This window comes from Melanostigma gelatinosum (genome assembly GCF_949748355.1).
Source record: "Melanostigma gelatinosum genome assembly, chromosome: 23".
In the NCBI taxonomy this organism is placed as follows: Eukaryota; Metazoa; Chordata; class Actinopteri; order Perciformes; family Zoarcidae; genus Melanostigma; species Melanostigma gelatinosum.
Window position 1 is genome coordinate 13,743,834 of NC_136656.1, and position 72,089 is coordinate 13,815,922.

General features: G+C 42.3%; 4 protein-coding genes across 4 annotated transcripts; all 4 read left to right on the plus strand.

The window, feature by feature from the left end:
• The first annotated feature begins 14,815 nt into the window (after window positions 1-14,815).
• serpine1 (serpin peptidase inhibitor, clade E (nexin, plasminogen activator inhibitor type 1), member 1) lies at window positions 14,816-19,400 on the plus strand. The gene is made up of 9 exons (XM_079295765.1): window positions 14,816-14,899; window positions 16,536-16,773; window positions 16,907-17,131; window positions 17,250-17,444; window positions 17,555-17,753; window positions 17,866-17,966; window positions 18,096-18,182; window positions 18,682-18,765; window positions 18,877-19,400. Exons 2-9 carry the CDS (start codon window positions 16,536-16,538, stop codon window positions 18,918-18,920), a joined length of 1,173 nt encoding a protein of 390 aa, XP_079151891.1. The 5' UTR covers window positions 14,816-14,899; the 3' UTR covers window positions 18,921-19,400.
• A 793-nt stretch (window positions 19,401-20,193) lies between these two features.
• ap1s1 (adaptor related protein complex 1 subunit sigma 1) lies at window positions 20,194-32,784 on the plus strand. The gene is made up of 5 exons (XM_079295017.1): window positions 20,194-20,517; window positions 23,303-23,481; window positions 31,420-31,528; window positions 31,610-31,747; window positions 32,687-32,784. The coding sequence occupies exons 2-5, from the start codon at window positions 23,303-23,305 to the stop codon at window positions 32,732-32,734; spliced, it is 474 nt and encodes a 157-aa protein (XP_079151143.1). The 5' UTR covers window positions 20,194-20,517; the 3' UTR covers window positions 32,735-32,784.
• An 8,830-nt stretch (window positions 32,785-41,614) lies between these two features.
• Window positions 41,615-43,777, plus strand: vgf (VGF nerve growth factor inducible; the record flags this gene model as incomplete). The annotated part of the gene is made up of 1 exon (XM_079295916.1): window positions 41,615-43,777. The coding sequence occupies one exon, from the start codon at window positions 41,615-41,617 to the stop codon at window positions 43,775-43,777; it is 2,163 nt and encodes a 720-aa protein (XP_079152042.1).
• A 5,677-nt stretch (window positions 43,778-49,454) lies between these two features.
• On the plus strand, window positions 49,455-53,048 carry snapc2 (small nuclear RNA activating complex, polypeptide 2). Its single transcript, XM_079295447.1, has 6 exons — window positions 49,455-49,855; window positions 49,962-50,132; window positions 50,327-50,459; window positions 50,817-51,521; window positions 51,667-51,755; window positions 52,516-53,048. The coding sequence occupies exons 1-6, from the start codon at window positions 49,643-49,645 to the stop codon at window positions 52,807-52,809; spliced, it is 1,605 nt and encodes a 534-aa protein (XP_079151573.1). The 5' UTR covers window positions 49,455-49,642; the 3' UTR covers window positions 52,810-53,048.
• Window positions 53,049-72,089: the final 19,041 nt, after the last annotated feature.

Sequence of the window (72,089 nt, forward strand, 5' to 3'; positions counted from 1 at the left end):
GGGCCCCGGGACACTTTGTACTTGAAAAGTTGGGCCCCGAGGTCAAAAAGGTTAAGAACCCCTGCCCTAGAGGGCACTTCATCATGTTTTCTCCACTAGAAGGGCTGCAGTGTATGATACATTTTCAGCATCAGGATTTTACTCTTTAAGCAGTTTAACAATATTGATACTTAATCTACATGTGTGTGATGCAATATCCAGATAATGCAATACCTACTGATCGCTGTGAATAGAAGAGAATTTAATTTTGATCTGTTCATTTATGCTTTCAATCTTCTGGGCTACACTTAAATGCAACATTCAGAAAGACTTAATGCTTACTTAATTGTACTTCATACTAAAATACATTCACTGTTAGACGAAACATTATGTTGTCTACCGAGATATATGAGCTGAATAAGCTCAGTCGACTCCAATATAGATTCAACATTCTAAATATAAAGAAAACATGATCAGCAGACTGCATGATAGGCCTCCTGGAAACTCCTGAGGGAGTGCCGATAAGCTGATGAATCACTGATCTTTGTACCAACAACACACTTCCCCTACACATCACCTTAGCAGCAAACTTGGTGTGGCTCAGAGATGACCATGAGTATTTCAGCAAAGCGCTTGTGAAAATGCATACAATTAGAATTGTCTTATTGAAGACATCTTACGAAGGACGGGCATTGTGGACAGATATTTCCTAAAGTCACTTGAATACTCAAGAAGAGTTGGGCTTCCTTTTAAATTAAACATCCTTTTTTCACAGATTTTGTATGAGACTACTTAACCCACATGGAAATGGAGGGTGGGTGTTTGTTCTTGCATGTCATGGCAATACATTTCTTGCCAGCAATTAAGGTGTTTTAATGAATGGTACTTCATCCTTGTGTAGGTCCTAGTTTGGGAAAGTAAGGTATGTTGGCTGGCTCCTGCAATATTATTAGTTGTGTATCTAATAAAACACATATTGTGGTATGAGTTCACTCACTCAGTGTGTCTGTTGTGCATCAAAGGACATCTTTTAGATATACTCTTGTTCATCTTGTGAGGTCTCTGGTGTATCATAGTTTATTATTACCTAGAAAATTATTTTAATATTAGAATGGGCAGCGTTTTGGTGGGTTTAGTTTGAGATTCTGTTAATTTTAACTCATTCATTTAATGTTGGGTAGTTTCATCTAGCAATGCATCACATTCTATGAGGTCATTATGTTTTACTTAATGTCGCTGTCCTGTGAGAACCACTTATCTCTGAAGAGTAAACCGTTTACAATTACCATTACCGTTGTGCCTAGCAATAGCGAGGAAATTAAACAGAATATGCTGTCAATTCACAGCATGTGCTTTTGTAGTTTCTTGTTTCCCTTCATAAGCTTTGTGTGCTCAATAGCACAATAGCGTCAGTAAATACCGGATTAACATCAAAATGCATGACAGTCGTTACTCATTGGCTGCGATGGCCGAGTGGTTAAGGCGTTGGACTTGAAATCCAATGGGATCTTCCCGCGCAGGTTCGAACCCTGCTCGCAGCGTCTTTTAGCACAACGGTGCTTGGGCAAAGAAATTATATTTCTACTTGTAGCTGGAAGTCCTGGAAGGACAATTGGATATTCCCTCACATTCATACTATGGTTATAAAGTTGTGTTAAAAACAATGTCCCGTGGATGTAATAGTAATATACCATACAGTCTATGGTAATTATGAACATTTATAGCAATACTAAAAACAGCGACATGTAACCTTCCTTTGTGAACAAAAGGCACCGCTGGGATTTGAACCCAGGATCTCCTGTTTACTAGACAGGCGCTTTAACCAACTAAGCCACGGCGCCGCCTAACTGACGGCACCGATATAACTAGTTATATATAGGGTATGGATGCATACGTGATGCTGTTTTGACTTTTCGTAGTTGCATGTTTGTTCATACGCACTCATTTCAGAGGCTCAGTTTACTTGTCACAGCAGAAAGACTTGAAATAGATCGTATTCGGGCTGGAGTCGCTCACAGTTCTGTTGTTCCGTAGTAACTAAATGCTACCACAGAGCGACGCTAAGAAGCCATGAGATTAACAATGGAATTGCAGTCTTGCAATGTGCAACTTTCATGATCCTGACTAGAAGACGTCAATCTGTTTACATAAAATAGAAAAGATTATATCAATAATATATCACAATAACCCTGCCCACCACCTTATTGATCAGCATGGAAGCCCATTCTTGACCTTGGCAATGGTATGGGTGTCCATGAATACCAGAGAAAAAACGGCTGAACCCGTTAGCTGAGATTATTTTGTCACACATGCTTTTATGCTTCCATATATTTTTAATCGAACACAGATTCTTGTAACAGACAGCACCGCCTGTCGCTGCCACGACGTTAATTTTTATTTTGTATCCATCGCTTTTTCAAAAAGCCCACCCTTACACAATAATGTCTGGATAGTGAGATTAAACCTTCAGTGACTACATCAAGTTATTATGAGTGATGGAAATATTCTACATTCTGAACATTTCTTAGAAATAGAACACACATATTTTCTCCTGTGTGTAACTTTCATTATCCATGAGTTACTTCCTGTTACTAATCACCCCCAAAGCACCAGGCCACTCATCTTCCTCCTCTCTAACCACATTCAGTCTCTATTATTCTCTATTATTGGAACATTCCCTATTTGGAATGCACACGTCATATAAGCCTCACAGTTTCAAATATATATATATTGTACACTAAGTAAAGCTGTTGTTGATGTCAAACTAGGAATCCAGAAACTTTTATGTTTTCTTTTTCTTTCTTCTTCTTTCAGTATTTGTCTAATTTCCTGTTTTATTTTGGCACTTGGCTATTGTCTCTCGTGTCAGAGTCTTCACTTCCTGCCCTTGTGTGTTTCCCCACCTGTGTGTTTTTCAGAGGCAGAAACACATATTTAAGCCATGCACCTAAAAAGGCCCAAATCAATCAATATTAGTTTAAGTGAGTGCTATATTTAGAATATACCTCAAACAGTACCTCAAACATCCAAACTATCTCTTTACTGAATAAACAAATATGAGAATATGAGAGGTCTGTATTTGACCGGCATGATGGATACAGATCATTATTCTATTGTGAATGTGTTTTTGGATTATAGTCAGAAAAAGCATGGAATTCCATCATTGAACTGATTCGTGATTCAAAGCCCCCAGTGCTCGTGTGTATTTGCTCATTTCCCGTCACACCTGGAGTCAAATGGAGTTCCAGTTGTGTTCCGGCACATGTGTATCAGGTAACAACCTAAATATAAACTGCAGTGTGTTTGCACTCACAGCAGATGATGAGTCACATTTCTCAGACATCATTTGTCATGTTAAAATACAGACAGGGAGAAGACATTAAACATGACACAGCAGGTTGCTGACTCATCTTTACATCATCACGTGACCCATGTTTTCATCAACCATCCTTCTTCTTCTGGGTCTTCTACATTTTAAGGAGGTTTTGAGCAGCTCTCCACACCACAACGGCCCAAAACATTTCTAACTTTTACCTGAAATTCATTTCACTTGCCACTTAAGTGCAAGTTATGTAGGAAGCTCCCAGCCGTCAGCACACACCTTGTTTTGCTGTTAACGTGAATCAGTGAAAGACCTGGTGGAAAGTTTCCTTTTAAAGCTGCAGTTTGTAACATTTATAAAAATAACTTTTTGTTATATTTCTTTTTAAACTGTCACTTTATGCTGACAGTAGTACACAAGGTTAACACTTATCCTACAACCAGCAGCAGCCGAACCTGCACTCCATTTATTACAAGCAGCTCTCCGTTGCTCTCTCTGTTATTGTCGTAAAGATTCCACTTTACTGGAAGTGTGCAAACTGAATGGAGTGAGTGGGAAGAATGTGCTCAGGGTCGAGCCTGGACTTGCAACTCTGAAGGGGTTGAACCTTCACCGGTGCACAGAGGGAGATGGGAAACACAGCGGGGGAAAGTTGACTGAGGTTGAAGGGGCTCGTTTGTCATGGTCCTGTGAGGAGTGAATCACTGCCGGGAGGTGGGTGCAAGTCTATGTGCCCTTTTAGTTTTTTTATTTGAGAGACCAAGGGAAAATGTACTTAAAAGTTTGGCTGAGGGTCCAGTTGGAACATTCAATAATCTCTGGCACCTCCAAAAAAGTGTTTTTTCCACATTGTTCCTCTACGATGGCCAGAAGTCGGCTTCTTTCTACTCTGTGACAAATTCTGGTGAAAATGTTTTTTCACAATTTTCTTCACGTTCGGGTGTGTGTGTGTGCACATGTGAGTGTGTATGTCTGTTCATGGCATGCTGCTGGACCCATCAGCTTAATATTTTTTGTGCTGAGCACTAACTACAACGGTGCGCTAATAGAGCTAACAGCTAACAGGGCCCCTACAGCTAACGCAGCTAAACCCCCGCAGGCCTGACACTTTCTGTTCAGAGTTTCTGTTTTTGAAGCGGTTTATTGACGTATTTATTAAAGCGTATTTAAGCAGTGCAAAGGTCTCTTTGAATAAAATAACATAAAATGTAAAGTGCACTTCAAGTTGCCAAGTTCCCAGACGACATAACGTCTGTGTCCTCAGTGGTAGCCACACACCACTGTCTGACAGCTTGAGCCTGGACTATTGAGTCTGGCTGAGTGTATTGTTTTAATCAGGTCCATTTATGTAACACTGTTACGAGTCACCGGGAGACACAGCAGCCGCTGTGCGGTGGTGGAGCTCTTAGACGGAGGCAGCGAGGACAAATAAACAACACTAAATGAGGGAATATCTTTTGGGAGAATGCTGGGGCTTTCAACGGGGTCGGACTTCCAATAAGCACTCGTGTGCACACAAACACACACAGACAAAAGGTTTGACTCAGTTATAAACACATCTCCTGATCCCTTCCTGTGAGGTGGGAGGTGAAGGATATCAATAAATATTAATCCAACATGTTCATAGGGTGTTTGAAATTGACTCTCTGTGGAAAAAAATAAAAAAGGACGCGATTTAGAGGGCATTGTTGCCTAGTAATGAATTTGTTTCATAAAATAACATCTCTGATCAGTGACCACAAATCAGCCAACACCGTGAGATTAAAATATAAACATGAGCCAACGTGACCAACTTTTTACAAACACACTTCAGACGTTGTTGTTGTTGTTTCTGATTTGTCATCCGTTTGTATTTCTGCACCTCCAACCACAAACACATCCACATATTCTCCTCAGCACTTCACATTAAATCATCAACTGCACTCTTTTATGTGATTTGGTTCACTTAAATGATGGTTAAAATGACACTGAGACCATTTATGAAAGTGCGCTGTGTTTCCTTGTGGTTAGGGTTTGATGTGTCACTAGGTGGGGAACAGGGTTGGGTTAGGGGTGAATGAATAAGTGTATTCAGTGGAAAGTTCTCTTGTGTAATATTACTGTATTTGTGTTTTTTCGCGTGTGCACACAAATACACACCCCAAGAGCACCAGACTATTTGTTTTGTCTTCTTGTAAGACGTTGTTATCAAAGTTATGGGAGATGAGGGTGCAGAGCTGAAAGACAGACTGGGTGGTGCAAATGTGAAGAGAGACGGTGAGTCACTCTCCTCTGCAGGTAGGAAGAAAGAGGTGGACTGGAGCTAAGTCGAGACTTGGTGTGCAAAGAAATCAATATATGTTTTGAAGCGTTTGAAGCAAACAGTAAGGAGAGAAAAGGCAAAGACCAAACAGAGACCTCCCAAACAGAACCTTTGGTCTTTGGGTCAAGATCTTAAATCAACTGTTGTTTACCTGACAAACAACCTCTGGTGGTCATGGGAGTATTGACTGTAGGATGGTGTATTGTGATGCTTTCATAGCATTTCAAGGCCTCTTAGGCAAGAGGTTCGGTCGGACCTTAGGGCCTAGAAAGCCTGTGACTTTGACCACTCTACTTATAGCTACAAAAAGGAATGCAGTGATTCAAATACAACCCTTGTAACCGTGAGCCAGGCGCAGGGCTGCCTCCAAGGAAGTCAGGTGACGTAGTATGAAGAGCGATAAAATCCATGTCTGGAGGAGGTCGAGGTGAATGGGTGGGTCAAACAAACACAGGACTTTCACCCAGGAGACCGTAACAAATGTACAGTAGTTATTTTACATCACAAACATACTTAGATGAACCCACACCGTAATCTTTTCCGAAACCTAACCTAACGCAGCTTTGCTGCATTGATCGCTCTAGTTGTTGGACATTCATTGGAAAACTTTTCACAACATATCATACAACCCGTTAAATGATGATACGTTGCTTTGACACCAAAGGCCGCTGCTAGCATCCTTTCTCCAACCACCAGTCAATTTGTCCATCTTTCTAGTTGTAGTTGCCTCAACGTAACCCGCCCTAAACCATGAAGGTGGCAGGTTAGGTTCTTTTGCGATGCATAATTTGTGACAGATTTGGAAGACACTGAAAATTATGTGATATCTCAGTAACACGTGAAATGACCACGATTTATTGCCCAAGCTACCCAACCCAACCTATAAAGAGCTTGTGGTCAATTAGCTTATTTCTGTGAGATCAGGCTGATAAGAAATGCCAATTTGGGTCGTTTTGGAAGGCTACGACAAAACACCCTGCTCAAAAGTAGAATTGAAGTTCAATCTTGACATTGGCAATTGCAGCTTGACAAGAAAACGTGCCAAGAGTCCAGTGTGTGTTATCTGTGAAATTCCCTGCATGGCTTATCTAGATGTATGTGTGTTGCAGGGTTGGAGAGCAGGTAAGTGTTTTGTCTGGATTCATGGAGGGTCAGCAGGAACTGGCCAGGTTATGTAACATGTGCATGTCTAGATCAATGCAAGTGTGTTCATGAATGCAGCGTGCGGATCTTCTGACTGTACTTTTGGTCTGGTTCACCATAAACTCACCCACTTACTCACTCTAACCACATGCAGGTTAACACAGGCCAAACGGTAGAGTTTCCATTCCTTTTAACTCCTACTTTGTGGTTCACCATCAGAGATCATATTGTACTTCCTGTTGCTTACACACGGACGTCAACCATCAAGGATGAAATGCTCCTTCATTAGTTGAATTCTCCCACATCTTAAGCTCAATAAACTATTTTAAAAGCCTCTTGGATCAGCTGGAAAATGCATCGCCAGAAACAGAAACATCATATATAATAGTAAACACTGACAGGGAACATTTTACTGCCCCATAAGTACTTTTACTTGTACCATAAGTACATTTAGCTGATAACAGTTAAAATATTTTAGAGCATATCTATTGCCTCCACACTGCTCTCAACTCGGGGACGGCTGAGCCGGCGGCTCAAATCTAACTGTGCTAACAGCGCAAAGAATGTTAACAGTGCTGATAGGGCTTACCGTGTTTAGCTGAGGGGGAATCGGCGGGTGGGTCTGGACTATTTTTAATGTGTGGTATACTTTTACTTCTTAACCGGATAATTTCATATGCTTTTAAAAGTCTGTTACAGAAATGTTTATAGGACATTATACATAATACAATAGGTTCACGAGTATGATCTCTTAATATAGAGCTGTTCAGCTGTAAATATATCATAATTAGTTCTTCTTAGTCGGTGCAGAAGGCCAATTTTTGTATGCAGTTTAATACGTAGCTATTACTGAGCGTTACTATAATTTTTTATAATATGACAATAATAATATACTAATGTCCAGTGCAACCGAAAAGCCATATTATGATCTCTAAGATTGTCGAGAAAAGTTTGTTTTGCGGCTTTTCTTTATTCAGGGGTCATTTGCTATTCTGCTCTGTGGTTGATTATTGCTGTGCTATTGTCATTTATTATGAACATTCAAGAGATGCAAATATAGTATTAGTTTGTTTTAGCCCATTTTAATAGTTTAAGTTCATTTTGTGTTTTTGAAATTTGGATACGGAAAATAATTTTGTTTTGATTCCATTTCAATTTAATATTCTTTGTAGTTTCACTTTCCATTAAGAGTAATAAGCTTTCATAATTTGGAAACTCTTAGCACACAGTGGGCTGTTGGTGCTAACTCAGCAGCATGAATAATGCTATGTGCTCAGGTCATTGTTGGTCATGGAAAGCGGCTGTTGCTTTTATCAAGAATGAATGTGTCATCAGGACAAATTCTCTTGAGATGATGCATTTACCGGTCACAGCAGCAGCTTTCCCCCTCATGTCTGTGTTGTTATCAACGACACACAGCCCACTTCAACTTCCCTTTCTCCTTTTTATAGGAACGCTGTTTGTGATGAATGTGTTCCTTTGGAGACACCAGAAGAACCAATGAAGAGCAACAATAGGTTTGTAATACATGATCACTGATAGGTGTGGTAGTGATACCAATGGAGTACTTCATTCATGCCGATTATCAGTGTGTCCCACTGGCTAGCTAATCAGCGCCACCCTGTACAGCACTCACACAATTACCGCTGATAACCAACGTGACAGGACGCCGTCGTCGTCGAACCATAACGCCCACCCTACCGTTTCCCACCAAGGTAAACACTGATAGCTCTGTCAGCACTGTTACCGTTGTTTGCGCTGTTAGCTGCTCAGCACCGTTAGCTTCTAGCCACCATATCAGACTTCTTTCTGTTGAGAGCCGTGCAGAGGCAGGCTCTGTCATAGTGGGATTCTACTTGGTACTGGGTTATTTCGGTCGATACTGATACCCAGCCCCTAATCACATCTCCTACAATTCATTCTGTTGTCGGCAGTGGTTTTCCTGCCACACATTAACTGTCCCATCACCTTGACATTCCTGCTCACTTGCTTCCTATTTCCCTCATTAGTCCTGCAGTGTGTGAATCGCTCCTTACGCACTTGTGATTGGAAATTGTGATACGTCAAAAGCAAACGTAATCCACGTCAAAATATGTGTCCCTCAAAACGTAATGTGCGATGCAGTTTCGACATACGGGAACGTCATTTTTAGGAAGTGTCCCCACATGTGACGAGTTGGGGAAAGAGAACCGGTTTGTCAACCCACATGCCCCCATATTTGAAAAAAGTAAACACAGTAAAAGTTCAGTCTTGGATGCGCTATGGGAGATGAAGTCTGATGAAGCAGTGCCCGAACCAGTGGAGAAAATGCAATGCAATACCGTATAAGCTATGTGCTGGTGCCTCAGCAGATGCAACTGGTGCCCTTTTTTAATTTTTTTCAAACCCTGTCCCAGACAGCCTGAGTCTGCCGCTGCGCTTCACCTACCACCTCAATACCATTCTATTCAATGTGTTTTCCAACATACCACAGTTCTAAGAATGTCCAAGACAAATAAGATAACCTTTATTCTCAGTCTCGATGTCAGGAAGTGACTATCTCTGCCCCTTGACTACTTCCTGTTATTAAGCCCATGAGGCATGTGCAGTCGTCTGATGTGACATGACAAAACCTGACACACTGAAATGTCTCAGCAATTACTGGATGATTACTTTTTATTTTATTATTTTTTTGTACATACATTCATGTTCCTCAGAGGATGAATCCTAATGACTTTGGTGATCCTCTAGCTCCAGGAGCAGTGTTGTCCCTCGCTTATCCGCCGTCACTGCCGGGAGCCAACACCGTCGCCCCGCTGCCGGAGGCCCAGGAGAGTCAGAACCAGGACCATGCTGGTCAGACTGTCACACCCTGTTGCAGTAAACTGAGAAGTTTTTCAAAAGGAATCTGATGCTTAGAAACACTTCTGCTTCCGTCCACATGGACCACAAAAATCAACACAAAAGCTATTTCTAAAGAAGTTATAGAAGTTATAGAATTATCAATAAATAAACCATAGTGAGACGCTAAGATAGATAGATAGATAGATAGATAGATAGATAGATAGATAGATAGATAGATAGATAGATAGATAGATAGATGTATACTTTATTCATCCCCAGGGGGAAATTTGTTAATTTGGTCTCACTATATTATCGATAAATAATTGATATTTATAATAACTTTATAGATTAAAAAACACATTTTCAAAGGCTGTAAAATGTTATTTTTTATAATTACATGTATGAATATGTTTTTCAATCATAATTCAATAATCCATCATCATCCACTTTCCAGCTACTCTTGCTGGACAAGTATCTTCATTCAATTCTACTACTATATTTCACTATATTTCAAAGTTTAACTTTTGTGCCTTTCAACATTCTCTATATTTACTGTACGTGACGTTTCCACACTTAACTGTATGACAACATCCCTTATATGTATCTATCACCATTGTAGAGAATATATAGTAAGTAGAAGGAGAGGGAATCCATTAGGATAATAACACGCTGGAAATATACTCCGAAACAGAAAAATTACAACATGTGACAAGTGTGTCATCAGTCCAGTCTGAACTGGTGAGTTCTGATTTGAATCAGCTCCTAGATCTTTTGCAGTCATCTCTTATAGCTGACTAATATAATTTTTTTTGCAAACAACCATGAAACTACAGCTTACTGATGAATATCCATCCAAATGACCAAGAAACTCGTGACCAACAAACAGCGTCAGACTCCCGTCTCTGCAGTTTTAGTCTGATGTTGTTTCCGTGTTATTAAAGTGCGACATGGTTTGCAAGAATAGACTGCAGCAATGCAAAATCTTACTGCTGATATAAATCAAAACTCACCGGTTCAGACCGGCCTGATGACACACTGTCTCATGATAGGTCTCTTCTTCTGTTTCAGGGTTTATTTTTAGTGTGTTTTTTCAGGCGTATCCTCATGGATGGAGAACTCAAAAGCAAACACAAACACTCAAATCCACAATGTCATCCTGTTCAGTGCCAGTTAGTCAAAACCTTAAGGTCAAAAGGTCAGCTAGTGGAACAGGGCATTCCCTCTCCGCTTAGTCACATCATGTGATCACTGCCCTTTCCTTATTTCTTCAAATTGTTTCCTCTGCAACATACGTGGGTAGGTGTCATTTTACCGTAAAGAACTTTACAACACAAAAATAGTGAAAAAAAAACTCAGTTGCTTCATGAAAAGGTTTTCGCAAGAGGGAACCTTTACTTCAGCACATTTAATTAAAGCTTCTATGACAACAGCTAACTCTGTGGCTGTGGTTACGTGGTGTTTTCTCTTCCTGTGAAATCGGTCCACAAAAATGTTAACATTAGAGTTAAATATAGTGAATGGATGCCAGGAAAAACTGTTGGCATTGTACATTTTTGCAAACTACGGATATGTTGAATGTGGTTGTTTTTGCATCCGGTCAAAGCAAGTGAGGTATTACAACGAACAACGCGCAGAGCAAGTGATATAGTACATGGAGCGACCGTAATGGAAAGTTCCTCGGTATTGAGCGGTATTTGACTGGAAGAATTATATCACTTTTACCCAGGAAATCGCTGTTTGAGTCCCATGCGAAACCACATTTGTTATACAACCTTTATACGCTTGCATCACAATGTAACATAAGAAGGTCTGCTAAAGGTTATTTACTATACTTATGCTGCTAAGTTCTGCTGTTAAGTTGCGCTGTTACTTTGCGTTGTTTTCCAATATTCTCCACCGCAATAACTTACACCTGATATATAAGGAATTAATTATAAATAATAAACATTAATAAAGTCACAAAGTGCCAAAAAACGGCATATGTGAAGGTAGTTCTTATTTCTCTTTTGTTTTTATCGATTGCCCTCATATGTTTCACTAGTCAAATAACAACTAGTAGTTTACCCCTTTGGGATTCAATGACTACTAAGTCTGTGTTTGTGATGTTGTGTGTTGTGTTAGTAACAGTTGATTCCCATGTTCCTGAAGCCCCCACAGAGAACTGGGTGGGTGGCACACGACAAATTTCCATTCACAGCCGTATATGGAATGAACCACATCCCCAGGAGTTGTGTGGGTTATACCAAGTCAAAGTACAGAGATGTGCTGATGCATTCTGTGTATTTTTGGCAACACTGTCTAAACAAACATGGGCAGTAACAACAGTGGTGAAACAAAGGTCTCTTTGAATGACTCATGAGGCCGTATGGGCCCTTCGCTCACAGCTATTTTTCTCTCATTTGGGCGGTTGTGTTTGCTCACGCGCTCAGATGTTTTTCAAAATGATTTGGTGGTAACTGCAGCTCTTTAGGTACGATAGTAAATTAGCTGTAAACTTTGATTTAACAAGGCAATTAAAGTGCAACAACCCGAAGACACAGGACTAACAGAGAACTACAACCGCCCGTCTGTCATACAAGACAGTGTAAATGGGCTCATAAATGTCCCTCACATACATAGCTGTCTTGGCATGAAGAAAGATAAAAGGCAGAGGACAATGACATCAGGGCAGTCTAGTTCCTGAACCTTCTCATCTCAGTTTATAGTCTGGGTTTGTCCTTTTCTTTGGTGACATTTGTAGACATTCGAGGCTTAGCCCAAAACTTTGGGGGGAGTCTGGGAGATTGTTTTTGCCCCCATTTTAGCAGTTATATCCCAAGCCATTTGAGGTATACAAAGCCTAAACAACTGCACATTATTTGTGAAAAACATGATATTTGTATCTAATTCTTCTCCAATTGTCAGCATCATTCCAAAACCATCCCACAGCAGTCTCCTGGGGGAAAGCACTTTGTGTGAATCCATCCACCACAACCTCCTCTACCTGTTGCTCCTTATACCACGTATAACACGTCCCGGCTCACAATATCAAGGGTCGTATGACTTGCAGTGCATTACTTTGTGTTGGTATAAGTACGGACAGTGAATGACAAAAGCAAGATATCCTACAACGCTCCATCCAATCCAGAATTACATTTCTGTCCATATTGACCGATTCTTTACCTTTACGTTCAGTGTGAATGTAAGAAGTATTATATTAGAAGGCTGTGGAGGTTCCCTCTCAATCTAACAATGTTTGCTTTAAAAAAAACAAAAGAAAACACAACCACAATCTTTCCCTTGCACTACAATGACCATAACTGCCGAGCGCAGATGTTCCAGAAATAAGTAATTGAGACAGATATCTCTGGACAAATAAAACCCAGAAAGGTTTGCATCATTAGATGCTGTACCACTAGAGAGAAGTAAGCAAACATGTCTGCTTGTAATGTGGTTGTCCCTGCCTCTTTTACTCCTCTTATGGCTTAGTATTTGCCATGCCTAAACACCTTCTGGATACATTAGTTTGCCCTTCTTTCATTGATGGAAAACCCCAAAAATTAGACATCAAGCACTCCATAGCTGACGCATCCATGTTGTGTCAGACCCGCAGAGTACTTATTGGCTTTGCTTTTTAACTTCTACGAGAAAAAGTGGCTTCAATTAGGTTTTTTTGTTGCTCTCATTCCAGATAGATTTGGAAACAGTGTGTTGGTTCCCGTTCTCTGTATGTCTACCAGATGCTTGGCGAGTAGCGGGATGAGGAATGTTGGAAGCCACGACCAAATTTGGTGTTTTGATGTGTCAACCCCCCCCCCTCCCCCCCTAAGTGAGAGTCCAGAGAGTGACTGCATGAAAAGATAAGCTAATGTTAAAGTCCAGATGGAAGCATCCGTGTTCGGTAAGAAACAAAGAACATCAGATCAGACTGTGCTGAGTATCCTGATACCTTCAAATAACTGGTTTCAGATGATTTGTCTTAATATCAATCAGTGACGATAAATTCCATCAATGACATGATGCCTGAGTAGTTGTACCCCCCGACCAGTACTACTGGGTACTGGTACATAGTACCCACTCAGGACTTGCACAAGTTAGCTGAGCTCAACTGAACTGAATCAGCTGAAAAACCGAAGTTGCTTTAGATTTGGACATTTTCATTACTCGACGAGATATCAAAGTTTTCATACCAAAAGCAAACTAATACTTTGTTTGTGACTTTACTTTTTTCATTCCACAGAAAAAGTCAATATTGTCGAATGTTAATGTATAAAAACACAGCCATGCAACAAATTTAACAAATAACATTTTCTAAAATTGGTATGATTTTTTATCTAAATCCAGAACTATCTGGACAGGTTTTGCATCTTATATACACGAATAATGCAGAATAATGTGAAGTATAGAAAGGAGCAACTTACTAGTCAAAAAAATACTTTTTCCTTGTAATTTTCCATTGAAAATGGAAATTACTTATAAAAAGAATGTATATTTATTGTTGTTTTGCATTTAAAAAAACAAAATAGCTTACATCAAAATGAGCATCAAAAGTGTAAAACCTGAAACATGACATGATGGTTTTGTTTTACTCGTACTCTTGATTGTTGTCCTTTGCACAATAATGTGGCAAACTGCAGTGTATATTTTCACTATCACCATTAGATTATTAGTTGTTTTGTCATTTGTTTAACTGGTTTATCTGGCCAGCAGGTTTTTGGAAAAAGTGTTCAAATGAACTTGAGGCAAACATTGGAATCCCAACTAATGATCAAGATCACAAAATACTTCTATTCACGACAAAATCAAACATAAGGGAACATGACACCCATTGCCTGGCTGATCTTCTTCAGGGGAAACATGCCAAAGTGTGTGTGTGTGTGTGTGTGTGTGTGTGTGTGTGTGTGTGTGTGTGTGTGTGTGTGTGTGTGTGTGTGTGTGTGTGTGTGTGTGTGTGTGTGTGTGTGTGTGTGTGTGTGTGTGTGTGTGTTTGTGTGTGTGCGTGCGTGTTTGAGTGAGACAGGGAAAACAGCTAAATGACTTTCCATATGCTCCGTCACGCTTCGGGGCACCAGAAACAGGCAGACGGAGAAGACAGTGAGACGGGGGGAGAGTGGATGCGTGTGCTCATGAAAAGGAAGCCTGTCCAGACGGTGTCAGATGACATCATCCTCTCTAATGACTTCTGTATGTGTGCGAGGAGGCGGGGGGGGGGGGGGGGGGGGGGGGGGGGTTCTCTACCCTATAAAGAGAGAGAAAGTCTTGCAGTCATTCAGACTCAAGCAGCTGCAGCAGACAGAAGCTGAAACAACTTGCGACTTGCTGAACTACATCTGACACATTTCAACCACAAGGTAAGAAGATCTACAACTGGACTAAACATTTACAGCTTTTGGAGTTAGATTTATACAATTAAAAAAAATACAGTTTTTTTCATATTAGGGTGCAATAACTCTATAATATTAAAATCACTGTCAGCCTTCCACTTCAATTTGACTGATGTATTTATTTATTACCATGTTTAATTCTAGCAGTGGTGGAAAGTGACATTATTTTTCATACACTGGTCACTTTTAGACTATTTAACTTGTTTATATTGCTACTTTGAATATTTGCGTCTTTAGATTTCTCCTAAATTCCCCAAAAGCTATCATTAGATAATGCCTCATTCGCATATCAAACGTAGCATTTTAGAAAACTGAGGAACTTCCATGGTGATAAAATGAAATGTAATTTTACACAACATCTAAAGGCTGTTCTCTCTAAATGAGTTTTATCTCCCTCTGAGACAGAAATCTCCACTTCAGCAGCTCTTACATACCCCAAACTTTACAGTTTCATTCCTCTCTATGTTCTGAAGGTTTCTACTCAGGGGTTGTTCATATATCATTCATAGCCTGATATATACAACATTCGTATTCCTAGAAACACAGCGGAGATTGATTTTCTTTTATGGCTGTTGACAGTATTTTCTGATTTATGGAGTGATACAAAGAGATATCCAACTCCCTCTGTAAAAACCTTTGACTCTCATATGTCAACAAAATCAAACAAGAATTTTGAACCTGGCTTAATCCACTGTTCACATTTCTGTTCTGATAATGATAATAAGCGCATATTTAAACATTTTCAGAAGACTTGTAATGAAAACAAAAAGTCTCAATGTAAAAAATCAACAGGGGACGTCCCATGGTGATATCTATTCGTTAAATTCTTTATCCTATTCCCCTGGCCTGCCTCCCCTCAAGTAAACAGTTGTTGAGCTGGAAGTAGCGTCCTGTGCAAACAGAGGCCGACCTGTGACCTCAGCGGCCACAGTATGCAACGCTGCTGTAGTCACAGTATTCACTGTTGATGTCTGCAGTGGAAAACCAATGTTACTGACACACCCAGACTTTCCAGTTGACACACTGATGTGAATAGACACACACCCAGCATGAGACACACACACAAGTAATACAAATTGTTGCAGGGTTGACGACAGCATTTTGGCCTTGGACAAATTGAAATGGTAACAGTTCAACAGTTTAAAGTTGTACGTTTTAAATGTGAGGCTCACTTATAGTAAGACCCGGCAGATGTAGACCGAATGTTTAACTGAAGGGTTAAATGTGATTACATCTTTTTCTTTTCTAGTAGTGCAACTATTTAATTGTTGTTGTGGGAATTTACAAAAAAACAAAAAATGCGGAACTTTCTCTGGCTACTGATGCGGAAGTTTGATTGAAAACATCTGCCAGCTGTTTAGAGTCTCTCTGCAGGTGTTGCGCAATCCAACATACTTTCTGTTCCTCCTTAATAGGATACAGAACCAATGCACTCACAAACAAATGTTTCTAAAACACATTTATTGTGCATGAATACGGTACAAGTTGTTTGAGAAAGAGCTGTTTAGAAATATTAAGGAATCAAAAGAAGGTTCTACCTTTAGGCGTTGAACTCAAGTGTGCGAATTCAAACTTACACCTGTTCTCTTCTTTCTTTCCCAAGATGCTTTGTGTGTACACCTTTCTGTTGCTGACTCTGAGCGGAGCGGCGCTCGGCTCTCTGCAGGACAAACAGACAGACTTTGGCCTGAAGGTCTTCTCGCAGCTGGCCCAGGAGTCTGTGGACAAGAATGTGGTCTTGTCCCCGCACGGCGTGTCCTCTGTCCTGGCCATGGCTCAGCTCGGCGCTGCTGGAAACACCCGCAGGGCTTTAACTGCTGCCATGGGCTTTTCTCTGCAAGGTAGGTGGTGCATACATTCAATATTCAGGGTTCTTTCAGGAAAAGGGGATTAATGCAACAACAAACAACAAAAGAAACACATTTGATTGTATCATGATGTATCGTTGGCGTAACCATCAACCCTCTCCTGCAGAGCGAGGGATGTCTCGGCAGCAGCGCCTCCTGCAGCGGGACCTGTCCAGTGAGGATGGGGTGGAGACAGCCAGCGGGGTCATGGTAGAGAGGAAGATGAGCCTGGAGAAGGGGTACCGCCGAGCCCTGTCCAAGGCCTTCCAGTCCCACCCCAACCAGGTGGACTTTAACAAGCCAGAACAGGCAGTCAGCATCATCAACTCATGGGTCTCAGACCACACTGCAGGTACCAGCTGCTTAACATCTGCAGGATTCCTCTCCAATTTTGTTCCCAGTGGCCTACTTTTGTTGCATATACACGTTTTGAATCCGTCCTGACTTCTTTGGTGTCTTTTTGTCTGCAGGTGCCATCCCTGAGTTCCTTGCATCTGGATCTCTGACTGATGAGACCCGTCTGGTCCTTCTCAATGCCCTCCACTTCCAGGGACTCTGGAAGGTCCCGTTTGACCCCAAACTGACCGAGGAGAGGATGTTCCACTGCGCAAACGGCAGCAACGTGCCCGTGCACATGATGAGACTCACCAACCGCTACAACTATGGTAGGTCCAACACGCTGACCCAGGATCTGAACACGGATGATGACTCACCAACCGCTACAACTGTGCGCTGCTTCCAAACTTACATCGATCTCACTCTCCTTAATCAACAGGCGAGTTCGTGACTGCCGACGGGGTGGACTATGATGTCATTGAGGTCCCGTACGAGGGCGACTCACTGAGCATGCTCCTGGTGTCGCCATTTGAGCCTGAGGTTCCACTGAGCGCGCTCAGCGCCGGTTTGAGCAGCCAGAGGATTAAGCAGTGGAGAACGGAGCTGAGGAATGTCAAGCGGCAGCTGGCCATGCCCAGGTGAGAAAGAGTCAGACACTATGTGGGTTGTTACATAAACTGATTTAAAAAATACTTTTCTAATGGACTGGAACCAGGATGAATACTGAGGGTTTGTGTGTGTTTTTTGCAGGTTTACTCTGAACTCTGAGGTGAATTTGAAGACTGCTCTGCTTAACATGGGTCTGGGAGACATGTTCAACCTGGCTACTGCTGACTTCACACGCATCACCAGTGAGTTAACCTCCTATTCCAGTAGGAAGACCATGTTAGGTAGTTAGATAGTCAGGGACTTTACTACAACAGCGAGTACAGTGACTTCAGATGAAATGTATCCAACCTGTGTGTGTTTCTGCCCTGCAGCTGACGAGAGGCTGTGTGTGTCGAAGGTTCTGCAGAGAGTGAAGATCGAGGTGAATGAGCAGGGAACCAAGGGAGCAGCAGCAACAGGTGGGCCCGACATTGAATCTCACACACACACACACACACACACACACACACACACACACACACACACACACACACACACACACACACACAGAGGAGTTTTAGAGTTCCATGGGTAATGCAGAGGGATTGGATATATTTTCATGGCACACATTAGGTCTCATATTAAAGGATAAATATACAATATGTAAGCAGGTGGTAACCTCGGGGTCTAGAAAGTGAAACTAATGCAGGAGTTCCCTTTTTCAGTGGTAGGGAGACTAGTAATGCTTGGTGCTGGTCTGAGCAGATACCCAATAATGGCAAATGATAAATATCTTAAGGTGGTGATGATTACTAATTGGTGGCCCTGTCTTGTAAAGGGCACTGTGTCAAAATATAGTCTTATGACTTCTATTATTTCAGATAATATGATGCACATATGGCACATGTTAGAACATATATTTTGTGTTTCATCAAGTTATAACAAACTGACCGGTTTTTCGTTCCTCCCCTCTGTTAGCTGCCGTGATGTTTTCTCGTATGGCAGTGGAGGAGATTACTCTGGACCGGCCCTTCCTCTTCCTCATCCAGCACAAACAAACAGGTAACACTCCTGTTACATTTTATTTTGAAATCTCATTTTAGAATGCCAACTCAGCCGGGCAGTCCGGGGCAGAGTGTGTGGTGTGTCTAATGTTCTACTTCCTGTGTCCAGGTGCTGTTCTGTTCATGGGTCAGTTCAACCAGCCTCAACAGTAACCCGCTGGGAAGACTCCGCTCCACTGTGTCTGACTACTGCTGCTCATGCTCCACATGATGACCACACACATGATGACCACAACAGACCCGCTGTACAGGGTTACGACTTCTTTTGTCTACACAGACTAATTCACTGACAGCTTTATTTAAACGTGCTGAATACAAGAAGTCAAGGGGACACAGATCAAACACGACCGACAATGGAAACACGATTGACTGAGAGTTTGTTTGCCGTTAATTTATTTCTCTGAATGTTTGTGGTTGACAAGACAGAAAGACATATGAAGGAAAGTTAAATGATTAAGTAGTTTACTTTTGTCTGACATAACAGACACCAATGCACTGCATAAGTACCCCAAAAAAGATGTATTTTTTATCTATTTTTTCTATGTTATTTCTCATATCTATTTTTGTTATTGCCTATTTGTTGCTGAGATACATTTGTATTTTGCCATATTGATATTTATTAAAATACTATGTTTTTACAAAGCTGGTGTCTGTAATTACTGTGGCATTGAGATGTGTTGGCGGTCCACGCTGACCTCTTGTGTTCAAATAGCCAAAAGTCAGGACTCAACCAGGCCTTCATTAGTATGATGTATACTTTTAGTACAATCCATATCCTCATAAGGTTCCTAAAGCTCATTAATTGTTCATAAAGGGATCATCTATCAGAGTATCTAACACTCATTTCACAACTTTAAAGCATGGGCCCACAGCATGTCAATACAGTAACTCTTTTTGAAGTGTTATTCAGACACTATACAGTAATAACCTTACTATACTGACTCTGAACTAACCAGTGCTTTTGAGTGTTAATTGTTAGAGATGAACACCTTCACAAGTTTATTCAAATTCAATCCAAACTTTCAAATCATAGTATTATATTAGTTTTAGTAGGCCTACATGTCCATCAGTTTGGTGACTTGACTGTTTCACAATCATATTAAGATGAAATATTCTGTAACTAATGTGTAATAATCCCTTTGTTGAACATATTTCTGCATGTACCTCTGCACAATTTTGAAGAATCCTCGAACAATAAAAACAAATATATTTCGTATATATTTTTTCAAAATATATTGACAAAGTTGTCAGGTTAAACTAAACACAAAAAAACAGATAAAGTATAAATTAAAGAGATTGTAATTTGGACAAATTGTCAAAAAAGCCTTCTTCGCATCAAGCCGAGTTGTTACCTGCAAAGCGATGCTCAGGGCATAAAATGGCTCGTAAGACTGCGCATGCTCACCAGAGGCGGAACTGCTCGGTGTAGAAGGGAATGGGTCCAGCTCAGCTTCTCTTACCTATAGTACGGTATCTGACACAGACATGCACTGTCAACGTTAACTGCTGTGTATTCGCATAGACCAGGCAGCGTAGACGTTAGTGCGCGTCTGTTCCGTCTCAATAGTTTTAAATACTCATAACGCAATGGTAAGTTACTGCCTCACCTTCGCTTGAAAGAGAGTGCAAGAGCTAGGTGCTAAGCTAATGCTAGCAAGGTGTACGGTTTCAGGAAGTGTCCACCTGCGTTACCTTCACCTGGCTCCTGTCGGCGTAGCCTGCAAGCTAACAGGCCCTAACACAGCATAAGGTGGGAAATGGTCTTTACTTTCTAACATATTTACGGTTTTGAATTGGCGTATGGCCCGTGTAATGTTAGCTGTATGACATTCAGCAATGTTAAAATTGAGCATCACACAATTTAAAGGTTTGAATAATTTCCATTTCTTCCTCTTCGCAGGTAATGAGATCAGGCCCGGGCTTTTAGCTAGAGTCGACAATGGAGGTGACAGTTAGATGACTGTTACTGCCTGTCTGCTTGAATATACAGCAATGTGTTTATTATTAGATTAGAATACTGGAGAGTTTTTATTTGTTGAGTATTTTATCCTATTTTCCTTTAAGTCATTGTTCTTGTGGATGCCGAAACTGAAAATACAGTTGCCATTTTGTGTAATTACTGTTCAATGTATACATGTCATGTGTATGTTGTACATGCGTTTCAGTACAATATTCTTTCCAGGTCAAAGATGCCTCCCAAGACTTAACAAATTTCCTTTTTTAAGATGTATTTAGGTTCATCTGGTTCTTCTGTCAGTGTATTCAATTTACACATTTGTTTGAGATGTTGCCGGGTTAGTCAAGCTCCTCACCCGCAGTCAAACAACTTTATTTGCTTTTGCCTCGAAAACACACCCAAGTAAACGCACCTTTAAAACGCACGAGCAGCGTTGTCACATGCAGAGTGTTCTGGCTCTGATTGTAACAGCAATATATGAATATCAATAATGCAACAAATATAAAAAATATATTCAAAGCACGGAGGACTTTTTTCTTAGGGATGCACCGATACAAATATCGGGCCGATACCTAAATAGCTGGATCGGGTATGGGAGACAATAGAGCCGATTGTTTCAGTCCACTTCTACATTGTATTACATACATTATACGCTGGAATTGTAATTCCTGTTAATTGTTAAATATTTTTCACGAAATTACAGGTGTACAATTTATTATTTTAATAACGATTCAGGAAAATTTATATGTATTTTGTACATTTTGTTTTACAAAGTTAGGAAAGCAGGTCTGATGTTTCCTCACACATACAATAATAATCCCAGTCTCTCTTACACAGTGAGGCATACAACTTATTCGTTAAACACTGGTAGCGGTTCGGTACTGGGTATCCCAAAGCACGGATATAGCTATCGTCATCCCTGTACTTTGTATGTTCATATGCGGTTGCTGCTGATCGCAATCGAAGGACAGGCGTTTGTTGCCAATTGTTGAAAATTGCTGCCAGTGGCAACCCTTTCTGTTGAGCACTGCTTTTCAAAAGTACTGGTTCACCACATGGCCATAAGACGTGTGTGTACCACTAATGCTCTTTAATTTCACCGGCTAAAATGAAAACTGGCTGGCGGATGTAGTCTGATGTACGTAACTTAAGTTGGTGAAACAACAAGATCTCTCTGTTGGACGAAGTTAAACTGTGTATGTCATATACACTGGGCTATAAGCGTTTCATATATGTATCCTTTTGATGGATTCTGTCTTCTTTCTGTTCAAAAACACCAAGACCGGTAGTAGCCGGCAGTTCTGTGTTCTGTCTTTGTTAAAAGCAGATCAGCTTTTAAATGTCTGAATCTAGACCTCCAGGATTCAGCTACAGAGCAAAGCAGTCATCGGTCAGATACATAAACGCTGTCAGACGAGACTTACCAGCAGTTTGTCACTATGGCCATAAGTGGTCGACTGTGAAGCTGTAAATTCAGTATACACACTCAAGTTTCCTTTGCACTGAACAAACAGACGTGTTTTAAGATGGCTCATCATGCAATATTAAACTGTGCTCCATCCAAACTGCTGCTGTAAAGCAAACAGGAAGAAAACTCTTTGTCACATAGACCATACAGAGGTAAAGACTGGCAGCAGGCGGATGTAAGTACAGATGACTAGAATGTGCTACAGTAGATCTGTGTTGGGATTGTGGGAGCTGTAGTTTTATCTAAGTCACTGCAGTGTGTAGATACTATATATTCATGGTGTTTGATCATTGAAGAGGGAGTAATCCATTATTGGCCTCACATTCACTTGAAATGATAAATGCAATTTAATAAGTATTAGATGTCACGATTGATATACATCAATAACACTTTTATTTTTCTCATTCTTTCCAATTCCGTTTACTTTACTTTAAGCCACTGCTAAGCTGCAGTCAGTGGAACACAGCACTTCCTGTCCTCAGATGTTCTGTTTCACATTAAAAGTTTGCTAGAAAATGGAGTATTCCCTCTGAGCTGCTGGAAGGCTTTTAATGGGATTTCTTCTTTGTGTGGAGTCGAATTAATTGGAAATAATAAGTGAATGAAAGTATTAGTGTTAAAAAAATAAAGTGACATACCGTAACTGTTTTGTTTTCTGTCTCAAATAAAAAGCTTCTGCAGATAAACACAGGCCTCGGATAGTATTTGAGAATGTATGGCACTTAATTGCTTTAATGCAGAACTATATGAAAATACAACCATAATGCAGCCAAAGATATTAAAGGAAAATACCACTCTGGCCTAGATTTTAAATAGATAGATCATCATATCACTAAACCTTAACATGGTTATTAATCATCAACTCTCTGATTCAGGTTTGCACCTGGTGAGAATCAGCACGTTCACACCATGAACGATTAAGAGAAAACGATGTCCTTGTAATCGTTTTAAATTCCTTCATTGGACCAAAAATACTGCTCTCTCGCTATATATATATAAATATATATATTTATTTTTTTTTCATTTATGAAATACATCAGCATGTAATGTATATTAAATCCCCTGTCACTAATGCTGTCCTGTCTCTGTCCTGTCCCTCCGTCTGTGCAGATGCGTTTCATGCTGCTCTTCAGCCGGCAGGGGAAGCTGCGACTGCAGAAGTGGTACACGGCCACAGCGGAGCGCGACAAGAAGAAGATGGTGAGGGAGCTGATGCAGATAGTGCTCGCCCGCAAACCAAAGATGTGCAGCTTCCTGGAGTGGAGGGACCTCAAGATTGTCTATAAAAGGTATTAAAACAACGCTCAAATCAAAAGTGTCTTCCAGAAGGGTCCATGTCAGTGATTCTTTAATGAGGTTCTTTACCTAATGTGCTTCTCTTTTTACACTGTTTTCTCATCATTGACCGAGTGTTCATATAAGAGTTTCATTTGGATGCTCAACTTTATTAAAGTTAATGATCTGTGACTGCTCATGTCCTCATTATTAAAAAGCAAATCAAATATTAGTGCACCAGTGTTTATTTAACACAGCAGGCTATACATGTAATGCATTCATTTGAATAATGAATATGAATACATATATATCCGCAAAGTACACCAAAGATATGTTTTGATCATTGAATGATTTTTATTCACTATTAAGCCAATAAGCCCCAAATAATTAAACGGTTAATAAATGACACGGATGACAAAGAACTGTGAAACTACGGTACATGTATATGTATTTAGCATATAACATACATGTAATAATATGAAAATAAGACAACAGGAAGAGAGGGTAATATTGATGATTTATTGGCTCATAAATTGTACCCCTAATTAATTATTAGGGGTACAATTTATTTTCATCATGAAATAAGCTGCCAGTTGTTTTCTTGATTAATTGTTTTGTCCAGGAAAAAGTGAAAACCAGTCGTTCCATATCTCCCAGAGCCCAAGCTGACATATTTGGTTAGTTTGTTCGCGGTTCAAAACCCATATATTGATTGATTTACTGTCAAATATTATTAAGATTATTATTATTAAGATTTTATTTGTACAGGGACAGTTCACATTAATCGACAGCACACATTAATAAAAACATGACTGTAAATGTGACAGTGTTAGCTAAAAAAGCTAATTTTCAACCGTTGTCCCTGGGCACGGTGTTAGAAGCCGCTAAAAACATTTAAACATTTAAAAACTGTTTAAAAAGACAACAACACAAAAACAAGCAAACAGAGCTGTGCAATACAATCCTGCAGACACAGGATCAAACATGACAGACAAGCAGGCAGGCAGACAGACAGATAGACAGACAGGCAGACAGGCAGACAGGCAGACAGGCAGACAGGCAGACAGGCAGACAGGCAGACAGGCAGGCTACATACGGACATGGCAGGCATGAGACTGTTAGTGCTGACACACCTGGTTGTTAATGAGCCAGGCTTTGAGGTTGTGTGTGAAGAACCTGTATGTGGTGCTCTGTCTTATGTGTGATGGGAGAGTGTTCCAGGTGACGGAAGCTGTGACAGAGTATGATAGCTGGCTGAACTTGCTTCTCCTGCCTGGGACCACTAGGTCCCCGCGAGCTGTTGCTCTGGTTAGTCTGCTATTGGTCTTTTGTGTTATGAAAGTGCTCAACGGGGGAGGTGCAAGGCCATTAAGAATTTTAAAGGTTAAGCAGCTGTTATGGAATTTGACAAGACTATCCCAACACAGAAGATGGTATTTGGGCAAGATGTTGCAAATGTGGTAGTGTCTGGGCTTGATGTCAAGTACCTTGATAGCCTGCTTATAGACGGACTGTAGGGGCTTCAGGGTTGTGTTGTGAGTGTGTGACCAGGTGGTTAGACAGTAAGTGATATGAGGGAGGATCATTGCATGAAAGTACAGTTTAGCAGCTTCAGTTGTGAGGTTGTTGCGTATGTATCTGAAATTATGTAGACTAAACTTGACTTTTGCCATTACATGCTTCACTTGTTTTTTGTATGTGAGTGTGGAGTCAAGAATGATCCCCAGATATTTGTAGTTAGGGACCACCTGAAGCTGTTCACCAGATATGTACACAGGATGCTCTGTTGTAATATTATTCACCCTCTTTGAGAAAAACATGCAGACTGTTTTTTTCACATTGAGATGTAAGCAAGAGTCTGACAGCCACTTAGTGACATGGACCATTTCTTCAGTGAGTTTGTCTGCTGCCTGTTTGATGTTGGGTGCATGTACAAAAATGACTGTGTCGTCAGCGTACATCTGTATATCCACCCGTGCACATACTGATGGCAGATCATTAATGTACATGCTGAAAAGAAGAGGACCAAGCACAGAGCCCTGTGGAACACCGACACTGTAATTGAGGATGGGGGATGAAACACCGTTGATCTGTACACACTGCGTTCTATTGTCCAGGTAGGATTTGAACCAGCATAGGGTGTCAGGAGAAAAATTAAATTTGGCCAATTTTGTAATTAATATGGAATGATTTACTGTATCGAAGGCTTTCTTTAGGTCTAGAAACACTGCTCCCACCACTCCCCCTTTATCTAGCTTGGCTTTAACCTGTTCTGTAAAGAAGCAGTTGGCTGTTGCAGTAGAATGCTGGGCTCTAAAGCCAAACTGCATGGGGTGGAGTCTGAAGGGACTGCTATTGAGGTGAGCAATTACTTGTTGTGCTACACACCTCTCGGCTACCTTAGAGAAAGCGGGGAGAATGCTTATTGGCCTGTAGTTATTTACATGGGTTCTATCACCTGCCTTAAAGATGGGTGTAATTATAGCTGGCTTCCAGACCCTAGGGAAAGCATTCTGTTCAAAAGACAGATTAACTAATTTAGTGATGGGATATAACAGTGACTCCTTCATATTCTTAAGAAACATGGTGTCTAGTCCGAATACATCTAAGGCTTTAGAGTTTCTAAGTGAATCTATCACCTTCAGCACATCAGTTTCAGAAATGGGTCTTAGGCTGAAGACTGGTTGAGTAAAGTCTGTGGAGGGGAGAATGGTGGGCCCATTGTTTGCATTCTGTGTGAGAGACTTAACGGTATCTACAAAGTAAGAATTAAAGGCGGTGGCTAGGGCTGGGCGATATGGCCTAAAAAAAAAATCTCCGATTTTTTTACAAAAAATCCGATTCACGATTTAAATCGATTTTTTTCCCCCAAAATTTTTTGCAGATGACAGAAGCTGTTGAAAACAATTTTTTCTTTTATTTTGTGATGATTTTCCCAAGTAGGTTGATAAAAATAAAGTGCAAACAAAACCTGAACATTGTAGAAAGGTGCCTGTAGTATACAAAAAGTATTTGGTCACTCTTTTGTTTGCCTGAATCATTTAAATATAAAATTAAATTAAACATAACATTAAATGGCATTAAATAGTAGCCTTCCATTGTAAACAACTGTGCAAATGTAACTTTTTACAGTAAGCTTTTCTAACTGAATACACTGATACAAACACAGCATGAAATAAAATGTATATGACCCTTTAACATTCACATTTTCAAAAGTGCAACATCTGATCTAACATCAACATAACATATTTTGCACAGTAAATAAGTGCATGTAAACAAAATCAAGTGCATTCACAACATAACCAACAGTATTAAACAGTAGTGCATGTTTTTTCTAAATATTTTTTGCCAGGAAGACAAGCCTGTCTACTACCTCTGGCTTCAGGCATGCACGGTGGCATGTAACAATGCCCCCCCCACACACTGAAAAGCCTCTCAGAGGGGGCACTTGTAGCTGGCACAGAGAGGTATTTCTTTGCTAAAGTACTTAGCCTTGGAAAGTTAAGTTGGTGACGCTTCCACCAGTCAAGTGGATCGGTGTCTGGGTCAACCTGCTGGACCACAGGTCAGTTGTTGCGGAGTAGAATGACATCCCCTCCAGCTCCGCAGAGATCCTTTGGCGTGTACTATTGTACAGCCGAGGCAAGGCAACGTCAGAAAAATGTTTACGGCTTGGTAGCACGTACCTGGGGTCCAAAGCTTTGAGACGGTGAATAAACCCCGGCTTTTCCACGGTGTATATGGGCACCATATCTTTTGCGATATACATCGCGACTGCATCCGTGATGGCTTTCCACCGGGCACTCTTCTTCTCATGCGGAGTACAGTTGGTGAATGTCTCCAAAATGCTGGGTTGTTGTTGTGAGGTGGCGGCGGCGGCGGCCAGCAGTGAAGCTGCTGGCCGCCATTGTTTTAGTTTGTAAACAATGCGCGCGCACTCTACTACGGGAACCCAACGGGGGGGAGGGGTGGGGGCGATTTTCTCGATTTTCAATAAAACACATCGCCTTAAAGCACACATTCGAATTAATCGATTAAATCGATTTATCGCCCAGCCCTAGCGGTGGCGATCTCCTGCTGGTCACGTGTTAAGTTGCCATTTAAGTTAACCTGGATTTGATCTTCTGAGTTGTCACCAGTTTTCCCTGCCAGCAGCTTAATATTTTTCCAAATTATTTTAGGGTTGCCCTTTGCTTCAGTTAATATTTGGATAAAAAAGTTAGCTTTTGCCTTCCTGATTTCTTTTGTGACCTTGTTTCTAAGCATAACAAATCTGTGTCTATCAACAGTTAGTTTGGAACTGAGGGCTGATTTAAGTGCCCTATCCCGTTCTTTCATGATCTTCCAGATGTCACCCTTTATCCATGGCAGAGATGTTTTTTGCCCATGTTTTGGTTTTGAGACCTTCTGGAATCTACCTTTTATGGACTGGATGGTGGAGATCATGACCTGACTGTCTTCCTCAACATTAAGATTTTTCAGATTATATATCCAATTAATCTCTTTGATAGTGTTCTCAAATTCAGTGATGTTACCCCTAGGTATTCTGGGACGTTGTGGCTTTCTGTTTGTGGTAAAATTAAAACGGTGTTTAGTGAGTTTCCGGGCTATGAGTGTCAGATTGTGATCAGAGAGACCTGTCACCATGTTGAATGATTTAGTGATCCTTTCTGGTTTATTACTGAATACAAGATCAATCTGTGATTGGGTTGTGGAGGTGATCCTAGTAGGGCCTTTGATCAGCTGAGTTAAATCAAAAGCATCAACAACCTGCTTTAAGGGTTTCCTGACGGATTTGTTCTCCCAGTTGATGTTGAAATCACCCATTATTATGACCTCCTTTTCGAGATTACATCCTTTTAGCATAGATTGAATTTGCTCAAAGAAAATGCTTTTGGCAGTGGGTGGACGATAGATTCCAATAAGGGTGAGAGACATTTGGGGAGACAATATCACATTCAAACCAATACATTCAAGATCGTTTTCACATGGTAATTGAATCTGATTACATTGAATGGTATCTTTGATGTAAAACATTATTCCTCCATACCTATTTTCGGATCTATCCTTTCTAAATACATTATATCCAGATATGTTAACAGCAGCCGGGGGGGAGTTACTATGTAGCCAGGTCTCAGAGAGGCATAAATAGTGCAAATTAGAATGCTCAAGTAGATGTTTTATTTGATCACTTTTGGGGATGAGACTGCGGATATTCAGATGTCCTCCGAAAAGTCCTTTGGGTTTGGCGTGAGTGTCCCAAATTATTCTAGCATGGTTTACTGTACGGAGAAAACTGTGTTTTCTGAGTTTCAGAATCGCTGGGTTTAGACTTTTGCGCGCAGCGGGTCTTGTTGCAGCGTCGCGATCATTCAGCCTGCAGCGCGACATCGGGGCAGTGGAACAGGACTCACCCAGCCCGCCGTTACCCCCCAGCCGAGTAGAGCCGAGGTGCGCGACGTGGAAGCGACCTCCGGTGGTAGTCCCGGACAGAACGGAGAACCGATCGTCGACAAATATGACAAAAGACTTAAGAGTTGTGTCTATACTTATGTAGGTAGTAATACAATAATAACATAGGTGACTGAACCATGACGGCCAACACTTTATTGCTTTATTGTCGAGGGCAACGGAGGCAAATTACAGCTTCAATCTCTCGGTTACCTTTCACAATAAAAGCCCTAGACAGCTACACTGCGGCGCTGCTTACCAAGGGGCACTTAAATTCTGTCCGAGTACTTGGCCTAAGAGGCAGGGGGCGACTCCTCTGGTTGTATAGAAGTCGATGAGAAAATGACTCTACTTCTCTCTTGATTTATTCCCTCAGTAAACATTGTAAACATGAGTTCATGGTCTCACTCTCTAGTTTCAAGTCTTCTTCAACACAGCATGATGTTCATTTAGTACATTATGCTCCATTTAGAGTCACACAGACCGTAAAGCAGGGGATGCTTTAGGGCGGGCTTACTGTGATTGACAGGTCGCTGCCGCTACCAGAGCCGTATACAGCGTCACTACCGTCACTTCTATGCATTCCAAATATGGTAACATTCGTTCATCGGTTGCAAAAAAGCCAAGTTGGCGATGGCTGTATTCCAAGATGGCGACGGCAAAATCGCCAAACTCGAGGCTTCAAAACGGTGAATTGTGATAGAATCTGAATTTTAAGTCGCTTTGGATAAAAGCGTCTGCTAAATGACTGTAATGCAATTTTCCTGATGTTTTAGGGTTTTCCAGTGGTATTGTTACAATATTGGTATCGAGATAGTGACGCAGGTATCGCAAGACAAACATTTTGGTATGTACCTTTATTTAGAGTTTGACTTCAGCACTGATTTGACATCAGTGCTGAATTCATTTCTGTGTAGCAGTAAGAATACTAAAACGTGTCTTAAGGAAAGCTGCAGATAGTCTGGTTTTAGTGTGTCCACTCTTGAGTTCACCTCCCACAGACCAATAAAAGTTCATGTCTGTTTGTATGTGGGCTGAGCTGCAGTAGTTTTTAGGTGGGTGGAAAGGGTGAAGCCCAGCATTCTACACACACACTCGCTCTGCCATCAGTGTGTGTCAGAGCTCATTACTGCCAGCAGAATACAGAGGAGGACTAGCAGAGCAGCCTGTGCCTGTGCGTGGGCGGGCGGGCGGGTGGGTGGTGAGTTTAGCATAGAGGGATTTCCTGCAGTGGGGAAGGATTGAGGGAACACTGAAGCTCTGCTGTTCGTCACAATCCTCCTGTTAACCCTTTTCTTTGTAAGCCTGGCAATTAAAAAATGTGTCAAATCTGGACTCCACGAGATTATGAACATCGGTTCTTGCCAACAAGGAAGATGTGAGTTGAGAGAATAGCAGCAACAATTAGTCCACTAATCGATCAACAGAAATATAATCGGCAGCTATTTTGATCACTACTTTATCGCTTTTCTCAGACAAGTTCTCGTATGTGAAAATCTTCCATTGTAGTAAACCGAATGTTATTGGGTCTTAGACTGTTTGTTGGACAAAACAAGCCATGTGAGGACGTCTCCTGGGCTCTAGGATATTGGGATGTTTTACAGACACAAAATGAAACAGAAATACAGGTGGACAAAATGTCAACAGATAATTAATAATTAGTGTAAACATCACCGTGGGGATATGAGTTCGTAATCATGCTCTTGGTTCCACAGTCGGTCGATTTTCCATTCTTTGACACAACACATGAAAACTGAGAGCAAGAGTAAAATGTCATGGATTTTGACCTGGAAAATGATTTCAAGCTTGTCCTGTTGTCCTTTGGCTGACAATGAACTACTGCTCTATCTATCTGTCAAACATTTAGCATAACATTCAGATGGTAGTTCATGGACCAAAGACTGCAAGAAGTGGACGCGGTCTCCGTGATGTCACCCTTTGGTTTGTGGACTGCAGTTTTCAAGTCTCCAGTTCGGCATTTTGGCCGTCGCCATCTTGAGTTTTGGATGTTGGCGTCTTGGTGTTTGTCCTTCTTATTCTTGGTGTTTGTCCTTCTTATTCTTGGTGTTTGTCCTTCTTATTCTTGGTGTTTGTCCTTTGCCGTTTACATTTTTGTCCGTTGCCATCGTGGTTTTTTGGCCGCCGTCCTTTTGATTTGTTCCAAACAGAAGTGACACGAGAGGATGGAGCGAAGTACAACCGAATGCTGAAAAAGACATTTTAAGGCGGTCAAAAATGTTACAATTTACTTTCATGAACTGAAAACACACTGTGAAAGTTTAAAGACAAAGACATGGACAACTCCCAGACTGGACAACGCTGTGGTAGCGACCTGTCAATCACAAAGTGGCCCCGCCCTAAAGCATACACTGCTTTACCATCTATTTTATTCGAAATAGGACCACATCAAGAAATTATGACTAACTTTATCAAACTAAAATGAATTGCGAGATGTCATTTTTGATATGGGTTGCTTCTGCTTTCTTTGTGTTGTCATACAGGTACGCCAGCCTGTACTTCTGTTGTGCAATTGAAGAGCAGGACAACGAGCTGATCACACTTGAAGTCATCCACCGCTTCGTAGAGCTTCTGGATAAGTACTTTGGCAGTGTAAGTCCTCGATCTGTGTGTGCATTTCACGCGGCTAAACTAAGGTGTGAAAGTTGATTTGACTTGTGTCCGTTTGTGCAGGTGTGTGAGCTGGACATCATCTTTAACTTTGAGAAGGCCTACTTCATTCTAGATGAGTTCCTGATGGGAGGAGAGATCCAGGATACGTCGAAGAAGAGCGTCCTCAAAGCCATCGAACAAGCCGACCTACTTCAGGAGGTAACCGTGGCTTTAGGGTTTCACCCTCCACCAAGGAGGGTTAGGGGGGGGATTGGGTTTCTGTTCTATTTCTATATCAGTTATCTGGTTATCACTACAATGTTAGGATCTCAGGAACCTGCCTCTCCACTCGAAAAACCAGAGAATTTAAATGTAGTGCCAGCAGCCAGTCCTCAATACCTCTGATGTTGGTAAACGTTGCGTCTCAAATGCTGCCATCATCTTTGAGCCCGTTGTGGATCTAAATGGTCCGTCTTCACTTCTGCAGATTCAGCAGAAACACAAACGGGAAGAGGAAAAGGGACCTCGTTTAGTTCCTCTAGTTTATTAGTTCCTGTAACTATTACGTCATAATGGAGGGTTCAAAGAACACAGTCTAAAACTGCAACATTTAGATTTCATTAAATAAACAGGTGAAAGAGATTCTGAATCTGAGCAGACCTTCAGCTTTCAGTGCATGATAGTTCTGTAAGTGTTTATGCGTGGGAGTGTTCCAGGGTTCTATAATGCTGTAATGTCTGTATGGTAACACTTTCTATGACGCCCATGTCTATAATGCATTATGAACATATTGTAATCTGCTTATAGCACTTTGTTTTATTTATAACACTCATACATTTGGAAAATGCTTTATAACAATAATCATAACACATTATGTGAAGTGGAAATATAGTTAAACCCTAATAAACTGCTTTATTATGATTTTTATGAAGCATTTATTATTATTTACAAGTGCTTACAACTTTAATTATACAGTGCTATAAGCAGATTATAACACATAGGTATGTTTCATGCATTATAGACACGGGAGTGACAGAAAGTGTTACTGTCTGGACCTCTCAGAGCTGGCACCCACATGGAATGATGTGTATTGTTTTTTTCAAAACAAATGTTTTAAAGTGAGTCCTCCGTTCTACCGTCTCTTGTCTCCCTTTGCAGGAGGACGAGTCACCCAGGAGTGTGCTGGAGGAGATGGGCTTGGCGTAGTACTCAACTAGCTTGTGAGAGACTTGTGAGATACTAAAGGCAGAGGGCTGGATGAGAGGGGGGCGGGGCACAATCTGGGATGAACACGCTGGGATCTTTGGCTCTGGGGGGGACTGATGTACAGCGTTTAACTGGGGGGGGGACTCAGTTCGGAATGGAGGATCCTTGCATTGACAGGCCCTTTACTTGTTTGTGTGTGTGTGTGAGTGAGACCTGAGTGTGGGGACTTGTGTGTGGCAGCAGGGGTGGGGTGGGGGGGTGTTATAGAGTCCACCTTTAGCTTATTAGAGAGTTGAATTCCAGTAGATGCTGCCGCTGGAGTCACAGCGAGGCAGTCAGCCTGATGCCGTGATGCAGAGAGGTGGGTGAACAGTCACAGCCCTGTACTGAAGCTTAAGCCCACTGAATGTGGACTGAGACCAAGTCTGGCATTTGACTTTCCTTTTATATTTTTAGTTTTTTCAACAAGTCTCATGAAAAGACCAAAAACGACCAATGTGACACTCATTTCCAAGCCCACTGGTTCCGACTGAACACATTGATATTCATAAACGGCTCAGATGTTTCACAAAGAACAGGCGCTAAAAAACAACAGCTGGCTCCTGTAGTTGTTAGCACAAACAAGAGGAAATTTATTTGGGACTATTGTCAGCAGCAGGTTAATCCTCATACATATTACAACAGCAGGACAGTGTATGTGGGATTTAGTCCAAATAATCGACAGTGTCACAAAGAGCAACAGTAGCCGTGTTTCCATTCAATTATCAGGCAGATTTTAAAATAACTTTTGAAAAGCACAGCTACTGTGACTCATTGATGTGTTTTTAATAATGGAGCTCTATCAGCCAGTGGAAGAGGATATACACACACACACACACACAATATACCTGCTAGTGGGACACATTGATTGTTGGTGTGGGTCTGCACATGCGATTGGGTGACAATCAGAAAAGTATAGAATACCAGCGGACCTTTTGGAGTAGAGTTGTGTTTTAAACTATCCTGTTTTCATAGCGTTTGCCATCGTTGATTATGTGCACGACATGCAGCTGAAGAACACAAATCAAATGTCTGTTTAACATCAAGACCACAGGAGTGTCAGTCCCACACATTTCCTCTCGTTTGTGTAGAGAGGCCTTTATGTTGATGATGAACTTGGGTCTTGTTTTTGTCCTTTTGTTCTCTGGCTCCACGCTCTAGATGTGCTAATGCTACTTAATCCGAACATCTCTGTCCCTGTATTGTTACCCTTATTTCATCTACACTTCCATAGATTCTATTCTATAGACTCTTTCTCACAAAGGCAGAGTTGTGCTGGTTGGATTTCCCTTCTGTGTCTGCGATTGGCCCATCTGACCGACGGCGACGGGTTCGGGGTGATGAAGTGCGTTGTGAACGATGAACCAAAGACGTTCGGGATTTGCATCACCGCCTCAAAGAACTCATTTACATATGAGCCAATGCGTATGTACCGCAAGTGGACTGATATACCCGACGAGATGGAAATGTCACGTCTGTCTTATGCAATTCAACAAAGTGCCACAGAGAATCACAGCCCACTTAGTTTTCCTCCAGACGGCAGGAAGCATGATGTTCTGCTGGTTCTACTTACCGGTACGAGATGTTAGCCTTTGAACTTCAACCCAGCCCTATTTAGTATATACCGAATTTTAGAGTATAAGTGTATTTTTTCTTCCCGTACATGCTTTTTACAACCTTTTATCATTTTAAGTGAGTGGTTGTTACAGCTGTTTATAGTTGGACATGCCGTCTTAGGCCAGATGAGCAGCCGCTGCTAGTAAAGGAACAGAGCAGGATCACATTTAAACGCTCGTCCTTTCAGTCGTTTCATTAAAGCAAAGTGCATTTCTTAAACAGTAGTATACCTACAAGCAGCTTGGAACGTCTCCTTTAGGGGTGTAACAGTTCACCGTGCTCATGGAGGCTCCTACCTCAGGTTTAAGGTCCATCGACATGCTGTATTGTCACGGTTTTCCTTCACTTCCCCTCATTTGAGCAATTAAGCAATTAATGCAAAGACATGTTGGGTTCATGCTCTCTTTATAGAATCTGAATCCAGAATTGACTCCACTCATTGAATCCAAATCCTTTTTATGTCCATCAGCTTTCATTTGTAACTAAAGTTAAATGATCAAAACCCTAAATTGATATGTCCCAGGTCGTCAACTTACTTACTGCAAACCGTATTTTAAATTATGGTCTTGATCCAAATACCAGGAGTCCTGAACTTCAACTATTAAAGTGACACTATTGACCTGCGAGACAAAATATTCTGCAGCTAGATCCAATACAGAAGAAGAGATCAGAACCCAAATGTACTCTCAGCAATAATCCAGCATATGTGAACTGTTACACCGCTGTGTGTACGATCTTACATTATGCGTATGTTTACTTCATAACAAGCTGTGGACGGGGACGAGTGTGTTGGCTATAAACGTCTTTGCGATGAGATGGAGGGTTTGTACAAAAGCTCATGATCGACCATCATATACAAATATCCAGCTGGTCACTCGGGAAACGTTGTAATAGTTGTCTGCAAGCAGTCACTCAGCAAATGTTCACTTTATTGAAATGAACATATCTGAAATATTCATGAAATCCTATTATTGCTGATTAAGTGACCATGCGGTTTTCTACTTAAGGGTTGGTTTAATTGTTTTTGAAGTGGGGTTGTATTGGCTGCTCCTCCACTGTGTATTACTACAGTACATGGAGTTTGGAGAAACAGACGGGAGTACCCGCAGAGGAGCAAAGTGTGTGGACGTATTTTAGAGACTTAAAAATCTATAAATGTTTAAGTTTATGTTCTCTTCACAACCTAGCTGTCGGACAGCCCCTTATGAAGGGGAACTGAAGCCGTTCTCTCTTCAAAGCCACAAGACTCTATTAACAAAAACATTTTACCTCGAGAGTTGCTGCTCTACCAATGCCTCAATAGTTGTTTTTTCTTTGTGTGTTATTGTGTGACTGTGGGGAATCAGAATTTCCGCGTTTTAAAACACTAAAGTCACACAATGAGACAAACTAACTGACCGATCGAGGCGGCGGTAAACCAGCAAGTCCTGTGTTCTACGAGGTAAGATTGCTGTTTTTGTCAATGGGGTCCGGTGGCTTTGGAGAAAGCATGGATGGATATAACGTCTTCAGCTCTACGTCAGAAAAAGCTAGCAAGGTTGAGCGGTGAAAATATTCTAAATATAGCGTAGACTTGCACTTCAAATAGGTTCTGCTGCTTCCTCTGTCCACAGAAGTACATAGCTTTACTCCTGCTGTTTCTCTAAAGTCCATGTACTGTAGTAATACACTGACTGTGGAGAAGTACCTCATACTGTTAAACCCCATTTCAAACAATCCAAACTCTCCCTTAACTCTCCATATACTGTTTATCAGTGCCAGGTGATATGGTGCTTTCAGAAAAATGTATGAAATATCATTTCACGCAGCTGAACCAGATATTTTTGGGAAATATAAATATCTCTGGCTATATCTCAACATTAATTCCTTCGTCCCTTTTTAGTTTTTGTTACATTTTCCAATCCTACACAACCCTACGGAGGAACGTGCTCCTTTTCATGCCTCAGAATGTATGCATGTTTTTCATCACACACGGATCTAATTTATGTAATGTCCTCATTCATGTTCTTTGTTTTGTGACCTCACGTGACCTGCTGTTCATGTTGCTTGCTTATTTGCATGGATGGAGAACTTCTCAGTAAATATTGAACTGAAGCACTATGTTCTTCGAAGAAGTACTACACCCTCAAATGACCTATATGTGCACCTCGTGGAAGAAACTAAGAAAAGGTCGGAGGTCATTGGCAGCAACACGCTGCAGGACATTCAGCCTGAACCTGTCTGAAGAAGTCAGTTCATCTGCAGCACTGTTGTCTGAACACAGCAGGCCTTTGTTTCCCTCTGCTGAACTCTGAATGTGACTGTGTTTCAGAGTAAGGGCTCATTGTGCTGTACTGGAACAAATGGAAGTCCTCAAACAGTTAGCATTTGTACACTTTCTGGTCTGGAAGTCAATGGGTTTTTGGTTAGTTCCTGAAATAGGATATGTGGTTAACACAAGCTGAAGAGCTTTTTGTTCTACGACATTAAAATAAATCATCTTAAAAAGGCTACTAACAAGTGTCTTAATGAGACTACGAAACGACATCACTGGTGTGACGTTATGTGCCCGGGCTGTAGTTTGTTTATAGCCTAAAGTTAGTGCTGTATTTCTGGTGATTGCTTTCACGCTTCATAAGTCCTACGTGTCTTTCCTTTGTGAAGATTATCTTGCTGAACAAAAGTATCATAAATGTTTGTTTGCCTCAGAGATTATCTTCTGCAATAATCCAGAATCCGACAGAAAAGCTCCCATTGACTTTTTGTCGAGGGAACCAGTGTGATGCCGACTTCCTGGTTGTCCTTCAAAGCGCAGAGTATCTTTGTAGTCGTGACGCAATAACAACTCTCTTTTCTTTGAAGGCATTCACCGTGTTGCACTCTGTCGTGCACGTGAAATGACGGAGGTCACGTTCAAAGTGTGATTGTTTCAATGCACCACGCCTCCCGATTATGCCTCCAGGAAGTGTCCTGATGTTCTGACGAGCGCTTTGTTTGAAGCATAATCCTCCTGACATTCTCCTGTACATTAGCATACCCCCACTGTGTTAATATTAACCCCGACCTCTGCCCTTCAAACAGACATTCTTTGAATGGTGTGTTGAACAATGTTTGTTGTATCGTCTCCGGTGGGTGAGATTCTATTTAATGCCCAGTTTGAACTTTGTCTTTCGGTCAATCAGCTCATCATATGCAATGACTATCAATTTGGTGATTATGTTGTCCATAAATTCGTTGACGTGTAAGAGAGAGAGGACTTTGATAGAAATCTCTCGTTGAAAGTTGTTTGGTTGGAGGAAGAGAACAAGATGTAGAGAGCTGATCGAGGCTCTGGTTTAAGAAAGCAGACGATCAGTGAATCTGTGACGCAGGCAAAGGCTAAAGGGACTTGGTGTGTGAATGTCATTTTATAAAGAATAAAGTGTTTTAAGCGAAACTAAATGATGTGTCCGGAAGTTTTGTAACCGCCTGTGCTGCTGCAGACGTGTGCTGCAGGTTTTATGTGTAAAAACAGAATAATACAGAATTTCCAAAGTCCTGACAATTAAAACATGTTCCAAAATAATCCCCAGTAATCGTTTTAATACAGTAATCAATGGGTGCTGCATTTACATTGACATTAATATTTATGTTTAATTAACAATTATGAACTAAACTTGGTGAGGTGACTGCATCAGGTTCCTGATTCAGAGAGCAGGTGTTGACCAGCAGGTGATGCCGCAACTGCAAAATGTTCCATATGCATGCACTGTCGACATACATAGATATTGTCGTGGAAGAGAAAGCAACAAGAGTTCATGTTCTTCATCTGTTGTGTTAGTGTTACAGTGGAGCGTGTTGGACAGGGGACTTTTTTATGTGAGGCTCCCAGAAACAATGATCAGTCAAATATAGATATAAGAAATAATAGTGCAGAAGTTAAAACATAAGATATAGTGATCAATATTAAATTGTGGTGGACTGGTGTGCAGTAGTGATACAATGAATAAACACTTATATATGGCAAAGGGAGGAATATTGAATAAGAAACACAGGATGAAAGGGGATGTAAAGGAAATATAAAACGTCATCTGAAATCCCCCTTGAACTCTCCAAAGGACCCCCTGTGGTCCTCGGACCCTTGATTGGAGACCACTGCTCCTCCCCTGCATGCGAGTGTGATGGTGAAGCCCCAACATGAAGGAAAACAATAAATTATTCAGCGATAATATTTGACGAACAGCATTCCTATCCGTGCATATATTTTTTCCAAAATGGGCATGAATTTATGTCACTCAGCTTATTGTTGACATGTTGCTTGGAATCACGCATGTGCCACGTCCCCGGAGAGGCGGGGTCCGGCCCTGCATGCGGAGAGACGGTGAGCCATAAACTGCGAATTCATTCAGCTGCTCCTGTTCATTCACCAGCACGAGCACTGCAGCTAATTGGTTCGAGCAAAGAGGGGAGGAGGGGGGGGTGCAAAAAAATCTTATGAATGAAACCCAGTCTGGTGACGTCAATGGGGACCGCTTGACGCACGAATCACGTGGGCCGGGGAGGACGGGAGGTATAAGAGCACCGGAGCCGCTGTCCGTGGTCCTGAAATCAGAAGACAGAGCGGATTCCCGGGAGAGAAGTCGCGCAGGAGGTGACAACAACAACAGTGACGACCCTTAACATTAGACGACAAAACTCGCACACAACAACAACAAGAGCACGGTGCATGCACGGTGTGCATGACAGCGGGGACTTCTTGCAGCTTTCAGTGTGACGTGACCAGAAGCTGGAATCCCCCGTTGCTCCGAACTGAACTGCAAGTAAGTGGCAACTTATCCGGCATTACTTTACGTTCTCTTCTAAAAAGGAAATATGTTGGGTTGGCTGTATGATAATCCAAACTGAGAATTATTATTATATTTTATATATTATAATCTTGTTTAAAAAATAAAAAGTGTTATGTTTTATGAGTGTAGATCAGCCCAAAAAGAAAATTGTAAAAAATGTTGAAAACAGTAGTTTCTGGTGTGTGTTGGGTTGAAGTTGTCTGTTAATTGAGTCAGAAAACATTAAAATCCCCTTTAGTCACGTGACACATAATATATGAATTGATCCAGTCACACATTTTTTTCAGTTCAGACGTAAGAGCGCTTTTTAATTGGAGCTTTGCATCGTGTGGGAGATGAATGTATTGCCACTTGGACTTTCCATATTCCTTTGCCTATGGTCAACACAGAGGTGGCTGTGTTGACCCCCTCCTTTTTCTGCCTCCTCCTCATCACCATCATCATCATCACCACCATCTCAATTATCGTCATCTCCAGCCACCATCACCATGACTCGCTTTGCCGAAAATAACCAGATTGAAAATGAAGTACCGAGCTGCTTTGCGTGCATCAAGGTGACTGTTTAAAACGAAATAAAGAACAAAGGTGATGATACAGAGTGAATGACAACCCTTTGTCGTGTCTAAAATGTCTGCATGACACTGATCCGTGAATGCTGTTTTTTTTTTTTGGAGGTTTACAGTGTGTAGGTTGGTGGCAGGTTACTCATGTTGCCAGAAGTCTGGAGGTGGCTTCATGCTCACAGGTTTTTATTTTGTGCTCTTGATTCTTGGGTCTCAGAGGCGGATTATTAATCCGCTTTGTTGGTACCAACTGTGGTGTGACCTGCTCAGGCCATGGAGCATAAACATCCTGCAATCTGTTTGCTTATAATATATCAGTTTGCTTTGTATGTGCGGAGGATGAGACGAAGCCAGTCAATCATTCGCTGCGTGTTTGCACATCACGCATCACGCATCCGCTGCATTCCAGCCACCTCCACTGCAGAACGTCAGTCGGTCTGGTGGCTCTTGAAATGGCAGATTTTTTCCAAATGAACTTGTTCCCGACATTTATGAGGGTGTCTTGAATCATCTATGCGCCAGTATCAAACACGACTTGTACAACATGTAGATATATAAACTAATTGTTGAAGTCGTGTGTATATATATATATATATATAATTCTTTTTTTTCTTTTTTTTTTTTTTTTTTGCAGTGTCCTTAAATTATTTGCAGCAAACAGTGTGGCGTGGTGCCATGCAGCACGGCGGTGGTGCACGCAAAATAAGAGCCGGTTATTATCCCTGCCCCTCCTTGATGCTGAGCTGAATTCAATAATGTTCCTCTATCAGCAAAATATGTTGCATGTGGTGCAGTGGTCCCGCTCCTGAAGAGCCACCGATGCGTGCTTTCATGTCCCCTCAAGAGTTGGCTCTTCATTGGCTGAATTGTGGTTTTAAAAAAAGGAAATAAGAGGTGAAGAATGTGGGAACTTAAAGGGGAACTACACCCATTTTCAAAATCCATAAATGTTATTCCTATTGTCCTAGTAATAATATATGTAAACATGAACAACTCAAATCCTGAAACTTGCTGAGATTACTGTGATGTCATCAAGAATGAAGTGTGGAGCTGCTCGACAGACAATCAATTGGGAAACATGTTCTACACTAAGTATCCAGAGGAATACTCTTAGTATGCGGCTACATTTTCCTTTTTACAACCGAGAACACTAAAATAGAATGAAGCTCATTTGTGTAAAAAAGAAAAAGTAAAAAACCCACACAAAATCAGTCTCCTATTCATTGTCTATGCAGCAGCTCCAGACAGTTTTTTTCTTGATGGCATCATTACTTTGATACTTCGTTTTTTTCATGCCATTAATTTGCACGTCAATATATTTTTCGAACTGTTGTTTTTGTCATGAGTACTTTACTACAAAAATGCGAATATTACGTGAGCAAAAAGCGGCGTAGGTTTTTCTGCAGCAAGGACAATTTTTCGGAGCTTTTAGACCCCGAATAAAGGCATCAACTAATCACATCGTGCGGAACAGACCTTGACAAAGGCAGCGCAGACCAGATCCACTTTTTTCCGTTCTTACCTTTCACAATAAAAGCTGTAGACATATACGCCGCATTACTGTTTATGAAGGGGTACATCATGTTTGAATATTATCTATCTGCTCATTCACCACCCTGACCTATACACCCTTACTTTTCACCTTGCTTCATTGAGGACACAGTGTAGAATCTCGAGGTTCAGAATTCTCTAATAATGGCGACTTTTCAATAATATGGTGCTATGACATTGTGTTACAGGGCGAGATTTTTTATTGAGAGTCATTGAAACTGAAAATGTGTCTCTGTGCTTGTCTCTGTCCTCCAGGCATTTCTGATCCCCCTCGCTGCTCACAGCGGGCCCTCTTCTGAGTGACCATGATTGGGTGCCACGATGCCTCAAGTGCCCTTACCCTCCTCGTCCTCCTGACAGGGGCTTCCTTCCTCCATCTGTCCACCTCCAAGCCGATCAACACCCCTCGAGATGTTGATAACCCACACAGAGATGCTCCTCGTGGAAAGAACGAGGAGACACGATCAATGCAGAAAGAAGATGCAGAGGAAGAGGAGGAGCTCTTCAAAGATGTGGATCCCAAAACACTAGCGGCGGTTTTACTGGAGGCACTGAATCACTCACGAGTAGAGCTAAGACGGGAGGGAGGGGAGCGCAATGAGATGGAAGGAGAAATGAAGGCTGAGATGGGGGAGGTTAAAGAAGAAGAAGCAGGCAGAGAAGTGAGAATGATGGAGGGGGCAGACAGAGACCGAGATGGACGACAGGAATTGGAGCTGCTGATGGCCGCGCAGCAGAAGAAGCAGGAAAGAGAGGAGGAAGAGGAGAGGCAGAAAGCTCGAGAAGAAGAAGAGAAGATGACAGAAAAGGTGACCAGTCGCACCACAAGTCAGATGGACCAGGTCCAAGCAGAGCGGCAGCCCGCGAGTCTGGATGAAAGAGGGGAGAACGGGCAGGGCGCTGCCCCCCAGCAGGGGTCAAACAGCCCTGAACAAGGCAGCAATGAGGAGGAGGAGCAAATCAGCCCCGAGGAGCTGAAGAACCTCGAGACCATGATGAAGGAGTTTCCTCGTTTGAACACGGCCACTAAGAGGGAGGGAGATTCAGAGCAAAACCAGAGAGAGAGCAGAGGTTACAGCAGCTACAACGACATCATACCAATCAACAAAGGCAACGACCTCGCCATGTCTAAGAAGAAACTGAAATGGCAGGAGGAGACGCAGAAAGGCCTGAACTTCCCAACGTTCAGGGGGGGCAATTTCATGGACGACTTTGAGGACAACAATTACGCTGGCGGTAATGTAGCACAGTCGCCCCAACCAGCAGAGCAGGAGGTAATGGAAGAGGATGAACCACAGGATGAGGAGGAAGAGGAAGACGAGGAGGTGTTGAGTCCCGAGGAGGAGGAGGCTCAGGCCAAAGCAGAGCAGCAGGAGATGAGGAGGCAGGCGGCCGAGGCACAGAGAGCCAAGATGGAGGAGGAGAAGCTGGCCGACATCGCCTCGGACATGCTGCTGCGCTACATGGTCAAACAAAACAACGGGAACAAGAAGTACAGCTCTTCCCTGTCCAACGCTGCAGAGGACAAGAGATCCGATGAGGAACAGGAGGTGACTGAGGAGGACGATATCGATCCCCAGACCATCGACAAGCTGATCGAGATCTCCAACAGGCTCCACCTCCCTGCCGACGACGTGGTGGACATCATCAATGATGTAGAAAAGAAGAAGAAGAAAGACGTGCCGCCCAAGATGGCGTCTCGTTGGCAACGACCTCCAACTTCGCTATCTTCCCCGTTCTCGTCATCCAACGGTTTCTCAGCATCACAGATTCCAACCAGTCAAAATAACTTTCCCATCTCTAAGCAACCCTCCCCAGCTGTCAATCTCCTCAAAACATGGTTACAGGATAAATCGCCGACCAAGTCACAGGATCTCTGGAGCAAACCTGCCAAGCCTCTGTTGGCCAATCAGAATCGTTGGCCCAAACCTCAGAAGCCTCTGTCAATCAAACAGGACCTCTGGCTCAAATCACCCAAGTCAGTTTGGACTGGCTACCCTTTGTACCCTTACACATACCCGTCCTACTACCAGCGGAAGCAGTACCCAGACTACTACCCCATCTATTACCCTCCTCCCCCCAGACCCAAACCCCGTTACTACGTCCCCAAACCCGCTCTCACCCTCAACAACTTCCTTGGGAATTCCGTGGACGACACCTACTCATTCTCTCCCAAACGCCGTTACCACAGCTGGGTCCAACCCCGACTGAGAACCCCACCCGCAGTCCTCCAGCAGAGGCCTTACTACACCACCTACCGGTATCAGCCGGTACCCAAACCTCGCTCCCCTCTCCGAATGCCTGCGATCCCACCTCAGCAGAAATATTATTACTCAGCCCCGGCGGCACCCGCAGCAACGAGAAATGAAGATTATCACGTGGCTGGAAAGCAGCCAGAGAGCAGCAACCGTGACGATCTGGAGAAATACATACAGCAGATACTCATGAAGAGGCCACTGTTGGACTGAAAGAGGGATGAGGAAGCGAGAGTATGGGGACAGTTGAGAGATGGGCAGAAAAGTATTTCTTTATGATCTTATTTTGCTGGTGTTTGGTTTTGTATTGTATATGTAACAAGTTTCTTTCTCCTATTTGGTGTTTTGATTTGGCCAAGGACATTAAGGAGGACTTTTTTCCAGAGCTAGTCTGGATGAAATGTCACTTTGACAGGAAAAGGAGAGGGAAGATACACATCTACACATCTACACTCCTCCTCCTTGTAGGAGGGGACACAGGACGAACGTGGTCCATTGGAAAGCATGCTGCGGCAGAGATTTGTATCATGCTAGAACTTCTCATCCAAACTCCCGGCACGACAACATTCTCCATTTGGACATTGTACAATGCCAACCAAGGAGGATGTTGTTACCTGTACCTTTAAAAAATATATATTTTTCAGAGTCAGATCGTAAGCAGCGATGAATGCTGGGAAGCGTTTGGAGCCTGATAGAGTTCTACTGTCTAAACACAAAGAGAATATGTGTGTGATTATCTCAGGCAGGGAAATTTGAACAATATTACATGAACATATTCTTTCTGAAATGACCACCTTCTGTCTATATAGTGCACAACAGACACACCTTTCATAGAGATGATGTAAAAATCATGCATATTCTGGGAATGGCCTCTTTCCGGAGCCATTTGCTATCTCATTTTTAAAAAATGAATACATTTCTATGCAAATGTATCATTTTTTTGTGGTATTTGTATGAAGATGCAGCAAAAACATTTCAGCAGAACAGCATTTTCTCATTTATGTATGCTCACACATACCCACCAAAGCGCTTCATCATGAACTATAACGCACCAAAAAGAATATTTCATACAAAGGGCCGTGGAAGCCACACTAACAACACTATAATGGCTGGGATGACTCACTCCTTTGCATAACTTCAATTACCTTGTTGCTATGGTGCCAAACCCTGACCAAACTCTATATGGCATTCTTTTGACGCCTCCAGAGGAGGATGCAGTGGTGGAGTCACATACTGCTCTTTTACTAAACGCATGCATTTTAACAGGTAAGGCTGGTATTGTTCTATATCACTAAATATGTTCCACATCTTCTTACCCCATCTGTAGCACTCAGTTTATATTCCTAGTCTAGAAAATCACCAGCCTTATCCTTTAAACATACCCTCCATGGTTTCGTCGTTCCCTTCAGCTCGATGAAGTCCATTTAGTGTGATTTTATTATTCAACATATATTTTTCATTAATCGTTGACAGGGCTAAACAATAAAGATTGCCAGCTTGCCAGGGGCAAATAAAATGCCACGATGGGCCAGTAAATCTAGCAACTTTGTTGTTATTTGATAACCGCTAATTAATGAAACAAGTAAAGATTGAATTCGGTCAAGTTTTGTTCTAAATGTTGCACAGCCGTCGATCACCCATTTTATACATTTGTAGATGGGAACTTTTTTCCAAATTCTGAGCTGAAACTGGCTGCCTTACATGTCACTGTGACATCCCGAACATTGCGCTTCATGTTTTCTTTTGTACCACTTGATATCATCCACGAGATCAAGGCAGTAATCTTTTGTAATGGAAGCAGACGGGGTAATGAAATGATTCTCTGAACTGACTCCACTGGAGACGGGACCAGTTCGCTCATATTCAGGTTTAAGTCACAATTCAACATGATGAAGGGATTTTTCATTGCTTGGATTGGATGGCAGTGTTGTGAATATGATTGTATTGAAGTTTTTTAATGTGCAAAAAAAAGGATTGTACTGCTGAGAGTTCCCCTCTTTACTTAAATGGCTACTGATAATCAGTAATCAATAAACACTTCCTTTTTCTCCCCGTTTACCTGTTTTTCAAATGCGTCACTGGGAACAAGAGCAGATGTTGCTCTTTGCTTTGTCTGTGTTGTTGACCTTCGTGGTCATCTGTTGCTAAGGGATGAGCAAAGCTCAACGTCTTTGTTGTCAAGCCAAAACAGAATCATGGCATCGACAATCTCAAGCTGAAAAAAGAATGTCAACATGAGGAATTAGTCCAAGAAAAATGAGAGTGAACTGATATGAAAATAAAAACAAAGCTTTTTTGTAATTTTTAATGGTTGTTTTTTTCAAGAAGGAAGTCCCATATTGAGAAAGAGAAGGGTAGAAAAAAAAGAGGCTGAGATATGAAGTGACAGACCAGAGGCGAGGGTACAGTGTCTGCACGTTTATGTATACTTGCATCTAAAAATTGCTTCTTTGAAGACATACAAGCATCAATTAAAAAAGTATAAAAAAACTCTAAAGATGACAGAAACAATGACGTCGGTGTACCTTAAAATCATTGTTTGAGTCTAGTATGCGGCGAGTGTTTTCCATGGTCTTTCTAGATGAACCTTGTTGTAACCATCGTAATAAACATGCGTTTGCTGGATGTAAATATGCGCATGTCAATGACTACTTTTGCTATCCATGAAGAAACAATAAAGTCAAACTATTTTTAATACAAATGTGCTTCACTGTGGTCGGAGATCATTTTTATGTGAAAGGAGACAGCAAAGGTCCTCAATAGCCATCTCACTGAACGGGGATATTCCAGTCGCTCAGGCGTTCATATTTACATATTCATATTGTCATCCTGTTTTCAAAATTCATGAACAACCGAGCGACTGAAACACCCAGGTACTGTGAGATAGTTATACTGGACTGTGACATGTACTATGACAGTCCTGTAGGCAGTTAGTGTAGATTGATTAAACTGATGGCTCTACAGATGGATGGATGGATGGATGGATAGATAGATAGATGGAAGGAAGGATGGATGGATGAATGGATAGATAGATGGATGGATGGATGGATGGATGGATGGATGGATGGAAGGAAGGATGGATGGATGGATGGAAGGAAGGATGGATGGATGGAAGGAAGGATGGATGGATGGAAGGAAGGATGGATGGATGGATGGATGGATGGATGGAAGGAAGGAAGGAAGGAAGGAAGGAAGGAAGGAAGGATGGATGGAAGGAAGGATGGATGGAAGGAAGGATGGATGGAAGGATGGATGGAAGGAAGGATGGAAGGAAGTATGGATGGATGGCTGAATGGAAGGATGGATGGAAGGATGGATGGATGGCTTTTGAAGTAAGAATGAAAGAGAGAGACATTTTGAATCATCATGAGAAACTCGAATATCAACAGCAAATCTGATTAAAAATCAAGCAAATAATCCCTGAGAGAGTTTGGAATGGAACAAACTGTTGGTTTGAGACATATTTCCACTTGTTCAATTCAAAGCTAGGGTAGGTAAAGTATTTTCGAACAAACATTTTTATACATGTAGGATTGTGGTATCAAAAGCATTCTGTTTGTAGTCCGTGGAGTACTGACCAATCACAAATGAGCGGGCTTAGGTTGCATACAGGTAAAACATGAAGGTGAAGTAATTTGTCAAAGCTGTGGGCAGCACAAACAAAATTCCATTTAGCTCCATTGTGTTGCCGTGGAGGCTGGGCGCATTAGTTACCCGTTAAGAGATCAACTGTCAATGTCACCGTCACCAGAATGAGGCCAACGACTGAGTCAAGGACGATCCGGCACATTCTGAAAACTACATTCTCCTCCTTATGAATAAATCATGAACGCATCTTGGGTTAAGAAGGATAATCCCCTGTGTAGCCTCTTGGGCCGATTCCAGCTGAGACCTTTAGACCTTTAGACCAGATTAAAGGTGGGAGGGAGCAGAAGACAGGATTCGGCTTGCTTTGATACGTCGTGCTGCTCCGGGGTGGGGGTGTTCAGCAGGGTGATTGGAGGTTAGAGCAGGAGGTGGGGATTGTGGGCTGCAGAGATGTGCCAACACACACAGTGGGTGTGGTTGAGAAACACTGAAACTGTAGAGAGGACTTCCAAAGGCTGTCAAGCAAGGTTCAGTAATTCAACCTCAGAACAACGTGGACGGATACGTGAACTGACTGGGTGGTGTGGGTGACAGGAATGCACAGGAATAAAAGACAGACAGGAATGAGATGGGACATGCATGAGTCAGGCCGAGACACAAGGCTGCGCTGAAATGAAAATCCAAATGAAACGGCTGCTGGTGAGAATAAAGAGGAGGGAGAGTGGAGGAACAGAGAAGAGGAGAGAGAGAGAGAGAGAGCCAGATGACAGGGAGGGATGAGATAAGGGAGGAGTGGAGCGTGTTGATGGTTGCAGCTCTGCCCATGGAGAGGTGCGGTGATTCATGATGTCACGTGGTGAAGACTGGGTGACTCATCCACCAACATCATCATGCAGCCACTGCAGAGCACCCAAACACACGCACACACATACACACACACAAGTGCACACATAAGACATGTGTACAACATGCACGTTCATGCACACTGATCAAAAATATTCATGAGGATGAGTAATTTGTCAATAGAAAGCAGGAAGCAGCATGCTCATTAGAACACTTACAACACATTTACATAGTAATAAGCAACATACAGTAGCAGCTGGTCCTTGGTATTAACATGTGATCTATATCTGGGTGTGTTATCTGGATAATGACACCTGATCATGTGACTTAGCATTTACACATGCTCTTAATAAGTTATGTTAATTATTTCCACTTATTAAACGGTGTGTGTTGCCTTATTCTGCTCTTTCTTATATTTGGGGAAGTATGCACTTCAGCAAACCCAGTCTTCATTCATGTTTTTCTCCTTGCATGTATCAGCCACAAAGTGTTTGCAGAATATTTGTTTCAAATTAGTTAGCCAGACGGTTCAACAAGCTGGAAGAGTTTAGCACCTGTTCATCTATATACCTAACAATACATTTATTTTTGTAATATGTGCTACCTCTATATGAGCGTTTATAATTGTAATGTGCTGTCAAATAACCACACCGGTAGCGTGGCCGAGCGGTCTAAGGCGCTGGATTAAGGCTCCAGTCTCCTCGGAGGCGTGGGTTCGAATCCCACCGCTGCCAAAGTGGGTGTCTTTTTTTTCAACTCTATTTAATAAGTTGCAGTCGAAGTTCTTATTTTACCAGAAAGAACAAAAATGTCAAACTGCTTTTGATACCCATTCAAATGCTCACCTCAGGCTGCATATCCCGCCATCTCGCAGAGTCAGCTGTTGGCTTAATCATCCATAACCATAGTGTAATGGAACTTGTAGGGGAATGCGCACGGCCTGTCAACAATACCTGGAAGAAACAGATTAGGGCGAAATTTACCCAATGCCACTAGAGAAACCCGGAAGCAGTTAGACCTTGCCTTCAAATTAAAGTGACGAAGTACCACATCGAGTCTTCCGCTTTTTTTGCACGTTATATTAATAAAAGGGAAATGATCCAAGGTGTGTGCGTTGATTGCATGCTCTGTATTGGGATTACTACCCAGAAATCAGGGAGTCTATATAGCGTTTACAGTGTTGATGAGTTCAAGGAGGGATATTGAATTTGCATTGATAAAGACCTAAATGTATGTATTATTTTATACGTTGTTTGAAAACACTTCACAAGCCATTAACAAGACTAAAAAGGGGGAATTTAAAGTATATATTTGGACACCTGATTTATTTTTTTGTACACATCGTTTTTTTCTCTTTTTTTAATCGAATCTGTCGATAGAGAGGTAACGCTTTTACTCTGAAAATATCGCAACGGAAGACGTATTGTTGACGTTGGATCCGAACGCAGGCAGGCGGGTTGATACCGTGGTGGTCTCAGTCTGCGAGAAGACACACGTTTTAAATTCAGTTTGACGTTCAGATAGAAGTTTGTATCTCGTGAGAGACGGACACAACTACCCGAGCTGCACGAGACGAACTACGAGTTTGACTCGTGACTCTTTCAGCCTGGTGTTGTTGTCGGGTTTGGACCTGCCACGTGAGTCGAGATGAAGCCGCCTGCTCGTAAACGAACTAAACCAAATCGCGACCTGTATCTCGAACCGGTGCGGCCTCCGCCCAAAGTCACCCGTTGTTGGCCGCAACTCGAGCAGAGGAGCCTCCTGAAAGCCCTGAAGATATCCCGCAGCTTCACTCGAGGGAACGGAGACATCGACTACGATTTCCTGAGGAAATTCGTGCCCGCTCGGTCAGTTTCAGAGGTACGATTTACCAACCCTTTGTTTCTGTTCCAAACTGTTCGAACCATTGTATTGGGGTAGTTTCGTGTTTGTGGGTAAAGACTGTACCTCCCCTCCCCTCCTTCAGATCCGGTGTGTGGTGGAATATTTGAAGAACAGAGTGATCTCACTGGCGAGCAACAAGCTGAAGAAGAAGAGATTGGAGGAGAAGGTCAGAAAGCCCATCGAGGAGTGGACACTCATGGCCTCCGCTGTTGCTGGAACACGAGAGGAACCCATTTCTGTTGCTTTCTCCCAGGTACTGCAAGCCATGCCGAGATATCGATACCTCATGTTGGGTTCGGTCTTATTCATTTCTGATTGTTGTTCTTGTACATAATGGAAGTGGAGTGATACAACTAGGAATAACACTGAATGTCTAAGTATAAAAAAACAAAACCCATCATCGTTGGCTCATGTTGCTCTGATCCTCCTCCTCTCCCTGTTTCTCAGATGCTGATAGTGTCGTCCACAGAGCCTTGCACCCTAAGGAACTGTGACCCCCCTCAGATCCACAGACCACCCACAGACAGGCCTGTTGGTCGCACCGTCCCTCTGAGGCCAATGCCTCGGTTGCCAATCAAAGGTATGGACCTCCAGTTGCTCTGTGTTATCAAATATTGCTGATCAATATATATGGATATATATGATTTGCATCTGTTTGTAATAGTTTTGTCTGTTTGTAGTTGTTTAGAGTCCCTGTAGTTGTGTTGTCTTTGTAGTTATTTTGCATCCCTAGTGGTTATTTATGTCTCTTTGTAGTTGTTTTGTGTCTTTGTGGTTGTTTTGAGTGTAGTTGTCGTTGTTTGATTGACTTTCCAACAAGAGCTGTCGCTTTAAACATGGCCTCTGACCCGTGCTCAGATGCGTCACTACTTCCCTCCACATCACTGATAAAGGAGCATGTTACAGCTTTCACAACGTAAGATTTCCTCCCTCTTAGTTGAGCATCCTGGCACCAACACAGCCTGTCCTGTCCTGGTACACAATACTCCAGGACCAGCCATGGGCCCAGCCAGAAGACTCGCAGCACCATCCCAAGTGGATAGAGTGCTAAACGGCATTGTCCCTCCACCCCAGCAACAGCTTCCTACCACAGCTGGAACCTCACCTGCTAGCACCCCCACCTCTCAGTCTGCTGCCACCTCCTGCCAACCGGGTGCAGCAGCAAAAATACTCGCCGCGCCCGCTTCATCTCCGCAACCCGCCTCACAGACTGCGACCCCAGTTACAGGGCAAGTCTCACCTGGTTGTGGCTCTGTAGCAGTGGTAAAGACTCAGAGCGTTGGCAGCTCTCTGCTCCAAAGTACCCAGCAGCCCTCAGAGCAGAGGCCCACCACCATGTCCACCAGCTCTACATCGAAGTCCACTTCATCCGGTCCTCATGCGCCCCTCTCCTCCTCTGCCACCGGTCAAACTCCGGTCCCCAGCACCGCGCCGTCCTCCGACGCCTCTTCCGCCCCCCCAAAGCCCCCGCTCTCCACCTCCGCCCTGGCGTTCTACACCATGTTTGGTCGCACCAACAAGCACGCCACAAAAGACAGTCCCAGGATATTCGGCGTCAAGAGCGTAGTGGACTTCGAGAAGATCTATTGCTACCTGAGCAGCGTCCACCAGCCGAATTATGACTGTCATCTCACCCCCATGGGTGAGTCCGAGATCTTCTTCATCAATTTGGTCCTCTACAATGCAATCCCAGCCCCCATCACACATAAAGCAACTGTCTGTTGTAACCATCCATGTTTCCCTACTGCTGCATTGAAGTGAACCACTTTTCTAATCTCGTCCTCCAGAGTGTGCCATAATGTTGGACCTGCTGATGTGTCTCCCAGAGGAGCTCCCCCTGCTGAACTGCAACAAACTGCACCAACATCTGATCCAGGTACACCTCGCTGCACACTACCGCTTGCTGCAGTAAAGTGAGTGCAGAGGATAACATGTTGTGACGGTGCGGAGCAGAGAGACTGGGACCAGTAGCTGGTCGGCGGGGTGGGGAGCCGCTCTGCTCCATTCTGTCGACCCTCAAGTGGGGCAACTTCTTTTAATCAATTGACACTGACGTTAATGGGAAAGGAAGTCTATGATAGCGCCACTTTTCCTCTTATCGTCTGTCCCACGATTAAACTGAACTGACCCACCAAACAACGTTTGAAAATGAAGATGTCCGCCCTACTCTCTGTCGCCTTTAAATGACATGGAACCAAAACGCTGTGGTTTGCAAAGAAGACCTTACAGGTCGCTACAGTTCATTGAGTTCTACTGACACGCAGACCAGAGACCTGTGGAAATGCAACATGACGCTATCGAACCTGATTAGATTAAATGTATTAAAGTCCAGGTCACAGTAAAGCCTGCATAGGAATTGTTGAGTCAAACGTAATCAACAGGAGCTGGTATCACCAGCATGTGAGTGAAAGGGTGAGTCCATTTTCAAAAAATACATCATTCTGTAGCTTCCAGAGGGAACTGTGGACTTCCTGTTTGGCGCGTACACTCCAGCAGGAGATAAATCAAGAATGTTAACCTTTAGGAACGGAGTCACCCTTTAAGGACAGTGTGTTCCGGCACAGACCTGGTGCGTACCAAACTTGCAAAGGTATTTGTACAAGTTTGTTCATTTTTGTACTTTGCATCATCTTCAGGTGTACCAATTTCTCTCATCCACCGCTAACTCCAAGATGGCGGGAGAAAAATTTAAAGAGCTGAAGGATGGACTCGAGACGGCAAAAGGAACAAACCGTCAGCCGAGAGCTGCTCGGACTGCCGACGGCAGTGACGTCACGGCCAGCGGAGTGAAGAAACTGCCTGATGAAGCGGAGAGCCAATCGTCGGGGAGCACTAACGCATCGGGCCAATCGGGGGACTCGGATGAGATGGGACTCTGCCCCGCCCTCAACCCTTTTATGGTGCCACTGAAACTGTTGATGCGCAAATAGGCCAAAATATATCAAAACAAATGTGCAGTATGCTTTAGTTGTGTCTCCATTTTATGATTGTACATTATATTTATGGGGTGTTTAGTCATCGTTTGTCTCTCAGGTTACTGGGCTGAATATCGAACCAGAGAATCTGGAGTATTGAAACTTGGCAAGGAATGTGTGGTTCATCGTCTCGTTTACTTACTAGTTCAGAATAAAGTTCCTGTTCAGCTACTTTTATGAAGATAACATTAAACACCGATGCATTGAAAAGTGTGGCTCATTTTGTTAAAGGTTCTTACTTTGTAGAAAGTGAGATTCCAGACGTGGCTTTTTCAGGACGGGTCTTAAAGAGACAGGCGATAAAACGGAGCGTTTCAGACGGAGGATGAATACAGGTAATCAGACAGACGGTTTGTGAAATATAGTCTTTTTTGAACATTAAAGCATGTAAACATGTTCTCGTAGAAACCCAAAATACAAGTATGAATGTGAACATGAGCATGATATGTCTCCTTTAAATGGTTTCGTACAGGGCTGCAGTTTATAATTACATTTACTATTGATTGATCTGTAGATTGTTTTCTTTTGCTTGGATTATAAAATGTCTGAAAAAAACAGATTCTCAGTACAATATTCAAAATATTTACATTTTACTATCACAGAAACGCAGCAATATTTACAAAGCCATGGACCTGTGAGTTGTTTTGCATTTCTGCTTATACAATGATTGAAATGATAATTCCATTATCAAAAGAGTTGCTGATCAACTGTATGTCAGTTGACTAATCAATTAAAGGTTTCAGCTCGAGTCTCTTGGAAATACCTTTTGCCAAATCAAGACGTTTCCATCAGTGTTGTTTTGCTACCAGTAGTGAAACAGTGAGGCTGAGGAGAGATGAACAGTAGTTCAGTTGTGTGACCAAAGCCACTCTAAAAAGATATTGATTACTCGTCTGTAACCCTTTTGCCACAATCGCTATAAAGTACAGAAAAAAATGATCAAATTCAAACACAAAGATGGTGTCTGGGTTTAGGGTTCACCTGCAGACTTGCTCTGCGATGGCAGCAGAAGCCATTGAGGGGTTTCCCCTGTGCTGCTAGAAGAAGGAAGCTGAGCTCTGACTGGAGGCCGGGTACCAAGGCTGAGTACTTGTTTCTTCCTGCTGATCAGAGAGCTGATTTAAATAGAAAGGATATATCTTTAGTATGGAAGACTTAACATGCATAAAATATAAACAATAATCAAACAAATACAAATGTTCTTCCATATACTCTTTTAAAGTATGCTGCCAATGCTGCTGTAAGACCTGCCAATAATAAAGATTACACTTTATTTACCTCGAGGGGAGTTGTGCAGCAGTTGCAATACAAAGTAGAGGGAGTTTAAATATATAGAGGACAAGTACAAAATCAATGAAAATAGAAAAGATTAATGAGGTGCAGACGCACTGTACAAAAGAAATGTAACTGATGAGTGATAAGTTGCCAATCCAAAATAGAAACAGGTTAAACAGTACATACATGCATTAGAAAGGTCATATAGATATGCAGGTATTATAACAAATTTTATTATTATGGTAAATTGTTAATGGGCTGCAGGGATCGAACCACCGACCTTCTGATTAGTGTACGACCGTTCTAGCTCCTGAGTCTCGTAATCCACGAGAGTGGAAAGAGCTGAGAGGAGCAGAGACGTGCTGCCGCTGCTGCTCCTGTGTGTGAGCGGCACATGGTGGAGAGGGTGGGAGCCGTGGTCCAGGATGCTCCGCGGTGAGTGCAGCATCCTCCTGTCTGTCCAAGGAGGTCTGTAGTCCTGCAGAGTCCACATCGGACCGGTCCGTGGTGTTTTCCGCTGGCCAAAATCCACCACCAACTCCTTCATGTTGCCAGTGTTAAGCTGCAGATGGTCCACCCCTCGACGAAGGAGTCCAGGACTAAATGTCAGCAAATATAGGTGCAGCAGCCTACTTTTAACTTTATAACACAATATTACATTACAGTGACTTGTATTCTAGCTATATACTGTACATGAAATACAGTTTTATAACAATAAGCTAGACATAAACTTAAGAACATACGATTTGTTTATGGCAACTGGCAAGAGTTGCAACTAATCTGGGATGCAAGATCTGAGCATGGACAGCTCACTCTGCTGCCGAAGACGTGCTTTTGATTTTCCGTGCAAAGTTTCCATCTGTTACTCATTATTTATATGATAACTCATCAACAGTGAACGTATGACCACAGGGGAAAAAGTGCTCCTCCCAGATGAAGGAGCGGCTTTACGATAATAACAATAGTTATTAGTTTTACCCTACTGATGATGTGTTGTTGCAATAGTAATCCTGCTCTGTTGCTTTTTGCACGAGATGGCGTGCAGAGGTGGGAGGGAGTGTACAGGTGCAATTGTTTTTTTCTACTGCTTTACAACATCTGTGTTGTGTGGCTTTTATCTCGGGGCCCTAAACCGCCTTGGTCCCGATACGACAGCACAGAGCGGCGTGTCGTTGACTTTCCTGGGAAACGAAACCCTATAGAGCACATCGTCAAACTGTCCTGTCACTGTGATGATATTATTATTCATTGTTCATTATTACCTCATACGGAATAAAAGTCAGCAAGATGAAACATAAGACCTTTGATCGCTGAGGACAAGCATTCACATGAACGCTTTCCTGTTACATAATCACCACCTGTAGCCGCTCTTTGAAAATGAAAAAGATGAAATAATCATCAACTAGAACAGTGCACTCAGTAGAGTGTGTCTGCAACCACCACTGCTGTATTGTCTGATCATATTAATACAACCCACAATTGGTGTACAATAGCCTCTGTCTGCTTTTGACACTTCATGTACAGATCTTCTCTACTTCAATAAAAATGAATTAATCTCCAAGCAAAGCACCGAGCAATGGCAATGCAACTGCGATTACATTGCATAGGTGTGTAACTAACTGTTTGCCAACAAGCTCACCATATCAAACCAAAAAGTGACAAAAAAATACATCAGTGATTGCGGATGTAAAGACCGAAGATTTTCAAGGAAAGAGTTATGACGGATAAGTGACACAAAGTGGACGCCCTTGCTTTAGGAATCATTACTCGCCTTCATCCTCTGGGCTGACTGATCACCCCACCTGTAGTGTAAAGGAACGTCGGGGAGTGTACGTGCAATAAATGTGTCATGGGCATGCTCTGCTAATCCTGCCACCTGTGACAGTTCAGTACACCCTCACAATGGGTGTGTGCGTTTAGGAGGAGCCGATCCATCCGAGTCAGTCACTTTACGTGCTGAACTTTGATAGACATGTGTGTGGCCGTTTCCAAGGTGCAACAGTTGAATTTGAGCATTTTGTGTTGTTCAGCGCTGGCGTACACCGCTGCCGGGGTAAATTCTGGTCATGGCGTTTTCTTCACATTTCCGGATAATCTCTGCTCTTCTCATCTGCTTATGTTGTGCTGATGGTAAGAATAATGAGAATATTCCACTTGTAAAAATCGAACTATTCTTTCATGAAGAAATGGAACTAAATCAATATTTTTAATGTCAACTCGTGTTTTTATTTGGTTTAATGTTTATTATGTCCATTACAACGGATGACACTTTGTCTTTCATAATCTTTGTGATGGGGTTTACCCATCAATGTGTTAATGGCTAGACAAACCAACTATTTTGTTGGTTTTAATTGTGTAACTTGAAATAAGGGAACTATTATTTTAGCAGGATCGCCCGTTTCTTCATGTTTCATTTTAAAGCTGATTTGGATAAAAAAAATTGAAAAATTGATTTTATTGATCTGTGCCCGGGCAAGAGCTTATCTAATCATCTTGTAAGACGCACAGGTCGGTTTCACATGATGTAAAGATTTGGGAGGTGTCAAATGCCCGTGTGAAATGGTCCCTCTGAAATGTTGTGGGGTAAAAGTAGAACAGGCAGGCACTAAAATGACCTCCGACATTTTTGAAAGCATTTACAATATGCACTTAAAAAGGCTTTGATTACATTAGACATTACATTAGAGGTAACAATTGAGGGACAAAGGAGAACAAATATATTTGGAAAAATAGCTGCATCTCTCTGTCTCAATATAAATAGATTACCCTGACCTATGGAGACATTCTTTAACTGACCAACTCTTCCCACTGACCCAGTAACATCTCAATCTGGGGGGCCATCTATGGATCCTGAATCAACTACTCAGACTGAATCAGCAACATCTTCGCCTGCCGACCCCACATCACAACCTGAACCAACTGGTCCCACTCACCCAGTAACATCTCAATCTGGGGGAACGACTATGGATCCTGAATCAACTACTCAGACTGAATCAGCAACATCTTCGCCTGCCGACCCCACATCACAACCTGAACCAACTGGTCCCACTCACCCAGTAACATCTCAATCTGGGGGGACAACTATGGATCCTGAATCAACTACTCAGACTGAATCAGCAACATCTTCGCCTGCCGACCCCACATCACAACCTGAACCAACTGGTCCCACTGACCCAGTAACATCTCAATCTGAGGGGACAACTATAGATCCTGGATCAACTACTCAGACTGGATCGGCAACATCTTCGCCTGCCGAGCCCACATCACAACCTGAACCAACTGGTCCCACTCACCCAGTAACATCGCAATCTGGGGGGACAACTATGGATCCTGAATCAACTACTCAGACTGAATCAGCAACATCTTCGCCTGCCGACCCCACATCACAACCTGAACCAACTGGTCCCACTCACCCAGTAACATCTCAATCTGGGGGAACGACTATGGATCCTGAATCAACTACTCAGACTGAATCAGCAACATCTTCGCCTGCCGACCCCACATCACAACCTGAACCAACTGGTCCCACTCACCCAGTAACATCTCAATCTGGGGGGACAACTATGGATCCTGAATCAACTACTCAGACTGAATCAGCAACATCTTCGCCTGCCGACCCCACATCACAACCTGAACCAACTGGTCCCACTGACCCAGTAACATCTCAATCTGAGGGGACAACTATAGATCCTGGATCAACTACTCAGACTGGATCAGCAACATCTTCGCCTGCCGAGCCCACATCACAACCTGAACCAACTGGTCCCACTCACCCAGTAACATCGCAATCTGGGGGGACAACTATGGATCCTGAATCAACTACTCAGACTGAATCAGCAACATCTTCGCCTGCCGACCCCACATCACAACCTGAACCAACTGGTCCCACTGACCCAGTAACATCTCAATCTGGGCGGACAACTATGGATCCTGAATCAACTACTCAGACTGGATCAGCAACATCTTTGCCTGCCGACCCCACATCACAACCTGAACCAACTGGTCCCACTCACCCAGTAACAATTCAATCTGGGGGGACAACTATAGATCCTGAATCAACGACTCAGACTGAATCAGCAACATCTTCGCCTGCCGACCCCACATCACAACCTGAACCAACTGGTCCCACTCACCCAGTAACATCTCAATCTGGGGGGACAACTATGGATCCTGAATCGACGACTCAGACTGAATCAGCAACATCTTCGCCTGCCGACCCCACATCACAACCTGAACCAACTGGTCCCACTGACCCAGTAACATCTCAATCTGGGGGGACAACTATGGATCCTGAATCAACTACTCAGACTGAATCAGCAACATCTTCGCCTGCCGACCCCACATCACAACCTGAACCAACTGGTCCCACTGACCCAGTAACATCTCAATCTGAGGGGACAACTATGGACCCTGGATCAACTACTCAGACTGGATCAGCAACATCTTCGCCTGCCGAGCCCACATCACAACCTGAACCAACTGGTCCCACTGACCCAGTAACATCTCAATCTGGGGGGACAACTATGGATCCTGAATCAACTACTCAGACTGAATCAGCAACATCTTCGCCTGCCGACCCCACATCACAACCTGAACCAACTGGTCCCACTGACCCAGTAACATCTCAATCTGAGGGGACAACTATGGATCCTGGAACAACTACTCAGACTGGATCAGCAACATCTTCGCCTGCCGACCCCACATCACAACCTGAACCAACTGGTCCCACTGACCCAGTAACATCTCAATCTGAGGGGACAACTATGGACCCTGGATCAACTACTCAGACTGGATCAGCAACATCTTCGCCTGCCGAGCCCACATCACAACCTGAACCAACTGGTCCCACTGACCCAGTAACATCTCAATCTTGGGGGACAACTATGGATCCTGAATCAACTACTCAGACTGAATCAGCAACATCTTCGCCTGCCGACCCCACATCACAACCTGAACCAACTGGTCCCACTGACCCAGTAACATCTCAATCTGAGGGGACAACTATGGATCCTGGAACAACTACTCAGACTGGATCAGCAACATCTTCGCCTGCCGACCCCACATCACAACCTGAACCAACTGGTCCCACTGACCCAGTAACATCTCAATCTGAGGGGACAACTATGGATCCTGAATCAACTACTCAGACTGGATCAGCAACATCTTCGCCTGCCGAGCCCACATCACATCCTGAACCAACTGGTCCCACTCACCCAGTAACATCTCAATCTGGGGGAACAACTATGGATCCTGAATCAACGACTCAGACTGACTCATCAACATCTTCGCCTGCCGAGCCCACATCACAACCTGAACCAACTGGTCCCACCGACCCAGTAACATCTCAATCTGGGGGAACGACTATGGATCCTGAATCAACTACTCAGACTGAATCAGCAACATCTTCGCCTGCCGACCCCACATCACAACCTGAACCAACTGGTCCCACTGACCCAGTAACATCTCAATCTGGGCGGACAACTATGGATCCTGAATCAACTACTCAGACTGAATCAGCAACATCTTCGCCTGCCGACCCCACATCACAACCTGAACCAACTGGTCCCACTGACCCAGTAACATCTCAATCTGGGGGGACAACTATGGATCCTGAATCAACTACTCAGACTGAATCAGCAACATCTTCGCCTGCCGACCCCACATCACAACCTGAACCAACTGGTCCCACTCACCCAGTAACATCTCAATCTGGGGGGACAACTATGGATCCTGAATCAACTACTCAGACTGAATCAGCAACATCTTCGCCTGCCGACCCCACATCACAACCTGAACCAACTGGTCCCACTGACCCAGTAACATCTCAATCTGGGGGGACAACTATGGATCCTGAATCAACTACTCAGACTGAATCAGCAACATCTTCGCCTGCCGAACCCACATCACAACCTGAACCAACTGGTCCCACTCACCCAGTAACATCTCAATCTGGGGGGACAACTATGGATCCTGAATCAACTACTCAGACTGAATCAGCAACATCTTCGCCTGCCGACCCCACATCACAACCTGAACCAACTGGTCCCACTCACCCAGTAACATCTCAATCTGGGGGGACAACTATGGATCCTGAATCAACTACTCAGACTGAATCAGCAACATCTTCGCCTGCCGACCCCACATCACAACCTGAACCAACTGGTCCCACTGACCCAGTAACATCTCAATCTGAGGGGACAACTATGGATCCTGGATCAACTACTCAGACTGGATCAGCAACATCTTCGCCTGCCGAGCCCACATCACAACCTGAACCAACTGGTCCCACTCACCCAGTAACATCTCAATCTGGGGGGACAACTATGGATCCTGAATCAACTACTCAGACTGAATCAGCAACATCTTCGCCTGCCGACCCCACATCACAACCTGAACCAACTGGTCCCACTCACCCAGTAACATCTCAATCTGGGGGGACAACTATGGATCCTGAATCAACTACTCAGACTGAATCAGCAACATCTTCGCCTGCCGACCCCACATCACAACCTGAACCAACTGGTCCCACTGACCCAGTAACATCTCAATCTGAGGGGACAACTATGGATCCTGGATCAACTACTCAGACTGGATCAGCAACATCTTCGCCTGCCGAGCCCACATCACAACCTGAACCAACTGGTCCCACTCACCCAGTAACATCTCAATCTGGGGGAACAACTATGGATCCTGAATCAACGACTCAGACTGAATCATCAACATCTTCGCCTGCCGAGCCCACATCACAACCTGAACCAACTGGTCCCACTGACCCAGTAACATCTCAATCTGGGGGGACAACTATGGATCCTGAATCAACTACTCAGAATGAATCAGCAACATCTTCGCCTGCCGACCCCACATCACAACCTGAACCAACTGGTCCCACTGACCCAGTAACATCTCAATCTGGGGGGACAACTATGGATCCTGAATCAACTACTCAGACTGAATCAGCAACATCTTCGCCTGCCGACCCCACATCACAACCTGAACCAACTGGTCCCACTCACCCAGTAACATCTCAATCTGGGGGGACAACTATGGATCCTGAATCAACTACTCAGACTGAATCAGCAACATCTTCGCCTGCCGACCCCACATCACAACCTGAACCAACTGGTCCCACTGACCCAGTAACATCTCAATCTGGGGGGACAACTATGGATCCTGAATCAACTACTCAGACTGAATCAGCAACATCTTCGCCTGCCGACCCCACATCACAACCTGAACCAACTGGTCCCACTCACCCAGTAACATCTCAATCTGGGGGGACAACTATGGATCCTGAATCAACTACTCAGACTGAATCAGCAACATCTTCGCCTGCCGACCCCACATCACAACCTGAACCAACTGGTCCCACTGACCCAGTAACATCTCAATCTGAGGGGACAACTATAGATCCTGGATCAACTACTCAGACTGGATCAGCAACATCTTCGCCTGCCGAGCCCACATCACAACCTGAACCAACTGGTCCCACTCACCCAGTAACATCTCAATCTGGGGGAACAACTATGGATCCTGAATCAACGACTCAGACTGAATCATCAACATCTTCGCCTGCCGAGCCCACATCACAACCTGAACCAACTGGTCCCACTGACCCAGTAACATCTCAATCTGGGGGGACAACTATGGATCCTGAATCAACTACTCAGACTGAATCAGCAACATCTTCGCCTGCCGACCCCACATCACAACCTGAACCAACTGGTCCCACTGACCCAGTAACATCTCAATCTGGGGGGACAACTATGGATCCTGGATCAACTACTCAGACTGGATCAGCAACATCTTCGCCTGCCAAGCCCACATCACAACCTGAACCAACTGGTCCCACTGACCCAGTAACATCTCAATCTGGGGGGACAACTATGGATCCTGGATCAACTACTCAGACTGAATCAGCAACATCTTCGCCTGCCGAGCCCACATCACAACCTGGACCAACTGGTCCCACTGACCCAGTAACATCTCAATCTGAGGGGACAACTATGGATCCTGAATCAACTACTCAGACTGAATCAGCAACATCTTCGCCTGCCGAGCCCACATCACAACCTGTACCAACTGGACCACCATCCTCACCTCCAACAGAACCACCAACCAAAACACCAACTCTAACGCCATCAAGTCTACCTACTGACCCACCGAATACTTTTCCAACTACACAACCAATATGTCCTGTTGGAATCAGTGGAGAGTTTTGCCATCACTTTGACACGTTTGAGCCAGGTATAGTCAACTTCATTCAAGCCCTTTCATTTTTAAGTGAAACAAAAAGTTTGAGTGCAATTTTTTAAGTTGTTTTTCTCCTAAATTGTTATCTATGATGTTCAATATGTTTGATTCTCTTTGCAGATACAGTCAATGGGTCAATCAGTGTTAAAATGCAGCTCGATCAGGAATTTAATGAGAAATATGACGTCGTAACATCATCTGAATACAAAGAGTTTGTACGAAACTTCACCAACCAGGTAAATGGATAATAAAATTGAATTTTTAAGCTGGTTTACAGCCATCCAGGTACTGTACTGGACATCAACTATATTTGGGACTTTACATGACTCGTGACTGGAAAAAAAGCAAGTGAGGTAAATCTGCATTTATTAAATGCAGTGGCCTGAACCATCAATCATATTTCAAGTTGTACTGTGGTCTGGATATGTTGTTCACCTCAACTTAAATGACTATCAGGAATCAATATGCCATGCAGCCAGACCATTTTGAACCAAATTACACAACCATAGCAACTACTGAAACAATAGCAAGGCTATGATGCATAAAAGCTTCTTTAACAATCTTTAATTTCCAAGTCCAAAATTCTGATTTGAGTGATAATGTTATCAATACAAAATGCTTTGATTTTAGTTTTCTTTGGCACTTGACCAAGATAGCAGATACACTAATCTTACTAAAGGATTATAATAAGCTAAATGGTGAAGATTTAAAGCCACAGTGTGGATTTTACACAAATGATCTAGGAAACATAGTTTCATATGACCAATAATCTCAATTCTATAGGAATCCTGCTTTTGACACATTATTGATGTTATGTTTGATACTATTTCAGATGAAAACATATTACGTGGGAAAGAATATATTATACTTTCAAGAAGTGGTGGTAACAAATGTCAGGTAATGTACTTTGGATCTTTCAGAAACAGCCATCATCCCTGTATTTTGCCATACATTTTAAACACAGAAATACACATAGATATAACGTGATTTTGTTTGTTTGAATTGTTTCAGTTTGAATGTAATAGTGTTTTAATTCTGCCATGTGCTTTTATTATGACAGTTTCTCTCTTCTTCTTTTCTCTTACAGTAGCAGTGTCAGACTCTCTGATACAACTGTGGAAAAGGTCAAACTATTCAAACAATCAGATGAAGCCATGGCAGCAGAAGGGTAATTTGAGCACAGACACCTTCAAGAATCTTACACCAATAAAGTAATTTAACATATCAACATAGAATATAAACACCAGGAGACTTTGCCTGTTGGCAGCCTCAGATGGAAACAATATTTTAATTAACTAAGTTATTTTCAACAGGGACATTTTCTAAGTGCACAATGACATTTAGAAGATCTCACCTTTAAACCACAATACCACTCTCCACCACTAGTTGCCACAAAATCCTTCACACTTGCTCTAACGCGAAGTTTAGTTTGCATTATTTTTTATGAAGGTATTGTCATCATAATTTGGAGGATAGGCTGTTCATTTTTCTCATCGTTATTAATTTGAAAAGGTTTGCACTGATTGAGTGAAAAGTGATCGCTAGTAAATACTAGAAGTAAACTCTTTTTGAACAGTAATGATTTTAACTGTACTGATATGCTGTATGAAATTCTTTCTGCCTCAGCGTTGATGTCACACATGACGTGGTTTTGGCGATTCCAAACAACGCCAGCCTTGAACTATATAAAGACAGCTTCACAGCGGTTCAGAAGGCTGTTAAGGGTCTTGTTGGCTGCACCGCAGGTTTGACAGAAAATCAATATATACACAATCATACAGTATGTACTCTGAGCAAACCAGGAGATCCATATTTATTCAAAGACGAGACTTTCATTGTCATTAAGCTTTTCGTTGTAACTTTCTGAGCAAAAACATGATTTTAATACCACAAAAATATATTGTGGTATACATACATAACGCAAAGTCTTCTTTTGTTGTCTGTAGGTTGTCCCTACAACATCATAGCTCAGCCCGTTGTCAAACAAACAGAGCTGGATTTGGGATGTAAGTAGGCAGAACACTGCACACTTTTCATGAAACTCATCAACATCATCAGTGTGATCTGTGTTTGTGAGATAAATTGGGTTTCAATGTAACAACTTGTAACAACCATCATTCATAAACGGTAAAATAATAGTGTAATAATAATGTTGACTAATTATTGTTGCACACATAACATTTTGTGTACTATAGTATTTATTTGTTAATGGTTACCAAATGATTTGTCAACGGTAATATAACTATTAACTACAGTAAAATTGATCAGTTAATCATTTATTGATTTGGTAATTATAACCCCAATTTTAGACACGCTACTATTTGCTTTGTGACTTTTTCACATGTTCATGCTCAAATAATTGGTAGAATTTCTTTAAAAACTATTTTTTAAATGGCTTTAATAGATTATTTGGCCAGTTAGGGAAGAAGTATGGAGCCAGGACATTAAAACTGGGAAAGGAAACATTTTCATGTTTTTATTAAGGGACATTAAAATGATCTGTATGTATGGGTGTGAGCTTCATTAAAATATCTCAGTGGCCACTTTAGGCACACCTGCCAGCCTGCTAAAGTAGCCAGCTTTGCTGTTTGGAGTAGCCAGCTTCTCCAAACAGCGAATCACTTTGCTGCCATTTCACCTTTAAATCATCAGACAACAGATGTGCTCAAGTTTGAATTACCATTTAAGTTGGCAAGATGACACAATAAGCAGCTATTTGAATGTATGCTTTTTCAAAATGTGAGGTGTTTCTGAAAGTATGAAGAAGGTCCTACCTGGTATTTGGCAGTAGCACCATCGTACTAAAGCCAAAGGTGTAAAGGCATATTTGGCAAAGCTAGAATTGACAGTGAACTTACTGAGCTCTTCATCTTTTTTTCATCAGCTTTATGCAAAACGCTTGTGGGCAACAACGATGCTGCTAAATACGAAGTTGTGCTAGTTAAAGGAGTCAACAGATGTGTGACTGTATGTAACACTCTACATTCAAAGCCCAGAACATGCAACACTATGGGAATCTGCAGAGTGTACACCAACATCGGACCTGTCTGCCAGTAAGTTGACTGAGCTCTGAGTTTGGTGCTTTTAAAGACTTGTTTTGTGTGTAATAAAGACGTCCGCTGAATGTATCCTGCAGTTAAACATCAAAGTTGATAATAAAATTGTCTAGATCATTTCTGTGAGTGTGTCCCGGCCCCTGAGGGACAAGAATTGAAAGCCCTAAAAAAGTTTAAAAGTTGGGTTAAGTTAGAGGTACAGACTCTACCAACAAAGCCTTTAAACTTCCTGGCACTATTTAGTACAAACTATGTACTATTTTGAATTTAATTATGATAAGCCACAGAGGTGATATATGAATTTTTTCCAGCGTGTTCTCCCACTTTTTTACTTCTTTAGTACAGTTCTCCACTGTTTAACTTTGTTCTTTCTCGTCTGTTCTAGTTGCCAAAATATGGATTCCACTTGGTACTTGGGCGACGAATGTAGCTTGCCCATACTGAGGACAGCTTTCTACCTGGGGTTAATTGTGACCCTTGCTTGTCTGTTGGTGACTGTGGGAGCCTTGACTGCTTGCCTGCTGTTCAACAAACGCAAGCAAATGCTGTAAGCTGCACACAAACACTACAGGTTGTTCGTCAAACATTTTCCCTACCTGGGGAAATCATGAAACATGATGATGATTCTGCCACGTGTCACTAAAAAGTAAATTTCAGGTGATACTGTATGATAAGCAGTCTAAAGTATCCGTTTTGTACAATAATAATAATTTGTGATTCTAACTTGTATTGAGTTTGAGTTACCCATAATGTTATAGGTTATCAATTCCTTATTTAAAATGTATTATATTGTTCCTGTAATATAAGGGCTACATTACTTTAAATAACATTTCATGCAAGTATATTGAAATCTGTTGGTGCAGAAGACTGTGGCCCCCGTAAATCCAAAAGCTGACTCTCAATTTGGTAGAGATATATTAACTCTACTTGTTTCTGTCGTGATAAAGAAAGTGATGCTGTTCCCTGTGTGTCTGCAGGACAAGAGACATCAAGAACCAGCAGGTAGAGCAGTGGCTGACTGAGGAAATTCAGTGGTCCAGACCCAACAGCGTCAATGACACACTTAATGCTGGTAGGTTTGTAATCTATTATGTATTTTCTAATTGTGTATACAAGGTACAAATTATCTCCTATTGACCCCCCACATTTTTTAGCTTTATGCTTACTAGCTTTATTTGGTACTTCATAGCTGCTCTTCTAGGGGCTTTCAACCACATCTCATTGTTCATTGTCCAAAATACATGTGAGACACATTTGAAAGCCGTTATTAAACTAGAAGAATTGGTTTCATTTCATGGACCCATGCCAACTGATCAGAAACTAAGAGCATGGTCACAATATTTAAAGATTACTCGTCAAGCAGAGCAGCAGAAACCACCATTTACCTTTTGATTTTAGTTGCATTTTGTGATTTTGTGTGGTTAAGCAGCTTTTAAATCACATATTCAAATGTATTAAATTATAAAGTAATTTTTGATATCAATATTAATAGTCGGCAGTGTTGTAGTACTCAAGATCGTCTTGGTCTCGTAACAACTACCACTTTTTTGAAGGCCTCGGTTTGGTCAACTACATTTCTCATGATACACTTACGAATGTATAATAAGATAATAAGAGAGGTGAATGAAGAGGAATGTTCTGTGTTTTATGGGAATGTTGATCAATTTGAGGTGTGTCTATGGTTTGTTCCACATTTTACCCTAAGTGTGTCAGGCAGTGTGGGGCCGGCATTGGTCTCGTCTTGGTGTCGGTTTAGGTGGTCTTGACTAAACACTAGACGGACAAACAGACAGCTCAACAGAGACACATCTATAGTTCCTATGAGCTGTAAAGAGTAAATAATCAAATTACATTTCTTTTCTTATCGTAAAGCTGAAAGAACACATTTTGTTGGTAGATACTACATTTTCTCCTTACACTCCATGAACTCTATCTGCAGGTAGGTTGTATGTCAATGATTTTCTAGGGTAAAATAAACAGTCTAAAAATAACTGAAAGTACGACATTACAACTTTTTATCTGTCGCCCAGTTTTGCCAGCTGCAACACCTTTTCATTGATTCAGTAGTCCCTGCTCTCTGCCGTAGTAGGGCCGTATAGATCTGTGTTGTTCAGCCATGTGTATAAAACCCCTTGTTGTCCTATTTGTAGGAGAATACAAAAACCCCTCGTTCATACATGAAGAATCAGCCATCCACATGCAGATGCCAGGTGTTTACGGACGTCCTGCACCTGTCTACCAGCTCAACGGACCATCTATGGATACTGGCAGCAGACAGTGGAGCCCATCAGAGGCCACATACCCACCATCACAAACAGCATACGGACACAATGGGCCATTTTCTAATGATGAGTTGTCGCGGCCTACCAGCCTGAAACTCAGAGACTTCTCATCCAACTTGGTCAGTGCTACAGAAACACAGAGTGTGTTTGGTGCCGTTTGTACGGTGGCCCTGAAGTACAAAAAGACAACAGAAAAACAGAATGCACAACGATAATTACAAAAACAGCAATACACAAAAGCAATTTGCAAAGCAGGGCAGCAAATCTCGTTGAGTGCGATTTTTTTGTACGGTAGACCTGAAATACAAGACACTACAGGAAATCAGAAAACATAACGGCAATTGGAGAGACAGACCGAAAGAGTGTATGTAGTGGACGATGATTCCTGATCGCTGATTGGATGGGCTGTCTTGCAGTCTTTGACTGGATGCCTTGTGACAAATTGTCAGCTTGCACATGTCTGGATTAGAAAATACGATAAAAACTTAATTTTTTTGGACCAAAGGACATTGCTCTGCAGGAAGAGAGCAAATACAAATATTGCAAATATGATATTATATCTACTCACGCTGACTGCGCAGTAGGGCGGGACTTGCTGCAAAACTGGTGGGAAAAAAACATAAAGCAATGAAGACATCGCAAAAGCAACTATTTCCGTTTGTTGTACACTCTGAATTACATTATAATATATAAAAAATATATATAATTTTTGCGCTCTTTGTATTTGCACTCTTCACACTTTGTATGCAACTGATGCACAGCTATGTCCTTCAGAGTAAATATCTTAGTTTTATCAAATCTTACTGTAAAATATTGACCTGTTAGAGGCAGCAATGTGTCACATCCATCCAAATCCAGACTGACAGTCAGTGTATCCAATCAGAGACGAGGTATACATTTCCTAAACAGACCTATTCTGGCTTGAATCTCACCAAAATGCTGTTGCGTTTTCGGTTTTGTCATTGTGTTTTCACTTCAAGGCCACCGTAGTTTTGATCACACTTCTTTTCTCATTTCGATACCTCTTTCTTTGTTTCTTTATTCCACAGATGCGGATCAACAGGCCTCAGATCAGGACATCCTGGGACGCCTGAGCAATGCACTGAAAACTGACTGAGTCTCAACTTGCTTGCTGAACTTGCTCTTGAAGTCGATGACTACTTGCTTTTATGTCTTTTTGCTGAATAATATAAACCTATTTATGCACATCTAAAATGCAGCAGAAAAAATGGTTTAATTTACGCCTGTATTTTAGATATTTATATTTGATTTATTTATTGATTCCTTAAACTTACAGCAAAAGTGCTAATATATATATTGATATATATGTATCTATATTGAACAGCGTTGTCATAAATGCTGCCTTTATGAGGCTTTCAATGTCCAGTTTCTTGGCGCTGTGTCACAGAGGTATAGATTGAGTTACTGGGGCACTAACACGTCAGTGACCTACAGTTAATAATGATGTCATATCAGCAACACACTGCTGTCAGTATGTGGCTGTAACAACAGCTTTGCCTCTGACTGGAGCAGGGCAGAGATATTTTGGCACTGGGCCGACAGTTTCAACCACTTTCTTTTGGAATCTGAATGTGTTGAGTTTGTTGAGTTAGAAGAGATGCTTTTCTCTGTCAGCCAATCCCTGAGGCAGGAGATATTGTGATGTGGGGTATTACAGAATTAGAGGAATTGTGATTTTTGCACTTAGTTAATGCACTTTATGTCAATAAAAAGTAACAGCAATCAGAAACAGAATGTTCTGTCCCAGAGTGATGTCTTTATTTTTTTTAATACATTTTACTTATTATTCAATAAAGATTATTGGTAAATGCAATAAAATCAACCAAAGGGCTTATTTTCATTTGCTAATTATCACTAAACACAAAGTACAGTTAAAACAAATAAACCACAACGATTCTTAGTTTGAGGTTATAAATATATTATTTTTGTACATTTGTGCCAGTTAATACCCCTAAATGTCACACGCTGTTCCGTTAAGTCACTGAAATCTGCTGGTGTTTGGTGGAAATAGCATATGCCTGAGTGAAATATTTTCTCAAGGATGAAGATTTATGTCAGTGCGACTGTACAATTAGAATTTTGAGTGCTTCGTTTCCCGTTAATAGCGGACACTGTTTTTTGTTTTATCATGGTGCATTTAGGTGCTTGAGAAAGTTCGGAATCTTCTGGATTATTATTTTCCAGCTATACCAAAGATGTTTTTGTAGACTGACAAAACTATTTTCCTGGATCTTTTTAAACACAACTTGCTCTTGTATATACAAAGGTTATTTGTGCTGAATCAAGGCATGTGTGGCTGTGCCTTAATTCTTTTTGTTGAAAGAAAGAGACCTGGCATCTGTTGAATGGGACAAAGGTTATATGTAAATATCGATGTGAAATATTTGTCTTCTCCAATACCATATTTGGCTTAAAAATGGCTTCTAATAGGCTTGATCAAAGCATATTGATACAGCCAACAATACCTAGATCAATACTTGATTGATCTAGGTATTGTCAAATGAAAGGACAACATGTTTTTTGAGTCTATTGTTCTTTCAATACATTGTACATCTACTTAATATAAACCTTGACTGCTGGGCTTCGATCTGGAGCTGTGCTTCCATCTGGAACTGGGCTTCCATCTGGAACTGGGCTTCCATCTGGAGCTGGGCTTCCATCTGGAACTGGGCTTCCGCATCTGGAGCTGGGCTTCCATCCGGAACTGGGCTTCCATCTGGAGATGGGCTTCCATCTAGAGCTGGGCTTCCATCTGGAACTGGGCTTCCATCTGGAGCTGGGCTTCCATCCGGAACTGGGCTTCCATCCGGAGCTGGGCTTCCATATCTGGAGCTGGGCTTCCATCCGGAGCTGGGCTTCCATCCGGAGCTGGGCTTCCATATCTGGAGCTGGGCTTCCATATCTGGAGTTGGGCTTCCATCTGGAGCTGGGCTTCCAAGAAAACATAAAGGACTAACTTCTGAGAATCTCGCTCTCTCGGTCCACACTCCAGTCCAGTAGGTTAAACTGGTATGCCAACTGCCAATAAACACCAAAGAAGAAGAAGAAGAAGCTGGTCCTGCTGCATCCACCTTTGTGTGGTTTGCCACATTAGCCAAAAAGCATTACATCATATTTTACACCCATCCACACACTTCTAACCTGACTCATATCTCTCCTATTTACACACCCCACCAGTTAGTTGATATTTTTGTTAATTTGACTTAAGTAAATAACATTTTGAATGATACATCTCTGTGGCCTCCATTTTAGTTGCACTTCCATGACCACCTGGTGGTTACTGGGCTTTGTGCTTAATTTATCCTACCACTAACCAGCATGAATACTTAGGGTTGAGTGAGTCAGCTCGTATTGCGTAGGTGAATAGCCAATGGGATGGGGTTCCAAGCAGATTGGCACCTTGTTGGGTATAATGTTCAATCAGATCAGCTCTTGAAAATGGCTGAATATTAGTGTTTAGCTTCCTAAGAAGGTAAATTAGGATGAATTGTTAGCCACAATAAAGGTCCAGTTTGTGGAGGAAAAAGTTGTATTTTCTAGTGGAGTGCAAGTGCACCAGTAAAAATGGCTGGTGATTCTGATGAATCTTCCCAAAAGGTAGAAGTGGATTGCTACAATTGCTACAGGAACAAAAGAGTGCTCACAAATGAGAAAAGTTAAGACAAGATGCCAGTCTTCGGAGAGCTGAACTAGCCAGCCTTTACAGCAGTTACTGAGAGCAGCTATACGTTGGAGTTAATGAAGGAGAATGCTTCAGACTGAGCCACAGAGGGCAGAGGGGTCAGTATTGTTTTTCCCCTCCTCCGTAATGTGATGTTGCTGTACATTGACGGTGTGCTGCTTCTCAGGTAAAGACCTTGGAGGGTCGGCAAGAACAAACATGCTTGACCCCAATTGGGTCTATGACGTGTATGATGGTCTCCTCTGCTCCACAGCATAAATTGACACTCTGCTCAGATCTGGTGCAAGGTGACGGGGGCCATGGGACTGCGAATACAGGTCATCGGTTGTACCTGCGCCGGTGGACACATCAACTCTCCAAAAATGAGTCTCCCAAAAATGATTATATGGTGCTCTTCACCAGTGACATGTGTTGTGAGCCGTGCCAGTGGTGTCTGTGTTCACAATACCGATAATTAGAGGGTCTGTATTTCCTGTTTATGTTTTTCCTTTGCCTGTGTCTTGCAGTGGTCTTGTGAAAGAACAAGGAGATGACCCACACCTCCCGCTCTGTGCAGCCAGGTTTTCCCAGATGATGATGGTGGAGGGTGAGGCCTGTGTTTATTTTCTAGAAGTTGGTGAGAAAATGTGTTTCCCAGGGAAACTGTTTTGTGGGGGATGAGATTGGGCA

What these genes read in the sequence shown, in the direction of transcription:
- serpine1 (XM_079295765.1), top strand. Translation starts at nt 16,536, where the DNA reads ATGCTTTGTGTGTACACCTTTCTGTTGCTGACTCTGAGCGGAGCGGCG. An exon ending in CACCAACCGCTACAACTATG is followed by an intron (nt 17,445 to 17,554) that starts GTAGGTCCAACA and finishes CTTAATCAACAG; the next exon opens with GCGAGTTCGTGACTGCCGAC. An exon ending in CGGCAGCTGGCCATGCCCAG is followed by an intron (nt 17,754 to 17,865) that starts GTGAGAAAGAGT and finishes TGTTTTTTGCAG; the next exon opens with GTTTACTCTGAACTCTGAGG.
- ap1s1 (XM_079295017.1), top strand. Translation starts at nt 23,303, where the DNA reads ATGCGTTTCATGCTGCTCTTCAGCCGGCAGGGGAAGCTGCGACTGCAG. An exon ending in TGGATAAGTACTTTGGCAGT is followed by an intron (nt 31,529 to 31,609) that starts GTAAGTCCTCGA and finishes CCGTTTGTGCAG; the next exon opens with GTGTGTGAGCTGGACATCAT. An exon ending in AAGCCGACCTACTTCAGGAG is followed by an intron (nt 31,748 to 32,686) that starts GTAACCGTGGCT and finishes CTCCCTTTGCAG; the next exon opens with GAGGACGAGTCACCCAGGAG.
- snapc2 (XM_079295447.1), top strand. Translation starts at nt 49,643, where the DNA reads ATGAAGCCGCCTGCTCGTAAACGAACTAAACCAAATCGCGACCTGTAT. An exon ending in CTGTCATCTCACCCCCATGG is followed by an intron (nt 51,522 to 51,666) that starts GTGAGTCCGAGA and finishes CTCGTCCTCCAG; the next exon opens with AGTGTGCCATAATGTTGGAC. An exon ending in TGCACCAACATCTGATCCAG is followed by an intron (nt 51,756 to 52,515) that starts GTACACCTCGCT and finishes CATCATCTTCAG; the next exon opens with GTGTACCAATTTCTCTCATC.